At 42.0% G+C, this 72,089-nt stretch overlaps 1 protein-coding gene and 1 long non-coding RNA gene across 4 annotated transcripts; one reads left to right on the plus strand and one right to left on the minus strand.

Annotated features, from left to right (window-relative positions):
• Positions 1–16,125: 16,125 nt before the first annotated feature.
• On the minus strand, positions 16,126–18,908 carry LOC110895013. 3 transcript variants are annotated; one of them, XR_004874416.1, is made up of 7 exons: positions 18,179–18,908; positions 17,989–18,102; positions 17,788–17,868; positions 17,333–17,631; positions 17,131–17,234; positions 16,473–16,660; positions 16,126–16,316 (listed from the first exon to the last, which is right to left on the minus strand). It is a non-coding gene; the product is annotated as an uncharacterized LOC110895013 (long non-coding RNA). The 3 variants fall into 3 exon arrangements; XR_004874414.1 differs by having other exon boundaries at positions 17,333–17,868; XR_004874415.1 differs by having other exon boundaries at positions 16,764–17,234; positions 17,333–17,868.
• A 21,520-nt stretch (positions 18,909–40,428) lies between these two features.
• LOC110891811 (zinc finger protein 2) lies at positions 40,429–41,114 on the plus strand. Its single transcript, XM_022139363.2, has one exon. The coding sequence runs from the start codon at positions 40,486–40,488 to the stop codon at positions 40,915–40,917; it is 432 nt and encodes a 143-aa protein (XP_021995055.1). The 5' UTR covers positions 40,429–40,485; the 3' UTR covers positions 40,918–41,114.
• Positions 41,115–72,089: the final 30,975 nt, after the last annotated feature.

Raw genomic sequence — 72,089 nt, forward strand, 5'->3', positions numbered from 1 at the left:
CTGAAAGAGTATAAAGAAAGGTTTGTTTCAGCCTGGACTAACACAAGCCCTAACTTTGGTCAACATACAACCAACATATTTTAGAAATAATGAATATTGTTTTTTTAAATATTAACATAAAAAATGAAATTTGTTTTTTTAATTATTATTAAAAAAATAATAATTTCGAATGTAATGACTATCGTATGTCGGTGATCTAGTGAAATGTTATGTTTTGAGAGTATAAAAATGAATATTGTTTTCTTAAATATTAACATAAAAAAGAATGTTGTTTTTTTAAACGTTAATATTAAAAATTAATATAATTTTAAAAGATATTGTTTTAATATAAAACGATGTTCAATTACATTTTGAATTACGTTTCTTTGTTGCGTTATGGTTAATAAATGATGACTGAAAAACAATTTAAGACATAATAATACTTAATAAATAAAAAATGACATTTTATAATATATACAATTTATTTTATAAAAGCATTTTATAAAAAAGAAAATATGAAGTTTTTTATAATAATACTAAATAAAAAATAGAGTTAATAGCCAAAATGGTCCCTGAGGTTTGCTCACTTTGGCACTTTAGTCCAAAATTCAAAATTTTAACATCTGAGTCCCTGAGGTTTGCATTTTGTTGCCATTTAGTCCAAATTTAAAAAAAGTCTAATTTTTGTCAGGATTTCTTACTGAATTTTGTCTTTTTCCTCATTTCTCCTAAGGGCAAAATGATCATTATAGATTATTATAAAATAATTTATATTAAAAAATCAAAAAAAAAAAAAGAAAGAAAGAAACCCAGGTTGATCAGACCTGCACCCAATTTCATCACCACCACCATTAATCCACCACCACCACCATCTCTCTGTCTCCCTCCTTCACCACCACCTCCAACAACACACCACCACGACCACCTTCAAACCTGCAACAACCCAAATCACTCTCCACACCGACACTTTCAACTTTTCCATCTCTAGCGACACTTTCACATTTTCCTGTTTTCAAACCACCAGACTGCTTCACACGAACCAGCGTCACACTTCTTCGACTAACCCTCCCAACCGACACTCTACTATGCGACGAATCAGACGAAGCATCCGACGAGCACGACGCATTCATCAGCAAGTTTGACCTCAACACTTCTTCGACTAACCATCCCACCGCCATCGTCTCAACCGGAACCCTAACCCCAAACCTGCAACAACCCAAATCAGCAACCAACACGATTCAACCCACCACCCCTACTGGAAACCCTAATCCCAAGAACCTGCAAACCACCCAAGTCAGCAACCACCACTATTAAACCCACCACCCCATCCACCATCACAACCCCCCACCGTCCACCATCACCACCCTCACCGAAACCCTAATCCCAAACAACCTGCAAACAACCCTAATCACCAACTACCTGCAAACAACTAGATCCATCCGGAAGAGAGAGAGGGAGAAAAGAGAGAGACAGAGGCGGTTTTGTTGTTGTTGTTCGTCGATTTGGTCAGATCCATCCTGTACCAATCATGCTTTTTTTATGAATCACCAACTTCTTCTTGCCACATTTCATCTGGGTTCTTGAATTGGTGGCCGTTAGTGTCTAACCCACTGATCTCCATCTGTGTTTTGGTGTTGGGTCTTGCCCTAACGCTGCTACTGCCGTTAGCTTGATGAGTAGCAGCTAATAAAGGATTTACACAGAGGTTAATGTCGCCGGCGTGAGGAGGTGGCGGTGGCGGTGGTGGCGGCAGAGAGAAGTAGAGGGAGAGAGAGAGAGAGAGGTGGTGGTGGTGCGTGTGAAGAGAGAGAGGATGTGTGTGTTTATATCTGCAGAGAGAGAGAGATAAGGTTTTTTAAAATGACTATTTTGCCCCTGAGGAAAAAGACAAAAACCAGGTTTTTTTAAGAAACCTGACCTGATTTATTTTTGGATTAAAATGGCAACAAAATACAAACCTGAGGGACCCAGATGTTAAAATTTTGGATTTTGGACTAAAGTGGCAAAAGTGAGCAAACCTCAGGGACCATTTTGGCTATTAACTCTAAAAAATATATGCACATTTTTAATTAATGATCACACTTTATTAGAAAAAATCAAGTCAATACAAAAAAATAAAACTCTCAAATGTGTTTCACCACAAAAACCTCCACGACCATGAAAAATAAACTTTCCACTCTACATACCACATTGTCTAATAAATAGAACAAGGTATCTGGGAGCATTTCGAACATTTGTCATCTACCTTGGTCAATTGCATCTTAGCATTCAAACATATAATTTGTGTGTTTAGTAGTGGAATCATTCTTGCTGGTTTAATTGATGACAGAAGTGTTGCTTAGTATTAATATTAAATTGAAAATTTATTCTCATTGGCCATCACAACTTTGTACTTAATTTCTGAAATCAATGCAAGATTTGAAGTCATGTTGATGCAAGATCTAAACTCATAATATATTCTTCTGATTTTTATTTTATTATATTCAGGAGAGAATTATAAGGTGTATTTCTTAGAATATACGGAGTAATATGTATGTTACGTGGCAACATGGCCGGCTATCAAAGTTTAGCTACGAAGTATACTATAAGAATTTTCATTTTCAACATATACATTTCAACAAGGCAGGGAATCAACATATACATTTCAACAAGGCAGGTGATTCCCTGCCATCAAATTGGGCGGCCGCCCCTCTTCTATTGAACATTTAGACCAACCATTTTATTATTTTATATCTACTTTAAAATTACGGCTTTGCCATCAGTTTAAGATTACACTTTTCTCCCAACTAAAAAATATAATAACCCTTTTGCCAGCAGCTAAAAATTACGATTTCTCCATCGGTTCGAAAATTACGATTTTACCCTCAGCTTTTTATTTTATACCCGCTTTAAAATTATGCTTTTGCCCCAGCTCAAAATTACGATTTTTCCCCCGGTGCAAAATTACGATTTCACCCTCAGTTAAATTTACTTTTTTGCCCCCAACAAAAAAATAAAATTATCGTTTTCCCCTACCTCAAAATTACGATTTTAGATTTTCCTCAGTTCAAAACAAAAATATGACTTTACACCCAGTTAAAGTCATAATTTTGACTTTAAAATAAAAATATGACTTTAAAATTACGGTTTTGCCCCAGTTTAAAATTACGCTTTTCTCCCAACTAAAAAATATAATAAACCTTTTGCCAGCAGCTAAAAATTACGATTTCGCCATCGGTTCAAAAATTACGATTTTACCCTCAGCTTTTTATTTTATACCCGCTTTAAAATTATGCTTTTGCCCCCAGCTCAAAATTACGATTTTCCCCCGGTGCAAAATTACGATTTCACCCTCAGTTAAATTTACTTTTTTGCCCCAACAAAAAAATAAAATTATCGTTTTCCCCTACCTTAAAATTACGATTTTAGATTTTCCCCAGTTCAAAATAAAAATATGACTTTACACCCAGTTAAACCGAAAATACAATTTCGCCCTCGGTAAAAAATATTACGTTTTTACCCTCAGCCAAAATTACGTTTTCGCCCCAGTTCAAAATAAAATTTTGATTTTTCCCCGGCTCAAAATTACGATTTTACACCAGTTTATTATTTTATATTCACTTTAAAATTACGTTTTCGCCCCAGTTCAAAATAAAATTTTGATTTTTCTCCGGCTCAAAATTACGATTTTACACCAGTTTATTATTTTATATCCACTTTAAAATTACGTTTTCGCCCTAGTTCAAAATAAAATTTTGTTTTTCCCCCGGCTCAAAGTTACGATTTTACACCAGTTTAAAATTACGTCTTTGCCCCAAGTTCAAAATAAAATTATGCTTTTGCCCCAGCTAAAATTTACGATTTTCCCATCGGTTCAAAATTACGATATCACCTTCAATTCAAACTTAAGTTTTTTTGCCACCGGTGCAAAATAAAAATATGGTTTTCCCCTAGCTAAAAATTAGAATTTTACCCTCGGGAAAAAAATTGATTTTCCCCCAAGTAAAAATAAAAATGACTTTGCCCTTAGCTAAAAATCGTGTCAAGGAGCTGCCTAACACTCTTTTTACTTTTTCTTTCTAGCAAAACTATGGTACTGTTTTTTTAATTAATTTAGAATTATTCGGTCATCGCCTCGCAACGCGGACGGGGCAACACCTAGTTAAATACATACACAATCATCTTATCTCGTAACACTTTGCTTGTCTCGATGATTTCTTCATGAAATTGCAATAGTCATCTAAGGTAATTCAGATTCTAAAAATGAGTAGTTCATTATGATACACTTTTCCTAATTCTGAAATTGTGAAAATGTCCCCACCTGTTTATACTTTTTCACGTCAATCGTACGTTCTGTACAATAACCGTATTTGTACGGGATCTTTACTTTAACAATCATAACATAATTATAAGTTTATTAATGTGTCGTACGTTATAGTCTCACTTTTAACACTATCTCCTTCATAATCACCATCACAAATCCAAACTTATTTCGAAACCATCCACTTTTCACATCAACAAACCTTTATAAATCTCCATCTCACACTCTACTTTAATTCATTTTTTAAAGGGTTAATTACTGTTTTCGTCCTTGTGGTTTGTCAAAAATCACTATTTCAGTCCATTAGTTTAAAAATTGCGATTTCAGTCCCTGTGGTGTCACACCCCCAAAATCCACCTGCGGATAACACCCGCTTCGGGGGCGTGACTGACCAGGATCCAGCCACCAATTATACTGAATAATAAAGTTGATAACAAAAGTAACACTTACTAACCATAAGATTAGCAAATATCGAGTTCAGAGTTTAAGGTTTTAAGTTCAAACAGTTAATAAGTAGCGGAAGCATAAGTAAGGGTAGTTTAAACAAAGTTCATAGTTCAAAATAAGGTAACACCCAACACAAGGGTGAACAGACACTACTCGTTCCCAAGCTGCAAGCTCCTTCGTCACTGGTTACCTGCAAAGCATGCAGTAAGGGGTCAACAATAATGCTGAGTGAGTTCACGAGTTGTCCAGTTTTAATTACCAAAAACTTGTTTCACCGGTTAATTTATCCGTTTATACATGCCATGGGGAGCTACCCCAAAAGTTAGCGACTAAACTGTTTTTCCAATACCGAACACTAGGTAACCGTTGCGTATCCGCAGGATGCCCCGATGTCAATGTTCTATCATCATTGACGGATTTCTGAGTACATTAGTTCACGACCGATCCCAAACCAGGGCACGGTGTGAGGCTGGTAAACACCTAAATAGCGCTATCAACTAATAACCCGTTCGCCTGATCCCGGCGACTAATCGGTATTTGTAGTAGGGACTTGAGTGATAGAGTTTCGTTTAGTGCCGTTAGTTGCAATCCGTATAAACAGTAATTAACCAAAAGGTTTCCCAATACCAGGGAAGGAAAAGTAAGTTTTGTTCCCGAAAACTAGGGAAGGTATGTAAATAGTATCCCCTTTTACCAGGGGATAGGATTGTTTTAGTCTCGTGTCCCAAACCACCGGGACGCATGCTTTTAAGTTGTGAACTCACCTTGGGTTGCTCGGTAGGTTTAGGTTACTTGGTCAAACACGCTGGTCACCACGTCCTAACATGGTTACCGGTATAGGTCAGGTTCGGTGTACAAGCAATCACGTAAAAACATGCACATAACTACCACGTATCATGCATAATAATAAACAGTGGGTTATTGGGCCGGCCTCATCATTTACACATTCAACAGTAACACACAGATCAGTCAACAGGCAGCCCAAATAAACGCATTAAGGCCCAATAACCAAAATGGACAGCCCAGTCGCAACCAGGTGGTCTCGAGTCGCAACCAAGAGGTTACGGCTTGTCACGCTGTGGTTGCGAGTCGCAACTGTGTAGTCTCGAGTTGTCATGCGGTGGTTGCGAGTCGCAATCATGAGGTTTCGAGTTATCATGCTATGGTTGCGAGTCGCAACCGTGTGATCTCGAGTTGTCTTGCCATGGTTGCGAGTCGCAACGGTGCGGTTGCGAGTCGCAATGCTGTCATTTTCGTGTACACGTGAAGGTTCAGATGCATCAGTCAAATTAGTACAATGTATTCAGGCCCAAATCAGGAAACAACCAATAATATTTCACTAACAGGTTTTCCTAATCTGCCTTTACTAAAATTTGGATCAAACTTTGCCATTTTAAATCTTCAAACTATCTTCAACAAGTTCATCAAGTTCATAGTTTTTTTCTAGGGTTTTCATGTTAATCATAACCATGCATTTTGAACCAAAAATCATATATTTCAACCCAGATTGTCATGTAAGAACAAGAAACATATTATTTGTAGCCGAAATCTTAAGTCTAGCAACATCATTTTTGCAAGAATAATAAAGCATAATATGTTTGGCTATGAACACTTTTAAACTACCCTTTTTCTTGCCATTTAAACATGTTATCACATATATATTCAAACTTCACAAATCATCCTAAAATCATACATAACACTATGAACCAAGTCATACAAGTCCATTCAATCATAACATAAATCCTATGCACAAGGATAATACTAACCGGTTGTGAAGAAGAAGAAGGAGGAGCCGAAAACAAAGAGAAAGGAACCGAGAAGATGGAGTGTCCGAGTGATGATCTTGACCGAGTTTCTTGTCCGAGATCCTTGCTTGAACCGAAAATTTGGAAGAGTTTGGATGTTGTTTTGGGGTTTTCTAGTTGAGAGGGATTAGAAGTGTGTGTGTTTGTTGTTTGTGTAAAATGAAGGAAATAAGGAAAGGTGGGATATATATACAAGGGGTGTTTTCGGGTTGGGCTTGGGGGTTTCGACCCAAACCGGTTACGGCCCAAGAGCCCACTCGCAACCGAGTGGCCCACTCGCAACCGGGTGGTTGCGAGTCATGGTCTCGAGTCTAGGTCTCGACTCTCATACATATATATATATAATACGTACATACAACACACATTATGCAAATAAAGATCACGTTTTCATTTAATAATATTTATATATACACAAAATATTACAAGGTGTTTGTTCGGAAAAACCTAGAGTGTCACATTATCCCCAAGTTTTAAGAACTTTCGTCCCGAAAGTTGAAGCAGCCACTGCCAAGCTAGCGTGTTTTAACGGGGTGTCACATCATCCCCCCGTTAGTTTGGAATTTCGTCCCGAAATTCAGTTGTAGCTTCAGTGCTGGGGTTTTCGTTTGGGAACAGCTGGGGATACTTAGACTTCATCTGGTCTTCCCGCTCCCAGGTAAACTCTGGGCCGCGTCGTGAGTTCCAACGAACTCGCACAAGGGGTATCTGGCTACGTTTGAGGGTTTTGATCTCTCGATCCGTGATCTCAATCGGTTCCTCAGTAAAGTGTAGCTGTTCTTCAATAGTCAGTTCCTTAAAAGGAATCACAAGTGTTTCATCCGACAAACACTTCTTCAGGTTAGACACGTGAAATACGTTGTGTACCGCGCTCAGCTCCGCAGGCAGGTTCAATCTATAAGCAACCTTACCGATTTTCTCGGTAATTTCGAATGGTCCAACATATCGTGGATTTAGCTTGCCTCGTTTACCAAAACGAACCACACCCTTCCAGGGTGAGACTTTAAGTAGAACCCGGTCCCCGACCTGGAATTCTAACGGTTTCCTACGCTTGTCAGCGTAGCTTTTCTGACGGTCACGAGCTGCCGCCATGCGTTGCCTGATCTGGGAAATCTTTTCCGTTGTATCTACCACTAGTTCTGGGCCTGTGAGTTGACTGTCACCTACTTCCGCCCAGCAAAGAGGTGATCGGCATTTACGACCGTACAATGCCTCAAAAGGTGCCGCCTGGATACTAGTGTGATAGCTGTTATTGTAGGAGAATTCCACTAACGGTAGATGTTTCTCCCAGTTCTTGCCAAAATCGATCACACAAGCTCTAAGCATGTCTTCCAGGGTTTGGATGGTGCGTTCAGACTGCCCATCCGTTTGCGGGTGGTAAGCGGTGCTCATGTCCAAACGTGAGCCAAAGGATTTGTGCATAGCTTGCCACAACTCGGAAGTAAAACGAGCGTCTCGGTCGGAAATAATAGAAGTTGGCACCCCTTGCCTGGAGACTACTTCCTTTAAATAGATTTCTGCTAAGGTAGAAAACTTGTCTGTTTCCTTAATGGCCAGAAAGTGCGCGGACTTAGTCAATCGATCTACTATCACCCAAATAGTATCATTCCCGCGTTGGGATCTAGGTAGCCCTGTAACAAAATCCATGGAAATCTGCTCCCATTTCCACTTCGGGATTTCCGGTTGCTGTAGTAGGCCTGCTGGTTTCTGATACTCGATCTTGACTCTTGCGCAGGTCAAACATTTGCCAGCGTAGGCTGCTATGTGGGCTTTCATGCCAGGCCACCAGTATGTGGTTCTTAAGTCGTGGTACATCTTATCTGAACCAGGATGTACTGAATAACGGGACTTGTGGGCTTCGTCCATCACAAGCTCTCGTAAATCTCCGTAAAGTGGGACCCAAATGCGCCCTGCCACATAGTAGGCGCCGTCTTCTTTTTGTTCTAGTTGCTGCCTCGATCCTCGTAGGGACTCAGCCCTGATGTTTTCCGGTTTCAGAGCTTCAATCTGAGCATTTCGAATCTGGGTAGGGAGACTAGACTGGATGGTAAGTTGTAATGCTCGCACGCGTTTAGGTACAGTGTCTTTCCGGCTGAGGGCGTCTGCCACAACATTGGCCTTGCCCGGATGATACTTGATGGCGCATTCATAATCATTCAGAAGTTCAACCCATCGGCGTTGTCGCATGTTTAATTCCTTCTGCTTGAAAATATGTTCGAGACTCCTGTGATCGGTGTAAATGGTGCACTTGGTACCGTACAGGTAATGTCTCCATATCTTAAGCGCAAATATCACCGCTCCTAGTTCCAAGTCGTGTGTTGTGTAGTTCCTTTCGTGTGTCTTGAGTTGTCGGGATGCATAGGCAATAACTTTCTCGCGTTGCATCAGCACGCAACCGAGCCCATGAATAGACGCATCGCAGTAAACCACAAAGTCGTCCGTTCCTTCAGGTAATGAGAGGATAGGAGCACTGCAGAGGTTATCCTTTAGTTTCTGAAACGCGGTTTCCTGAGTTTCACCCCACTTATAAACCATACCCTTCTGAGTAAGAGCCGTGAGAGGCTGAGCGATCTTTGAAAATCCCTTGATAAATCTTCGATAGTATCCCGCTAGTCCTAAGAATTGGCGGACTTCAGTCGGAGTCTTAGGGGTAGGCCAATTCTTTATAGAGTCGATCTTAGCCGGGTCGACGTGGATTCCATCCTTGTTAACCACGTGCCCAAGGAAATGGACTTCTCGAAGCCAGAAGTCGCATTTCGAGAACTTGGCATACAGTTGCTCATTGCGGAGGAGTTCGAGGATAAGGCGTAGGTGCTGTTCATGCTCTTCCTGACTTTTCGAGTAGATCAAGATGTCGTCTATAAACACGATCACAAATTTGTCGAGGTAGGGTTTGCATACTCGGTTCATGAGATCCATGAACACTGCGGGCGCGTTGGTCATTCCAAAGGGCATAACGAGGAATTCATAATGACCATAACGAGTTCTGAATGCAGTTTTGGAGATGTCTTCATTACGGACCCTTAACTGATGGTAGCCTGATCGCAGGTCAATCTTAGAGTAGTAGCTCGATCCTTGCAGTTGATCAAACAAATCGTCGATTCGCGGGAGAGGGTAACGATTCTTGATGGTAACCTTGTTCAGCTCACGATAGTCGATGCACATTCGGAACGTGCCATCCTTCTTCTTAACAAAGAGTACCGGTGCTCCCCAGGGTGATGAACTAGGGCGAATAAACCCTTTGTCCAATAGTTCCTGTAGTTGAGTAGAGAGTTCCTTCAATTCTGCGGGGGCTAGTCGATAAGGCGCACGAGCTATAGGCGCTGCTCCGGGAGCTAGCTCGATTTGGAATTCAACCTGACGGTGGGGAGGGAGTCCAGGTAATTCCTCAGGAAATACCTCGGGGTAGTCACGCACTACTGGAAAATCTTCAATCCTCTTTTCCTTTTCCTGCGTGTTGGTGACAAGTGCTAAGATAGCGGTGTGCCCTTTTCGTAGACACTTCTGGGCTTTCAAGAACGAGATAACGCCGGAGATTTCTCCACTTTTGCCACCTTGTACAATGAGGGGTTTGCCAGAACGGCGAGGAATACGAACTGCTTTCTCCTGACAGAGGATCTCAGCGCGATGCTTGGATAGCCAATCCATACCAATAACGACGTCGAAGCTTCCAAGAGTAACAGGGAAAAGGTCGATGCTAAATGTCTGACCAGACAACTCTAGTTTGCAGCCCTTGACAACATGTGAGGCCTCGATGTTTCTACCAATAGCTAACTCGACGATATGAGGAGAACTTAGTAACGAAAGCGGACGCTTAAGCTTCTTACTAATACGTAGGGATACATAACTAGCATCGGCACCGGAATCAAATAACACAGAAACATAACGATCATCGAGTAGGAACTTACCCGTCACGACATTGGGGTCATTCCTTGCTTCACCAGCTCCAATCACGAAAGCCCTTCCTCTAGCACCATTCCCAGCATTGTTGTTCTGATTGTTGTTCCCAGCTCCCTGATTATTGTTGCGGTTCTGATTCAGTTCGGGGCAATCCTTCTTAAAGTGCCCTGTTGCCCCACATTTAAAACACGCTCGGTCGTTTCCTTGCTGCTGTTGCTGTTGGGGTTGTTGCTGATTCTGTCTTGCTGGGAACTGACTTCTACAATCCTTGGCTTCGTGCCCCATCTTGTGGCATCGCTGACACTGGCCCTTGTTACATGCCCCATTATGGTGTCTGTTACACTTGTTGCACTTAGGGTAGCTTCCCCGGTAGCCACCCTGTTGCTGAGTGCCCTTGTTGTTTTCAGTTTTCCTTTGCTGTGCTGGGGCCTGAGTGGGGTTAGCATCCTTGCTTTGACTTCCTTCCCACTTACGCTTGTTATCACTAAAAGTTCCGACAGTGGCACTGATCCTTTTGGGCAATCTGCCCTCTTCTACGGCCTGATCAGTAAGTTTGTGAGCAAGTCGAACGATCGGCTGAATGGTAGTGTGGTTGGCTGAAGTTACATGGCTTCGAATTTCTGGAGCCAAACCCTTGATGTACAGTTCGATTCTTCGATACATAGGTCGAGACATGTTCGGGCAAAGAGCAGCATAGTCATTGGACAACTTGGTGTAGGTCTCAATTTCCGACCCAACCATCTTGAGCTCATAGTACTCATTCTCAAGCTTGTGGATGTCATCCCGGTGACAGTATTCATCCTTAATCATATCCTTGAAATCCTCCCACGCAGTAGCATTTGCAGTTTCCAATCCAAACATCTGAATCTGCGCCTTCCACCAAGAAAGCGCGCTTCCTTCGAGCGTAGCAGTAGCAAATTTCACCCAATTTGCAGGGGGACACTCGCAAACAGCAAAAACAGCTTCAATTTTCTCAATCCAATGCAGAAGACCTATGGCACCCTCAGTGCCGTTGAAAGGGAGAGGCTTGCAATCCATGAAAGTTTTGAAAGTACACACTGGTGGTTGCGCAGGTGCATGCTGACCTATAGGGTGAGAAGCGAAACGTATAGGTTTAGAGGCGAAAAGTCGATGTGGCGGTAGGATCTAAACATCCTAAAACAACGAGCTTACCTATAGGGTGAGCTGCGAAAGCTGCAGCCATTGTGTTGAGTAGGTTAGTGAACTGAGCCTGAGTCATGTTGATGTTTCCCCTTCCGCGTCCACTCATTGTCTTCATAACCAGAAAACACAGTATGAGTGTGATGTCGTAGTGTAGCGAGAATGAGATAGAAGAGAGAGAGGTGTATCTATCTAGTTAGGCATACTAATATGTATAGCAAAACAGGAAACATAAAGCAAACAAGTAAACACTGGTCCGAGCTATGAGGTCAAATGTGTCGAGCCTTGCACTTGGAGTGTAGTGTCGTTACGAGTCACGGGTTATAGTCTGGTTTTCTCCAAAAAGATTTTCCCCTTTTTAAAACCAAGTTCACTATAACCAATGGCTCTGATACCAATCTGTCACACCCCCAAAATCCACCTGCGGATAACACCCGCTTCGGGGGCGTGACTGACCAGGATCCAGCCACCAATTATACTGAATAATAAAGTTGATAACAAAAGTAACACTTACTAACCATAAGATTAGCAAATATCGAGTTCAGAGTTTAAGGTTTTAAGTTTAAACAGTTAATAAGTAGCGGAAGCATAAGTAAGGGTAGTTTAAACAAAGTTCATAGTTCAAAATAAGGTAACACCCAACACAAGGGTGAACAGACACTACTCGTTCCCAAGCTGCAAGCTCCTTCGTCACTGGTTACCTGCAAAGCATGCAGTAAGGGGTCAACAATAATGCTGAGTGAGTTCACGAGTTGTCCAGTTTTAATTACCAAAAACTTGTTTCACCGGTTAATTTATCCGTTTATACATGCCATGGGGAGCTACCCCAAAAGTTAGCGACTAAACTGTTTTTCCAATACCGAACACTAGGTAACCGTTGCGTATCCGCAGGATGCCCCGATGTCAATGTTCTATCATCATTGACGGATTTCTGAGTACATTAGTTCACGACCGATCCCAAACCAGGGCACGGTGTGAGGCTGGTAAACACCTAAATAGCGCTATCAACTAATAACCCGTTCGCCTGATCCCGGCGACTAATCGGTATTTGTAGTAGGGACTTGAGTGATAGAGTTTCGTTTAGTGCCGTTAGTTGCAATCCGTATAAACAGTAATTAACCAAAAGGTTTCCCAATACCAGGGAAGGAAAAGTAAGTTTTGTTCCCGAAAACTAGGGAAGGTATGTAAATAGTATCCCCTTTTACCAGGGGATAGGATTGTTTTAGTCTCGTGTCCCAAACCACCGGGACGCATGCTTTTAAGTTGTGAACTCACCTTGGGTTGCTCGGTAGATTTAGGTTACTTGGTCAAACACGCTGGTCACCACGTCCTAACATGGTTACCGGTATAGGTCAGGTTCGGTGTACAAGCAATCACGTAAAAACATGCACATAACTACCACGTATCATGCATAATAATAAACAGTGGGTTATTGGGCCGGCCTCATCATTTACACATTCAACAGTAACACACAGATCAGTCAACAGGCAGCCCAAATAAACGCATTAAGGCCCAATAACCAAAATGGACAGCCCAGTCGCAACCAGGTGGTCTCGAGTTGCAACCAAGAGGTTACGGCTTGTCACGCTGTGGTTGCGAGTCGCAACTGTGTAGTCTCGAGTTGTCATGCGGTGGTTGCGAGTCGCAATCATGAGGTTTCGAGTTATCATGCTATGGTTGCGAGTCGCAACCGTGTGATCTCGAGTTGTCTTGCCATGGTTGCGAGTCGCAACGGTGCGGTTGCGAGTCGCAATGCTGTCATTTTCGTGTACACGTGAAGGTTCAGATGCATCAGTCAAATTAGTACAATGTATTCAGGCCCAAATCAGGAAACAACCAATAATATTTCACTAACAGGTTTTCCTAATCTGCCTTTACTAAAATTTGGATCAAACTTTGCCATTTTAAATCTTCAAACTATCTTCAACAAGTTCATCAAGTTCATAGTTTTTTTCTAGGGTTTTCATGTTAATCATAACCATGCATTTTGAACCAAAAATCATATATTTCAACCCAGATTGTCATGTAAGAACAAGAAACATATTATTTGTAGCCGAAATCTTAAGTCTAGCAACATCATTTTTGCAAGAATAATAAAGCATAATATGTTTGGCTATGAACACTTTTAAACTACCCTTTTTCTTGCCATTTAAACATGTTATCACATATATATTCAAACTTCACAAATCATCCTAAAATCATACATAACACTATGAACCAAGTCATACAAGTCCATTCAATCATAACATAAATCCTATGCACAAGGATAATACTAACCGGTTGTGAAGAAGAAGAAGGAGGAGCCGAAAACAAAGAGAAAGGAACCGAGAAGATGGAGTGTCCGAGTGATGATCTTGACCGAGTTTCTTGTCCGAGATCCTTGCTTGAACCGAAAATTTGGAAGAGTTTGGATGTTGTTTTGGGGTTTTCTAGTTGAGAGGGATTAGAAGTGTGTGTGTTTGTTGTTTGTGTAAAATGAAGGAAATAAGGAAAGGTGGGATATATATACAAGGGGTGTTTTCGGGTTGGGCTTGGGGGTTTCGACCCAAACCGGTTACGGCCCAAGAGCCCACTCGCAACCGAGTGGCCCACTCGCAACCGGGTGGTTGCGAGTCATGGTCTCGAGTCTAGGTCTCGACTCTCATACATATATATATATATATAATACGTACATACAACACACATTATGCAAATAAAGATCACGTTTTCATTTAATAATATTTATATATACACAAAATATTACAAGGTGTTTGTTCGGAAAAACCTAGAGTGTCACATGTGGTTTCACTTTTGTAACCATTTCAGTCCACCTCGTAACCATTTCAGTCCATGTAATTAACAGAATAATGGATTGAAATAGTTACAAAAGTGAAACCACAGGGACTGAAATCGAAATTTTTAAACTAATGGACTGAAATAGTGATTTTTGACAAACCATAAGGACGAAAACAGTAATTAACTCTTTTTTTAAATGCTTTAAGCCATTGTATTGGGAAATATGTGTGGGTTAAATGTGTTTATTAATTCAATGTTCTTATGGGTTTTTTTTGTTTGGAACATGTTCACTTTGGATTTATTAATAATTTGCCGGTCAAGACATGTAAAACAAGCAGATTTTAGTTATAGAAGAAGGTTTGTGGGCCAAAGTTGGACGAGAGAGAAAGTTGTAAAGAGTAAAAAGTGGAAATCAAGGGGTCCGTAAATTGACCATAAGATAGAGTAGCAAGATCGTAAGTTCTAAGTGGACCGTATTTTACGGTCCTGTGACCATAATTTAAGTTCTAAGTGAACAAGTAAACACAGGGCCATTGTTTGGATTGTTAGGATTTGCAAGAATATCAATCAACATATAATATAAACACTTACCTTAGATTCAATCTAATGTTTGTTCTTGACGGATTGAAGGATCAAGGATTGGTGATTGTGTGTGAAAGCCAGGAATGATTAGAGATGCTAGAGAATGACTAGAAATTGTCGTATACTGATTTGTGAAGGATGTTTAGCGTTTTGTGCTTTATTATAACTTCCCAAATATTCATAACACACCCTTAATTATCTAACTTTCACATAAAGCACACTACATCTAGTAATTTACAATCAAAGCATGTAATTCGCGTATTTTCCATGTAACGCAAGTTTCATATAAACCGTTTGTTTATAATTATTATCCATGTTAGTCGCCAACGTTCAAGAGTTATCATGTGTATGTTCTGATAATTCCCCGAATTACCAAAGTAGACTTATTTAACTAGCCCTAGTTAAATGGAGTGCTATATTTGTATGTCTAAATTAACTGTGGTTAGGTTAAAGTATTAACCTGAAATTATGGTTGTCACAATTATTATTATTATTATTATTATTATTATTATTATTATTATTATTATCATCATTATTATTATTAGGTGTTGTCTAACTCGGAGGAAAGAGATATTTGAGGAGTCCGACCTTTGGCCACATAAAAAAACTAGTTTAATACCTGTCCGGTGGACGGGCTACGTTAATGTATTATATAATAACAACATGAATGAACTTATGAACACAACTAACTTGAAGTTAAACCTTACCAAGACCCAGAAAAGCCACTAATCATACTATCATTAATAACTCATGTCATATAAAGATACTTGCAAGACATTTAAAATTGGAAAAAGAATAAAAAATTCTATATTAACCTTTTATCATAAATGGTGTTGTGGGGTTACCCTTTTAAAAATACTTAAAAGCTTCTCAATTGCATATTTACCCAACCTTAAATCAAAATTGCACATTTCCCCTCCTTTAATAAAATTTTTAAAAATGACAAAATTACCCTTTTAAAATAAAAAAATACTTATCACATACAGTACACACAACTGGTTCAAAATAGGCCTGCAAAACCGATGGTTCAGTTCCTATTCTCGGAGTTTATACCCTCTTGGCGATCAGATTGCAATTCCATTCGGTTAGCGTTTACGACTCTATTCAATCGGCGATTACAGTGTTCTATCGGATTGCGATTGCAGTGTTTGATCAGATTGTGATTCCATAAGAATGTGATTTAACAAAGAAGATGGGATGATTTTGAATCTGTTATAGTTTAAAAAGAAAGTAAATTGATTTACAGAGAGTAGAGACATGGCGATGGAAGTGTTCATATTTGCAGACATAGTAATATTAATATGCATCCTTTTTCTTGTCCCGCAAGTCCATTGACGTCACTACCAACACTTGTTTCTTTCACTTTGTATCTGGATTAAACATATGAAATGAGTTAATCACCACTTGAGCTCGTGATAGACGTAAAAGATAATAATGAAAATAGTTATTGTTTTTGATGTTTTATTTTCATTTTAATGATTGTCATTAGTATCTTTTTTTACGTGGATCAAATGACTGGTTCTGACCGAAATCTGCTCGACTACTGCAACATCTGATCAAATGACTGGTTCTTCCTGGTGTCAACGTCACTTACAATTCGCTGGGCATACTTCATTGATTCCTCAAAATGAGTCGCCCTAATCTCCGCCATATCATAATCATCCTCATCCATGGGATCAGAATTCTCACTCCTCTTTCATTCTCTCTCTATGTTCTGCAACATAGACTAATATAACTATATAAGCATTGGTTCAAAACAATATATAAATATGCCCATATGTTGCATAAAATATAAATCTTAAATAGATTCACTATACCTGCTTTCCATGCTCAATTTTGATAGTTGGTTGTTTGTGCGTAATGAAACAGGAGTAGAACCCATGAACAGGTTTTTATTTCCAGCAAATGTGAAAACAAATTAGCATATGATCATATTTCCCAAATAAATAAAATGGGGTTGAAAAAAAAAATGGAGTGAAAAGTTGTTGAGAACCACATAGGATCTATATAGGTAGCATTGAGAAAAGAGTATCTAGAGCCAAATTTGAGACCCATGTTTTTCAAATTAGACAAAACCACATAAATAAAAAAATTCAAATAAAGAAACTAATGTAAAAAAAAAACAATCTATGAAATTGATAGATAAATAGTAAAAATGAATCAAGAACATTTGATAATGATTACCTGCATTATCTTTAGAAACCGACGAGTGTTTTGATAGCACCAATGCACGTGAACCGGAATGTTACCAATCAATAGCCGCCAACGACCATCATATCACTTGTTCCCTGTAATTTCATCCAATTAGTTCGATTCATTTGGTAATTTTGAATTTTATGCGTTAAAAAACTATAGATGATCGATTGAATTGAAGAGATCAACTTACTTTGACGAAGGTTTCGACTCAAAATCCGAGGAGTAAAAGCATTACTGCTCATAATCTTGAATCAACAGCACTCTTCTTCGCATTCTTTGTGTCTCCTGTTCCTTTATGTTCATGAACAATTATTTAGGATTATGAGCAGTGAACCATAATCCACAGCCCTTAACCCAGATTAGAAGTCTGATATGTAAAGATCAGCCACATTGATCTTTCACCCTCGGGTAACTTAATGAAATACGTGGTACCCGTATCCACCAGTGGAGGCAGGCATTGAAACTATGTAACATAGTAGACAAAGAAATCTAAGACAAAAACATAAGAAGCTAAGATGTCAACTTACCACAAAAGCAAAGATCCCTATGTCACATCAATAATGATAATGCATGAAACAGTTAGACACTTGACTAAAGACTCTTGAATAACTATAAATAAACTGATCTTGCCTGAAGAGTTCTTACCTATGACATTGTAAACAGTTCGTGATAAGACAATTCCAGTGTTTGGATGGACACAATATATCTTGGGGTTGGTTGGTTAACCTTCAAACACATGAAAAAGAACTTGTGAAACTTTATGCAAAACCAATAAACCAAAAAACAGTAAAGAAGTTAAATAACTATAAGATAAAAGTTAAAAGTTAATAATGCAGCATCTTTTACTTGTGTGTATAGTTATTTCAATTTGGTTAGCAAGAGGGTACATCTCAGCTCATAATGGGCATCTCGATACCAAGAGTTATCATTGGCCTTGGTAAAGTCGGTTCCCCTTTGTACCTAGGGAATAAATTTATCATTAACAGAGAAGTTAAATACTGTAAAGTTATCACAACAATATACTAAAAACTATCACCTTCCATGATACTAAATTTCTTTTTGGCATTTTGTCGAACACCTGGCATGCAAGTGAAAATGTTGCTAGTCAAGCATCAAATATCTTTGTGCTCTATGGCTCACATACAAAATCAACTCAACCAAATAAAAAACGTCAACAAACACCATCGAAATTCAACAATTCACATATATAATAATATAAAGCGACAAATATTTTTGAATAAAAACAGAACCTGAAATCATTCTTTGTCTCTTCAACTTCAAATAAGAACTAAACCCAAGTCTCGTAAGAACCAGATTTCAAATTGAAACATTATACAGGTAAGATGTGTAGAAATTCGTTAGTCTTCCCCTTTGTGGCCCGCCTATAACATTAAGAAGCTCCAGCCAGACCAAACCGGTGGCCATTGCTATTGACATGGTGAGTGCAGGATTGATTGCTCTCTTGTTGATACTACGGATGGATTGTCGGAGTATTGGAGCGTCAACGATGAGGGTTTAAAAAGCATTACAAGAACAGGAGCAGAACGGTGGTTTTGCGGAGTTTGAATGAGGTTATAAAGCAAACATGGGTGATGAAACAATGGTTAACCGGGCAGGGTTAACTCACTGGTCTCGTCAAGAAGGGTTAATCCCTTCCTCTCGAGGATCGCTGGCCGGATCACCGGTGAGTTGATTTCCTGCACAAGGAAACAAACCGTGACTCGTAACAAGGAGGATGGGGTGGGGGGTGCTCCTTGTTACCACTCTCCGGCGTGAGAATCAGTAATTTGCTTGGGAAGCAAAGTAAGATAGTAGTAGTAGTGAGAGAGTTGTGAAGAGATACCTCAAACCTGGTTTGGGGTTGGTATTTATAGCCGAGGAGTGAAGGAGGAGGTGGATGGATAGACTGACGGCATGCTGCCCCTTTGCAGGTGTGTCAGACATGTCGGCTGGGGAGACGACGCCACGTCAGTCTGTCGCTTACGTAGACCTGACAGGTGACTGCCATTGGTTCCACTTGCACCGTGGTGTCAGTCCCACTTGTTCGAGCGTATAGGATGCGGTGCGAGCCGCATCGCTGCCTGCGGTAACATCTGATGTTATCGCGTCTCTTGCTTGTGATCAAGAAATACGCGAGATGCGGTGCTGGCCGCATCGTCGCCTGTGGTGACTGTTGCTGTTATCCAGCTTCCTTGTATTGATAGAAGTGTTCACTGGACGCGGTGCGAGGCCGCATCGCTGTGAATACTTCCGTTTTCATACATCAGATGTGATGCTATGCCGCATCACTCTACCGTTCTCATGTTCCAGGTAAGTCCTCCTTCATCACTAGATAGATTGGATTCAACCCTTGTGTCGACGCGTTCTCGCGTGGGCACAAGTAGGTTGTTGGCTGGTGGGGGTTTTGATAAGGGTAATGGTCACTCCGCGGTCGATGTTGGCGCGAGATCTGGGACCATACCCCTTCAAGTCCCCCCAGTCTAGTGTTGCTGCCACATGCAAGTTGTATGTGGGAGGAGTACTGGACTATGGTGTTTAGAAGGTAGTTTGGAGTCTGGAGAAGATCCTAGACCATGTGGATGGTCTTCTCTGTTTGTAAATCAAGCTGGAGGTCTGGAAGGTCATTTGACGCCTCTTCCGTACCGGTGAAAATGTTTCGTCTGATGCGAAATTCTCAGCCTTTGGCTGGTTGCCACCTGTTGGTGTGCCGGACCAACTGTGGGAATTAGTTGGAGGAAGTGTACAAACTTCGAACCAATCTCTGAGATGGTGGTTGAAGGTGTGCACAATTCGAACCAACCTTTGAAGTGGTGAATGAAGAAGAGAGCATGCTGCTCCCATGATTGGATATCTAATGATGATTCCTTTCATGGGGTGTTCATGTTCTTCCCATTAGCTCTCAAGTAACCGCACGTCCTTTGCGGTTACCTCATTGCTTGACATTGTTGGCCACGGTTGTGGGAACAACGTTGGGTACTTGCGTCATTGTTGGCCATGTTTGGTCGAACAATGTGATTCTGGATAACGGTCAAATAAACATGATCATAGGCATGGTAGTGCCTACCATTGTTTATTCTATCCAACTTACAAGTAGGGTAACAATGTCATAAGCAGACTTGTTACCGTTTGTTCGATCGCTTGTTGTTCGACAAGGGATCGTATGATCATTAGGGATCTTGTCCGCATCTCTTCCTTAGGCACCTTCCTTCACGCTCCAATACCGAGGATTTTTTCCTTGAAGCAGTTTCGTTCCTCGATGTGGAGTTAGTTGTGGCTCTTCCGTAACAACCATTTGCGGAAGCTATGGTTATGTCCGCAGCGACTCATGAGTGTCTGCGGTTTTGCATTCCCATATTCGCTCGAAACGGGTGTGTTGCTCGGATGTGGCTCTTGAAGGTTCAGGAGTCAGGGTTGCTGATGTGCGCACGCGTACATTCCCTTCCTTCTTCTTGTTAAAGAAGGGGTTCATGCACCCTCTGTGGTTGTGAACCGGACAGCAGGGATTTGAAGCTTGAAGAGAATGAATGCAATGCGGTTTACCTGTTTCTGAGATGCGGTTCAGTCCAAAGAACAATGCTGGTTCTGAGTATCTGACACACCTAAACGGGCTCGTGTGTGTCATTTCCGCATATTCCACGTGTGCTCGTGGGTAATGCGGATAGGTATTATACCCCCTTATAGTGTGGAGATATATATTTTTGCCTATTTTTAGGGGTATGTAAAAAAAACGACATGCGGTATGGGTTATGGTGCGGTATACCAGAGAAACCGCATGCCGCTTGTAATTGGATAAGGTAGTCGCTTTTTGTTGCATACGTGGTTGATCTCACGTGTGAGTTGGTGGAAGTTGGTGAGATCTTTCTGGCATGTGCTGAAATGCAAGGACGTTTGCACTGCCCGAGGCATTAAATGCACTGTAGCAAAGAGTGTAAACGTCTCCTATGTCAGGCGCGTGGGCGGTGACGCGCGCGTGATAACCGTCAGCGGAAACGGCGCTTGACACGTGGTGTCGCGCAATTCGTTCTTTTTGAACGTGATGATTCGTTTCCTCCCTCCTCATTAATTGCGATGGGTATATAAGGGGAAACCGTTCGTGGTTTCCCCTCACTTGCTCGAAATTTCAAAAAATTTGCCGGTGAGGGAAACTTTTTCTTTGTCTTCTCCGACGATCTTTTTTGAACTTCCGGCGAGGTTTAGTTGAGTTTTTCCACTCACTTTCTTCCGTTTCTTCGATATCTCTGATGGCTGAACCATCAAGTCCACATAATGTGGAAGGTGAAAACCCGGAGTCTTCATCGCCGGTGGTGGCAGAGGAAGAAGGGGGGGAGGCTTCCGGTGGTGGTTTACCAGTGTTAAAGTGGACAAGGAAGTCATTTAATCGTCTGATTCTTGACGTTCAAATGCCTCCAGAATATGGGTCCTTTTATCCATCGGAGGGTGACACCGGTGCTGATGCTCCGGCCGGTTATGTTACCATGTGGGCAGACTTTTTTGGTGACTGTAATCTCCGGTTACCTTTGACTGTTTTTGTTGTTGAGGTTTTGGAGTGGTACAAGATCCACATTTCTCAACTGAGTCCGTTGGGTATAATCCGGATTCGAAATTTTGAGTCAACTGATGTGTGTAAAATGCAACATATAAAACACATCAATTAAGGCATAAAACTAACCCTTTTTAAGTACTAATGTTGGAAAAAGAGTGTTTTTGTCTTCCTTTTGTATTTTCAGGATGAAATGAGCTCAAAATCACAAAAGAAGTAAAAAGACCACTAATTCTACCATAAATAAAGAGAAAAGGAACAAAAGTAGACTGCCCGGACCCTCAACGGCACCTCCCAAAGCAAAAAGGAAGAAACAGAGTCTGAACACGCCCCGTGTCCAGCGAACACGGGGGCGTGCCCAGGAAGCAGCAGAAAAGACAAACCAGTAGAAGCTTCCATTGCCCACCACGGGGCCGTGACCAGCGAGCACGGGGGCGTGGTGAAAGTACAGCAGGCGCATTAATTGTAATTCGCAATTACAATTAATGAGGAGAGAGAGTGTCAGGCGGGCACGGGGCCGTGTCCAGCGGACACGGGGCCGTGTCCAGCCTTCTGTTCAGCCTATAAATAGAGGAGCTTGGCTTCATTCTCTCTCATCCCTTGGCACACCACCTCTCTCACACTTCATCCACCACCCACCACCACCATAACACCATCATCCACCACCATCATCCATTGTCCATCATAGAGTGTGTGAGTCGTCTCGGGATCCAAGATTGATCGTAAGAGTTCTTGACAATCAAGGCCATGTTTGCCTAAGTCTCTTACATCACTTGGTGAAGACAAGTGTTTAGTATAATACTTTTTATTTTTAATCTTTTGCACTTTTTATTTGGTTTTGTATTAATGACTTTAATAACTAGTTACTTATGTTGAAGGTGATCTTTCCTTATCGTTTGTCCGTGGTGTCTTGGCGTTATTTTACTGTCTATATAAAATAAAAGATTTTCACCATTCATATCTCCACGGTCTATATGGAGGTATGTTGGCTACCTGGTCGGGGGTTAAGGGAACGGTTTGGTAAGGGTCTTGCCCTTGTTCAGCGTTTAGAGGTCCTGCTTGGGACCTGGGTCAAATTTAGTAGGATCTCCTTCAATGCCCATAGGTATTGGATGGCGGGGATCCAAACTCTTTGACCCCCTCATAAGTTAACTACTATTAATACTATAACCCGGCTATTTAGGACTGTATCCCTGCTGACTCAGACTACTTAGCCGAGGGTAACGTCACCGCCAGAAGCGGGGCCTACCACAATTTGCATTAATAACTTAATTCATTATCTTTCAATAATCCGACCCTTTAGGATTGTATCCTTGCTGACTCAAACTACTGGGTTGAGGGTAACGTCGCCTTCAAAAGAGGGGCCTACTACAATAACTAAGATAATCTCTTAAACAAGTGCAAAAGTGCGAAAATAATCAAAGGTTATACTAATACACGTGTCGGAACCAAGTGATTCATCTTGTCTATCTGTTTTTATTTTATTTTTATTTTTCAGCATTTAGTTAGTTTTTATTTTTCTTAGTTTAAAACATTTTTCTAACTTTTTGATTTGATTAGACGTTGAGGATAAACCGGTATTAAAAGCTCTTGTGTCCTTGGACGACCTCGGTATCTTACCAACACTATACTACGTCCACGATGGGTGCACTTGCCCATATGTGTGTTTAGTGTTAGTGAATATCGTGTTTTATAAATTTAAAACTTGGCTAAAAGTGTAAAAAGGGGCTTAAATACTCATCAAAATAATATTACACTACACACGCATCAAGTTTTTGGCGCCGCTGCCGGGGACACAAGGATTTTAAGAAAGTTAGGAATCAACGGCCTAATCATATTTTTATTTTTCTTTAATTTTTTAGGATTTTTTCTTAGATTTCTAGCTTCTGCAGAGCTCAACACGGGGCCGTGCCTGCTGAACACGCCCCGTGCTCAATCATTGGAACTGGCAATCCTGTTTTAAGTCAGACAGTAGGCTGAACACGGGGCCGTGTCCACTCAACACGCCCCCGTGCCCAAAATTCAGTTACTGAAAACAGAACCGTTAGATCCCGGCGGTTGGTAATATCTGACACAAACATGAGTGATAGTAATTCTTTTTACTTTCGGCACTCTTATGGTTTGTGGTGTCGAATATGTGGAGGCGAACATGAGGAATTAAAATGTTTCTTCCTCACTTATAGGCCCCACTATATAGACCCACCGATTCCTTGTAACCTTAAGAGGGGCGAAAGTAAAAATAAACACTATTTCTCCCTCGAATGCGCCCAACCAGATATTCTAGGAGAAATGCTCCTTGACGAGCTATTTCAACTAGAAGAACTACTTCTCAATTGGTCAAAAGAACTTAGGAAGGATTTTTTAGATCCATCCCAAGATGATGACCATGAGGAAATGTTGGAACCGCATTCCGACAACCTCGTTGCTCCCGAAAATACCTTCTTACCTAGAAAAGACGCGGACGATAGTCGTCCCTGTGTCGATTGTGCCGTGAAGGACTCCCCATCGACTTCGTTCGGTGCATACATAGACCTGAGCGATTCGGCATACACCTTCTTTAACGAGAGCCCGGGAAAGGGTTGGACTTGTCCACCTAGAATGAAAATAGGAATTACCCTCACCGACAACCTCTTGCGTTCTCGCCTTAGTATAGGACAATTAAGGTATCTTAGGCACTATGGGGTTGTTCCAACAAGTCAAGAGCCACCCGATATAGATTAGCTCCTTAGTAAGAAACAAAACTCCATAAAACAGCCTACCGACACGGGGCCGTGCCCGGTCAACACGCCCCCGTGTTCACTCAGAAGATTCTCTGCTGATTCTGTCAGAATACGGACAAAATGTGTCAGAATTTTCTCTGCACACGGGGCCGTGTCCAGCGGACACGGGGCCGTGTCCAGTGTGCTGTCGTTTTCTTTAAATGCAGCCTGAATTCTGCTCATTTTTGACCACACCACCCAGCAGAGATTCCTGGGATCTTCACATATACCATCCTAGGTAAGTGCTAAAAGAAGGTTCCTAAAGACCACCTTGTCTTTTCCACTTTTGTTCATTTCTCCTTCCTCCAAAAAATTTTTCAAACCTTACCTCCATGGAAGCTTGGAAACCCATGATTCCAACCTTCTATGAAAGGTTTGTAGGAATTTTTGCCACGGATTCTTGTCTAAAGTTAGTTCTATAACTTTGTTTTAAATTATCTAAGCTTAAAACGCAGTAAAAGTATATTAAAATAATTTAAAAACCTGGAGTCGTTAGGCAAAAACCCTGCAGATAGCTGAACACGGGGCCGTGCTCACTGAGCACGGGGCCGTGTTCGAGGTACTGTTTTGCAAAATTTTAGTTATCTTCGGATTATTTCGCAGAAAATGGCCAGCAGAAACAGCGGAACATCTTCAAGAAATAACCGAAATGGAAGGAGGTCGTCCACGGCAGAGGACTCCCTAGTAAACTACGTTTACGCTTTGAGGGAAGCCATAGACGAGATGACGGGAGTAGAAGAAGCTTTGGTGGATCGTATTAATCATCTGACGGTAGGTTTGGAGGGTTGCCTACGGGAAGTAAATCTCCTGCACCAGAGATTAAACCTTCTCGCTTCCCCGCCTTTGGTCCCGGTGATAACCCAAAGGGCGTGGAATGTAGTACCCGAGGTTATCATTCCAGCAGAATGGCACGCCATGCACCAAGTACCTCAACCGAGGGTGGTGCAAGGAATCCCGGTGAGCGTTCCTCCTCGAGACACCGAAGAGAATGAGGCTACCTTTTACCTCCCTAGGGAGATAGAAGAATGGCTTTGAATGACAACCAAGGAGCCATCGGCTAAAGAGAGTTAATACATCGGGAAACTATTCCCGAAATTTTCTTAAATAAGTAGAACTCTTATGATAACCTTATGTATCCCCTAGTATTTAGCTAACTTAGTGTAATGTCTCCCTATGATTTGCAATGCTATGATGGTTTTTATGATTGATGGTTGTTTTGAGAATAAAACACACTCATGGTGGTAATGGATGAAAAAGGGAACGAGAAAAATGGAACCATGCATGAAGAACAGAGCAACCCGACAAAAATCTCCATCACAGAAGGCTCAACACGGGCCGTGCCCAACCAACACGGCCCCGTGCTGAGCCCCTGCAGAAAAATCACCCAGTTCAGGTAACTGGACACGGGCCGTGTTCAGCGGACACGCCCCCGTGTCCAGCCTTCTGTTTCAACTTTGAAATTTTTTGTTACTGGCACTTGACCACGGGGCCGTGCCCGGTGAACACGGGGCCGTGTCCAGGATGCCAGTAACAAAAAAAAAAAAATCTTTGCTTTTTAACATACTTTTATACATTCTAATCAACCAAAAATATTATTTTTGGACACATTGAGGACAATGTGTAATTTAAGTGTGGGGGGGATGCTAAAACCTTGAAATTTTGCAAAAATCCTAAACACAAGCCTTACACAAAACTCTATTGGAACCGCTAAACACCCCAAATTTTTTCAAAAAACTTTTTCATTTTTTATTTACTTGTCTTAGTTTAAGTTGGGAAGAACGAGTTCTAAAAAGGTTATATTTTTACAAGTTTACAACCGATAGCGTCGTGATAAAAAAGGAACCAACATAAGAAAATTATGAAACGACATAACAAGTCTAGTTTAAAATTCGATTATATATGCTTGGTCACATTTAAAAACCCATTCCCACAAAAGTGAGTTTTGAGCCTTTATTGAGCATAAAAATACACATATTTAGATTAAATGCTCATTTTTCGTTTCTTGTGTGAATAGCCGCTCGGTCCTTACAAATCTAGAACTTGCCACAACGATACATTCCCAGTCCTCACCAACTTAAACCCAAGTAAGTAAATGATGGAGGCATTAGGACTAACTATTTTTCTTTCAAAACCATTATTTTTCATTTTTTTAACCTACCCAAAATCCCCCTAGATAGCCCCTTTGAGCCTAAACCTTTCATTTCATTACCCCAAAAACCATTTTTACCCACCAAAAAAACCTTTTTCATTTTTTCACCCTTTATTTTAGTAACAAGCTCGGTTTTTCGTCAACTTGCCCTTTCAAGTGACATCAAAAAAAAAAAAAAAAAAAAACTAGATGATGAAGTCAAAAACAAACAAAAGCTACAAAAGCTTGTTTGAAGAAATACTTCAAAAATAATAAGTCACTAAAAACAAGGTATTTTACGAAAACCGACACTTGTTACGATTTTCGCCCTTTTTACTAACCACTAACCAACCACCCACCTTTTAACCCAAGCCTTCACCCAAAAAGTCCTCTTGATATTTACAAAGGTAAAAAGTTAAAAAGGAGGAGGATTGATTGCTTGGCAAGCCTATGGAAAGACGTAAGTTCCGTGCCGCTCTCGAGTGATTCACTAAAATATACACCTTCGGCCGAGTGTTGAGTGATCTCCCGTGAGGTATGTGAACTTGTATATAAATGGAATTTTAATAAGGCATGTTATGCCCAACTAAGTAGTTTATCTTATGAAAAGTTCAAAATAAATCATAACGAATAGGATTGTAAATAAATAAAAATAAAGCCTATAAAAACCTTGGATTCCCGACACTCTAGGACAAGCTAAAAAACTTCTCTTCTACCTATTCCATTTGGGAGTGTAAGCCACATTTAAAGAGTTTTGCTTGAGGACAAGCAAAAGTTCAAGTGTGGGGGTATTTGATGTGTGTAAAATGCAACATATAAAACACATCAATTAAGGCATAAAACTAACCCTTTTTAAGTACTAATGTTGGAAAAAGAGTGTTTTTGTCTTCCTTTTGTATTTTCAGGATGAAATGAGCTCAAAATCACAAAAGAAGCAAAAAGACCACTAATTCTACCATAAATACAAGAAAAGGAACAAAAGTAGACTGCCCGGACCCTCAACGGCACCTCCCAAAGCAAAAAGGAAGAAACAGAGTCTGAACACGCCCCGTGTCCAGCGAACACGGGGGCGTGCCCAGGAAGCAGCAGAAAAGACAAACCAGTAGAAGCTTCCATTGCCCATCACGGGGCCGTGTCCAACGAGCACGTGGGCGTGGTGAAAGTACAGCAGGCGCATTAATTGTAATTCGCAATTACAATTAATGAGGAGAGAGAGTGTCAGGCGGGCACGGGGCCGTGTCCAGCGGACACGGGGCCGTGTCCAGCCTTCTGTTCAGCCTATAAATAGAGGAGCTTGGCTTCATTCTCTCTCATCCCTTGGCACACCACCTCTCTCACACTTCATCCACCACCCACCACCACCATAACACCATCATCCACCACCATCATCCATTGTCCATCATAGAGTGTGTGAGTCGTCTCGGGATCCAAGATTGATCGTAAGAGTTCTTGACAATCAAGGCCATGTTTGCCTAAGTCTCTTACATCACTTGGTGAAGACAAGTGTTTAGTATAATACTTTTTATTTTTAATCTTTTTCACTTTTTATTTGGTTTTGTATTAATGACTTTAATAACTAGTTACTTATGTTGAAGGTGATCTTTCCTTATCGTTTGTCCGTGGTGTCTTGGCGTTATTTTACTGTCTATATAAAATAAAAGATTTTCACCATTCATATCTCCACGGTCTATATGGAGGTATGTTGGCTACCTGGTCGGGGGTTAAGGGAACGGTTTGGTAAGGGTCTTGCCCTTGTTCAGCGTTTAGAGGTCCTGCTTGGGACCTGGGTCAAATTTAGTAGGATCTCCTTCAATGCCCATAGGTATTGGATGGCGGGGATCCAAACTCTTTGACCCCCTCATAAGTTAACTACTATTAATACTATAACCCGGCTATTTAGGACTGTATCCCTGCTGACTCAGACTACTTAGCCGAGGGTAACGTCACCGCCAGAAGCGGGGCCTACCACAATTTGCATTAATAACTTAATTCATTATCTTTCAATAATCCGACCCTTTAGGATTGTATCCTTGCTGACTCAAACTACTGGGTTGAGGGTAACGTCGCCTTCAAAAGAGGGGCCTACTACAATAACTAAGATAATCTCTTAAACAAGTGCAAAAGTGCGAAAATAATCAAAGGTTATACTAATACACGTGTCGGAACCAAGTGATTCATCTTGTCTATCTGTTTTTATTTTATTTTTATTTTTCAGCATTTAGTTAGTTTTTATTTTTCTTAGTTTAAAACATTTTTCTAACTTTTTGATTTGATTAGACGTTGAGGATAAACCGGTATTAAAAGCTCTTGTGTCCTTGGACGACCTCGGTATCTTACCAACACTATACTACGTCCACGATGGGTGCACTTGCCCATATGTGTGTTTAGTGTTAGTGAATATCGTGTTTTATAAATTTAAAACTTGGCTAAAAGTGTAAAAAGGGGCTTAAATACTCATCAAAATAATATTACACTACACACGCATCATCAACCTTTCGTGCTCTTGGCATAGAGCCTTCTGTTGGAGATTTCCGACGGTTTTACCAAATGACGGTATCCTTGGGGTTCTTTTCTTTCCGTCAACGGGATGATAGTCCCAAACTGATGACTCCTCCCAAGGGTATGACGAAGTGGAAAATGAAGTTCTTTTACATCAAAGCTGCTGCAATTGTTGCAAATATGACGTTTCGGAATGTGACCGAGACGATCATAACAGAGACCATTGCAGTCCCGAGTTTGAAGACGGTGGAGTGGTTTCCGCGGTTGCAGACCATTGAATGGGTGAAGCTGAGCAACACACAGTTGTGGGTGTTGCGCATGATGCTGACAAGGAGGAACAAGAAGTCAAAGCCCGTGGTGCGGGAGAAAAGTGGTGGTACGTACTTTTCATTTGTTTAACTTTCTTATCCCCGTATGCGTTACTGACTTGTGCGTTCGCTATCAGAGGATGCTCCCTTATGGAGGATGTTTGCCTCGGATTTCCGGGGTCAGGTTGAAACAGTTGTTTGTGCGGATGGCGAGGAGGAGTTTAATGTCATCATTCGAGGTAACTTCCGGGTGCCTACTGAGGCCGCATTGGCAGTTGAGTTGCCGCAGGGCAAAGGTAAATTTAGGAATCCTTTTTACTTGATAAAAATAATGGTTTCACTAACTCGCCATTTGGATGATTTCCATGCAGGTGATCTTGGGGCCTTAGGGGACCCTGACGCGAAGGGTGTGCCTAAGAGGCAAGTGGTGAAAGGCGTGCGCTTTCGCCAAAAGAAAATACCGGAGGTCACTGTTGTGCCTCATCTGGTGCCGCAGGCGGCAGGTATCTCTTACTCTTCTTTCCGTAGATACAAGGATTATGTGATAGTATCTGATACCCTTGAGGGTTTGGGTATAGCTGCGGGTGGAAACGCTGCGGGTTCGCAGTCTGTTGTTGGGAAGAGGCAAGTAGAAGAGACGGCCGCTGGTGCCGGTGGACCGAAACGTCGGAGGTTGCAGTCTAAGAGGACTGGTCCGACACCAAAGAAGACTGCGGTTACTGTTGGTAAGTGTTGTATAACTTGTCTCAAGTGTTATGTACAACTTGTTTTTTGATAGCTATTGACTTTGTTTTTTGCAGAGCCTCAAGATGATGATTTTTCTATCTTTGATGCTCCTTTGTCTCCCCTGCATACCAGGGATGTGGGTGTAGGTGCGGGGGTGTGTAAGGAACCTTCGGCGCCTTTTGTCAAGGTGGTGCCAGATTCAACCGCGCAAGCGGAGGGTACTGCGGACAAAACCGCGACCTAGATTTTCGATACCGTTGATTCCTCCAACAATCTGATCTCTCCCAATGAGGGTGATAATATGGATCTACGGTTTTCGGATTCTGGGAAACAAAAGGCTGATGCGGAGCCGCGGAAAACTGATGCTGAGCCGCAGAAATCTTCTGTTGGTGAGAAGGTTACCGGTTCGTCTGCCGGTGGTGCGGGTTATGATGGGCCTCCAATTCAGCCTGGGGAGTCTGAATTGGAGTATTATTACCGCACCTATACCCAGGGTCGAAGTACTGTTTATCACCGACCCCCCTGGACTGTTATGCAGGGGGATGATATTTCCAACGACCCCTCTACGTGCAAGGAGATTCTGGGTGGTCTGGGCACCCCTTTTGAAGTTGAACGTGCCCGTGCCGCACCCCGTGAGCTGCGCATCAACCAACTTTCTACAATGCTAGTAGGAAGTTCCATTGTGGCGAATGCCATTTTGGAAGACTACAAAGTGTTGAGCCGCAGGGAAGAAGAAGCTGTTCGCTTGCGGGCCGAAGCTGAAGAGTTGGTAAAGGCTGCTCGTGCGGGTGCGGAGCAGCTTGAAAAGGATAGAACTGCTTTTGAGAAGCAGAAACAGATGGCAGAGTGGGCTGCAACCGCTGAGTTAAAACAGGTTCGTACTCTTGCCAAGTTACTTTCTGAAGAGCGCAAGAGTTGGCAAGAAACTCTTTCTAGTGAGCGTAAGTCGTGGAAAGAATCTTGGGCCAAGGTGAATGAATCACTGTTTCGTGTTCGTCAGGAGTTGACGAATGTCAAGGCAGCGAACGCTGCTTTGGTCAAAGAAAAAGCTGCAGCTGAGGTGATTGCAGTTAAGGCGCAGCAGGCAGAGGCCGGGGCCGTAAAGGCGCTTGAAGAGGCCAAGGAAGCGGGGGCTCGTGCTGCAAAGGCCGTTGAGGAGGCCAAAGAGAGGGAGAGCCGCTCTTCTAAGGCTCTTGAAGAGGCGAATACTGAGCGCACCCGTTTGGATAAAGTTATTGCCAGCCTGCAGGTAAGATTCGTTGCCTCTGTTGTATATTTCTCTGCCTTTTTAGAATGTTTACTGATGTTTGAGTAAACTGTTTTTTGCTCTTTGAAAGGCTGAAGTTCAGACCCGGGAGGTCACGGTCACTGACCTCACAGCCCGCATGACTGCAGCGGAAGAGCGGGCCAATGTTGTCGTTGAAGCCAGAGATGCTCTGACTTCTTCGTTTCAACAACTGGAGGCTAATTGTGAGTGGATGCGGAGTCAAGGCATCCCATATGTAAGTATTATCTGACTTTGCATCAAAGTTTGGCCATATGATGACCTTGTTATCCTTTTGTCGCAGATTGTTCAGGCTATCATGGATGCTCCTGAAACCGCAACTGGTTTGGATTTGGTCAAGGAACGTGCCCGCGATGCCGGTTTTAAAGCTGGTTATAGCCGCTGTGTCAGTCATATGAACGTCATGTCTGAAGGCGGTTTTACCGCAGAGCGTTCCGGGTTTCGTGACATGGACACCGAAAGTCGCCTTAACGCGGCTGTAGCCTCCTTTTATGATACGTCCCTCTCTTGTGTGGAGAAGTTGGACGAATGTTTAGAGGCTGCGGATTACGTTGACCGGTTGCGGATGCTGTATGCTGATGCAGAAGAGGACGATCCCGCTGGTGGTGCTGGAGATGGTGCGGGAACCAGCGGTACAACATAGGGTTTAGGTTGGCTAGTGTGCCCCCTTTTTGCTTTCCTCTTGTATATGATAGGAACTTTATGTAAATCCATTAAGCACCGGGTAGGTGTTTGAATTTTTTGAATATAAAGTTTATTGTTCAATTTGTACAAGTATTTTTAATTCTTGCATGTTTGAACGTATGTATGCGGAACTTTACCCATTTGTCAATGGGGTCAAGTATATTCCATACCTTTGTCGTATGAGTACGCGTCAATTCCGTTATTTACCCCGTTAGGGTTTTAGAATTGTGTAAGCTTTGTAAAGACCTGTATATCCGGAACTCTACCCATTTGTGAATGGGGTCAAGTATACTCCATACCTTTGTCGTATGAGTATGCGTCAATTCCATTGTTTGCCTTTTTGGGCTCAGGAATTGTGTTAGGTTAACAAAAACTTGTCTATCCGGCCGGATAAACACTTAAGTCTTTTTGCCTTTTGCTGGCCTATTACAATATTTGTGTGTGGTTACCACTTTGTATGGGTATCGCGAATGAAGATTTTGCCAATCTGTTTTTGGGATACCGCAAAGTGGAACACGCATTTGTAATAGTAGTAACAAACAATAATGTATAAAATTGCTTATTTATTTATTTGCCAATGGCCTGCGGCCCGATAGGTTACATAGAAAATGTAAGATCATGGCTTACATATAACAGCGTCGAAGCTGTTGTGCATTCCATGTTCGTGCGATAGGTTCGCCTTCTAACGTTTGTAATTTGTATGCGCCTTTCCCTAAGACCTCTGTGATGAGGTAGGGTCCTTCCCACTTGGGGGCAAGTTTGCCTGGGCGCTCAGCATTAGATGCTTCATTGTCGCGTAGGACGTAGTCTCCTGGATTGAAAGTACAAACGCGGACGCGCGTATTGTAGTACTTTTCAAGTTTGGATTTATATTTGGCCTCGTTGATGGCAGCGTTTTCGCGCCTTTCTTCCAAGAGGTCCAAATCGATCCTGCGTTCTGTGATGTTGTCTATTTTTTCAATAGCCAACATTCTAGGAGAGGGGAGACCTACTTCCGCGGGGATCACCGCTTCTGAACCGTAGACTAGGCTGAAGGGTGTTTCCCCATTGCTCGTTTTTGGGCTTGTGCGGTGAGCCCATAGGATACTTGGGAGTTCATCGACCCAGCCACGCCTGGCTGTTCCCAACCTTGCTTTGATGCCTTCGACTAGACTTTTATTGATACTCTCGACTTGGCCATTCCCTTGCGGGTGTGCCACTGATGAGAATATGTGCTCAATATGTAGTTCTTCTAGCCATTTTTGGAATTCGTCGAAAGCGAAGTTGGTGCCGTTATCGGTGACAATGCACATTGGTAAACCGAAACGGCAGATGATGTGTTCCCAGATGAATTTTCTTGTTATCATAGCAGTGGTTGAGGCGAGTGGTTTTGCTTCTACCCATTTTGTGAAGTAATCAACCGCTACTATGATAAATTTGACCGCACCTGGAGCGTCAGGGAAAGGTCCCACGACGTCAATTGCCCATTTCTGAAAGGGCCATGCGGTTGTGACGGGGACTAAGTTGTTCTTTGGCCGCAAAGTTTTTGGAGCATGACGTTGACAGTCGATGCATTTGCGCAACTCTTTGACGGCGTCCAGATGCATGCCGGGCCAGTAATACCCGGCATTCATGATTTTGGCCACTACCATGCGTGGTCCGGCATGTATGCCACATATGCCCTCGTGTATTTCTCGGATGAGGTATGTGGCATCCTGCGGGTTGACGCATCGCAGGAGTTGCCCTAGGTATGATTTTCGGTATAAGATACCGTCTCCCATTTGATAGTGACACGCTTTGTGTTGTAACTTGCGTGCCTCTGACTTGCTTTCGGGAGTCACACCTGATTGCAGATATGCGATAATAGGTGTCATCCATGATGTTGTACCGTATTGAATGACGTTGACTTGGCGCAGGGGTACCGAAGGATTTTGCAGAATTTCGATGCGTATCTCCTTTGCCAAGTGCTGGAAGCTGGTGGATGCGAGTTTTGATAGTGCATCCGCTGATTTGTTTTCACTTCGATTAATATGTCGGATATTGAATGAAGCGAATTTGGATGTTAGTTGCAGGGCTTGCTCGAGGTAGAGGATCATGATATCCACTTTTGCGGCATAGTCGCCGCGTATTTGTCCTGCAACCAATAAAGAGTCGACGTGTGCTTCCAGGTGTTGCACGCCGAGTTTGACTGCTAAACGTAGTCCCGCTAACAGGGCCTCATATTCTGCCTCGTTGTTTGTGCTTTTGAAATCGAGGCGGATTGCATATGTAAGCTCTTGGCCGTCAGGGCTGACGAGTCGCAGACCTGCGCCCGCACCTTCCTCGTTGGAGGCACCATCGGTAAATAGTGCCCATGTTTCTGAGGAAGATGGCGTTGGTGCAGGATTTTGTGCTTCTTCGCATTCTTGGATGCGATTCACCGGTACTTCGGCGGCGAAATCAGCTAAGACTTGGCCTTTAATCGCGGGGCGCGGTTTGTAGTGTAGCGTGTGTGCGCCCAGCTCGATTGCCCATTTTGCTAATCTCCCAGAGATGTCCGGTTTGGATAGGATCGGGCCGATCCTGTAATTGGTTAGCACTGTGATGACGTGATTTGCGAAGTAGCGTCGCAACCGTCTTAAAGCGTGCACCAATGCTAGCACCAACTTCTCCATTATTGAGTACCTCGTCTCTGGGTCGTTAAGCATCTTGCTGATGTAATAGATGGGTGTTTGAACCCCCTCCCGTTCCACTATCAATACCGCACCCACCGCGTTGTCCGCGGCGGATAGGTATAATATGAGTGGCTCATCCTTGCGTGGTGTGGTTAACGTTGGGAGTTGTATCAAACACTCCTTCATTTCCCGGAAAGCGTTTTCAGCCTCTGCGGTCCACTGGAATTGTTCTTTCTTTAAACAGTTCCGCAGGGTTTTGATGAAAGGATAAGATTTAGCTGCATGGTTAGCTAAGAATCTGTTGAGTGCTGCTAGCCTGCCGGCTAGTCGTTGCATCTCTTTCATCGATGAAGGCGATGGCATGCGCTCAATCGCCTGAACTTTCTCCGGATTTACCTTGAATCCATCTTTAGTCACGATGAACCCAAGGAATTTGCCTTCTTCCATTCCGAACGAGCATTTCCCTGGATTGAGCTTTATGTTAACGCTTCGCAGAGTCTGGAATGTTCTTTCAATGTCTGTGAGCATGGTATCTTCCTCCATGCTCATGACGACTAGGTCGTCCATGTAGATTTCGACACTTTTTCTTATTTGGCCGCGGAAAGTGTCGTTCATCAGCTTTTGATAAGTTGCGCCCGCGTTGCGCAACCCAAACGGCATTTTTGTATAACAGTAATTCCCAGTGGGAGTGCGGAATGCCGTTTTGTCTTCATCCTCGATCGCCATTTGTACCTGATGGTACCCTTTATAGCAATCGAGGAAACACTTCCATCTGAATGGTGCGAGATTATCGACCTTTTCGTCGATTTCCGGAAGTGCGTAACAATCCTTGGGGCAGGCTTTGTTAAGGTCATTGTAATCGACGCACATGCGCCAGCCCCCGGATGGTTTTTCTACCATGACTGGGTTGGATAACCAGGTCTGGTATTTTACTTCCCGCAGGATGCCTGCGGAGAGCAGTTCTTCGACCTGCTCTTGCATCGCCTGGTTCTTAGCGGATCCAAGGTGGCGTTGGCCTTGGATCATCGGCTTGATACCTGGTGAGGTATTCAAGTGATGTTGCGCAATATCACGCGGGACCCCTGTCATGTCTGCAGGTGTCCACGCGAAAATGTCTTGGTTCCCGAAGAGAAGCTGCTTCAGGTGCGCTTTTGTGGTCGGGGACAAGGCGTGACCCAATGTAACATTTTGTTCTGGGTATCTCGCGTTGAGAACCCATTTCTCTGGTTGGTTGTTGGGGGTGGGCCTTGCGACCTTGGTCGACGTACTTCGTCCGACATCATGACGTCCCTACGGGCATAGATTATCGCGACCCCTGATTCGGTTGGAAAACCGACCGCAGAGTGGGGGACGGATGTAATCATATTGAAATCTCCTTGGGATTCTCTCCCAGGGAGTACGTCATATCTGGAGGTGTGAGGTAAAACCATGAAGTTTACCTCTTCTGTTCTTGTGTGCCTTCCGCTGGTAAGGCGTACAGGAAAAGTGATCTGGCCCAGGGGAAAGACAGTTTCCCCTGCGAACCCGGCCAATGGGTAATCTACTGCTTGCAACCGATCTTTGTCCTCCTGGTCGAACTGGTTGAAGCATTGTTCGTAGATTATATCAGAAGTACTGCCCGGGTCGATGAATAGACGCTCGGTGCAGTAATGTGCCAGTTGGCCTGAAATAACGACGGCGCGCCTATCGCGCGGTCCGCCCCGGACTTTTGGAAAGACGACTTGCTCGTCTTTCCAGTCATTGTCCGGCCTTCTCGCTGCTTTGCGCGGTCTACCTTTGCCTCCGTTGATCATGTGAGTGGAAGCCACATACATGGTTCTCTTTCCGGAGGAGGTACCTTCGCCATGAGGGGTGATGCGCTTGGTGGGTTTTTGCCCACCTGGCAAAAGGTGTTGCAGTTTCCCCTCTTTTAAGGCCCGCTCAATCTCCAGCCGGAGACTGATGCAGTTGTTGGTGGTGTGGTCCGAGTCCTTGTGATACTCACAGTAGAGTGTGAGGTCCTGATTTTTCTTGGACTTCATTGGTTGGGCCGGTCGCAAGAATTGCGGGTCTGTAAGAAGGACCTCGCTTGGCGACATGGTGATCTCGGTCCAGTTGCGGTCCCGAGAATCTTTCTTTGGTGCCCGGTTGTCCCGTTGAGGACTGCGTTTCCTCGGGTCAAACGGGTTGGTCCGCGGGACATATGGTTTGGAAATATCGCTATTCCCTACGTCCCGGTTGCGTTTATTGTTACGCTTGGACCCTTGGTTGGAAGTTTCGGCCTGGTGCTCTGCCTTTGCCATATGCGGCTCGAGGGACCGCTGTGTCTGGGCATATGTCTTGACTGCGGCCATGACATCTTCCCATTTTTTAGGCAAGCCTTCTTTGCCGGAGATGGTCATAACCATCTGCTTATCCTTCACGGCCTTGATGAAATGGTTCCGTGCCATTTGATCTGCCACGTCGCCTATTTCTAGGCACTCTTTATTGTATCGGACAACGAATGCTTCTAGGGATTCGTTGTCTCTGCGCCAGATATTCATGACGTCCAACGAGTCACGCGCGTGACGTCGTTGCTGGCTGAAATGAGCGAGGAACTTTGCATGAAAGTCCTCGAATGAGGCCAGTGATGCCACTGGCAAAGAATCGAACCAAGCCCTGGCCAGACCCGTAAGGGTCTGGGGGAAAAATTACACCAAGTGGGTTCGTCCCACTGGCCATTGCACCCTGCGCCTATGAAAATGTTCATGTGGTCGTCCGAGTCGGATGAACCACTGTATTTCCCAACGTTGAATGGGAATTTTGTTGTGGTGACATGGGCGTGGGCTATTCGCGGGGCGAATTTGGAGTTTTCGGCCGACGCCTTTGGTCTATATGGCTGGTTCTCAGGGCGTTTTGCAGCCCTGAGGTATGTACTGCGGGGGTGAGTGGGAGGAACATAGTTGCGTCCTCCCGGTCTGCTGCAGGTGTCATGTGAATCCCCACAATATGTACGGTCGTCCGGGTCGGTACGACCATACCCTTCGGTGTATGGCTGTGGGCCCAACCGGCTCTGAATTCCAGAGCCATGTCGGGATGCGGACCGTCGTCTGTCCTCAACGTAAGGACCTAGGCGAGTATGCACTGGTCCCCTGGTGTGGGACCCGTATGTTGAATCATCCTCGTTGATCGTGTGGACCGAACAGTAAGATGATCCGCGGTCTTCACGTCGGCTTCTCGAAGCCGGACGTGAATGTGCCCTGCCTGCGTATTGTAAAATACGATCGGCAGGGGTGTGCGGTGCTGGGGTCGGCCCAGCTTGTATTTGCGCTTCCGCACAAGCGCGGTTGTATGTTGCGGCCAGTAGGGTGGCCTGTTGGTCATACCAGACGTGGGGGTCCATGTTCGGGGGGATCACAGATGCGTATTGTGATAAGTCATGTCCGAACGTTAGGGATGGACCCCGTTGCGTTGATGTGCCGACGTGTCCGGGTTGCGATGTTGAGGGATTGACCCCTACCGGACTTATATTTGTGGGATTTTGGTTATTCCCAGTGTTGTTTTGGTGATCAGTCATGATCGTGAGAGAGGGAAAAGGATGGTTGGAAAAGTGCTAAGAGTAGCGGTGGGCGCCAATGATGAAACAATGGTTAACCGGGCAGGGTTAACTCACTGGTCTCGTCAAGAAGGGTTAATCCCTTCCTCTCGAGGATTGCTGGCCGGATCACCGGTGAGTTGATCTCCTGCACAAGGAAACAAACCGTGACTCGTAACAAGGAGGATGGGGTGGGGGGTGCTCCTTGTTACCACTCTCCGGCGTGAGAATCAGTAATTTGCTTGGGAAGCAAAGTAAGATAGTAGTAGTAGTGAGAGAGTTGTGAAGAGATACCTCAAACCTGGTTTGGGGTTGGTATTTATAGTCGAGGAGTGAAGGAGGAGGTGGATGGATAGACTGACGGCATGCTGCCCCTTTGCAGGTGTGTCAGACATGTCGGCCGGGGAGACGACACCACGTCAGTTTGTCGCTTACGTAGACCTGACAGGTGACTGCCATTGGTTCCACTTGCACCGTGGTGTCAGTCCCGCTTGTTCGAGCGTATAGGATGCGGTGCGAGCCGCATCGCTGCCTGCGGTAACATCTGATGTTATCGCGTCTCTTGCTTGTGATCAAGAAATACGCGAGATGCGGTGCTGGCCGCATCGTCGCCTGTGGTGACTGTTGCTGTTATCCAGCTTCCTTGTATTGATAGAAGTGTTCACTGGACGCGGTGCGAGGCCGCATCGCTGTGAATACTTCCGTTTTCATACATCAGATGTGATGCTATGCCGCATCACTCTACCGTTCTCATGTTCCAGGTAAGTCCTCCTTCATCACTAGATAGATTGGATTCAACCCTTGTGTCGACGCGTTCTCGCGTGGGCACAAGTAGGTTGTTGGCTGGTGGGGGTTTTGATAAGGGTAATGGTCACTCGCGGTCGATGTTGGCGCGAGATCTGGGACCATACCCCTTCAATGGGAGTTGGAGCAATTAGAACGTGGACAAGATTAGGAAACATGGTTTGTGGAGAACATGGGCAGAAAAATGTGGAGAATATGAAACTGCTGTGAACTGCTATGTTAGCAATTAAAAATAAGAGTTTAGAGGGTCAAGATTTATTTTCAGCATAATCCAATGGACAAGAATGATTCAAAAAGTGGTTAGACTTAATGGGTTCCATAGATATATATAATTATACGAGTTCCAACAAACAATACACAGTTTTCTCGGGATGCTTGGTAGCGTTGACATACATTAGAAGCGGGTATTGTTTGGAAAGGTCAACATCATCAGGGTGATCATGGGTCTATCCCTAATACTTGAAGCAGTCGTATCATATGTTCTTTGGATTTGGCATGCGTATTTTGGTATGGCCGATGCAAAAAACAAAATGATTACACAGTTATACAAACATCCCCTATGTTTGAGGCTGTTATAGATAAATGGCATTTACCCAGAGTGGACGACGTTGGTATCTTGGTGAAAACTCTTTCATGCCTAGATGGTGATAAGCATTTGTATTTCAAGAAAAAAACATGAGTCAGCAAGAAAAAAATATCAAACGACCATTCATTATTTTAAAGAAACAATGGATTATCATTAACCAACCGACACGTATACAACAAAAGAAAAAAAAATTATGAAACCTTATGTATACTTGCATTATCTTATATGATATGATCTTGGAGGACTTAGGCGAAGGCATTTGTCAACACGCTCATGAGGATGTCTAATCGCCGAGCCCACTACTAAAGTCGGATGAGAAACTAGCTATTTTAATGAAAATACATCATAGAGAGACACATTTAAATCTTCGATTGGATTTGGTAAAACATCTATGGTTGAATTGCCATGACGATGACGATAATGGCATAACGTGACGCTTTAACTAGCACCTAAGGTTAAATCACAACTCATGCTCTGATAATTTTGGTTCCTAATTCAATACAAATCATTCTTAATCAAAATCAGTTACTGAGTTTTTTTCTACAACATTCTCTTATTTTTTTAACATCTATCCGTATAATAATATTTTAGTGCATGTAAAATGAGAAACTGTTGAAATCGACCGACAAGAGACTCCATAGATGCCACTAATGGAGGCGACAACTCTTCGATTCCCCACTCATTATCGCGGATATCTCTATCCACATACACAAGACTCAGAATCTCCATTTTCTATTAAACAACACTTACCATTCACACCTTATAAAAGGCAACATAAACACACTTTTGTTCATGTACATTTAAACAACGCATGTAACTCCTTGCCTCTTCTTTAGCCATGAGTTTCTTCAACCTAAACCTACCCGAAAATGATCTCACTTCGTCTTCATCATCGACTTTGTCCCCTCGTAGCAACCACGAACAACGAGTTTTCCCTTGCAACTACTGCAGGAGAAAATTCTATAGCTCACAAGCACTTGGAGGCCACCAAAATGCTCACAAAATCGAAAGAAACTTGGCGAAGAAGAACCGTGAACTCAGTTCGGCTGTTAGAACTCATTCAGGGTTCAACCAGTCCACATCAAGATCCGGTTCCGGTGGTGTGAGCCATGGTAGACAGGTGCAGCCACCGGTCATGATTGGGATTAACCATCATGAACATGTTGGAAGGTTCATTGGTAGTGATTTGAATAGAGGGGTGGATTATAGTTATAAGGGTGAGAGTGTTGAAGAAGATTTTAGCCAGCTTGATTTGTCTCTTAGACTTTGAGCAACTAACTTTTAGTATTATGTTTCTGATGTTTACTACATCTTGGCCGGTTTGTATTGTCAGTGTTTTTTCCTAAAGGCTTTTTTTTAAATGATTTGAGGCATTCTTAGAATAAGTATTAATGAACCTCAAATCTTATAAATGTTTCTCAATCATGCTTTGCATTAATGGATGAACAAGAAAAGCTCTACTTGTTAAAGAATATAATCGAGTAAACTAAGTTGTGCAATTTGTCATTTCATGGTTTAAAGAGTGCATATTATTAGTTAAATTAAAATAACTTCTGATTGAGTTTGTTAAGTTGTGGATAATTGTTATGACAAGAAAACGTTAAGTTAATTGTGTCCACAGAAGGAAGTCACAAGTCCAAGTCATCTCTGGAACGAGACTAGAGAATCCACATTCCACAATGCTAACACTCACAAATATGAAAATACCCATAAACGGCTAACTCAGTTGTCATATCAGATTTACACTAATCTTTTAAAAAAACCCGGTTTCACTCCTTTGCACCAACTTCCTTCACAAACGTCTTTACATTTCCTCATAATCACTTTTTTCGTTTATTTTTCATAACAATATCATATTTTACAATAAACTTTTTTTTTGTTATGTAGTATTATATAAAAGCGTACGATATATTTAAAAAATATACTATAAAATTAAAAAAAAATTGCAAGTTAATATATCCGAGGATTAGCAAGAACACCGACAAACACCCACGGGCCTACATCTCACCCATTCTTCTCCATCCAAAATTTCGGACGAATTCAAGAACTAGCACTCACAAACTTTTCCTCCAACTCACGGATACAACAATATTAGAGACGCTCTTAACTCACAAGTTGAGCTCATGAGGAGTGTTTGGCCTAGATCACTACATTTTTAATGTAACGTAGATGTACCTGCAAACCTTAACTCGCCATTAACATTAATTACTTTCTAGTGAGGTTGTCGATGTAGGTCTATAATTATCAGCTAAACTACGTTGATGTACTTGTTTGTTTTTTCCTGCAATTGTCTATGTGCATTGCGATTTAGACGGAGTCAAGAAAAAATTAGATAACTTAATGTTTCTACTTAACATTGGAGCCATAAAAATTAATAGTCTATCGATGATACCTATTCATTTGTATAGTAGTGTGTTATAAGTGAAGATAATTTAAAAAAAAAAAATTAAAACTACAGTACAATATTTTGAGCATTTATACTAAACTAAAAAAAGTGGAATTACGAGACACTTGCTAGGCCCAACTGCCACCATCAGTCATCACTATAGTTAATCTGGAATCTTGCAATTATACTAGTTAACTAGCAACATGAAATCTGCAATCTTAATCAACTTAACAATAAATTATCTATTACTTAACTCCAAATGGATCATTAGTCAAAGTGACGACACTGAATGTCTCCCCAATTAATAAAAAAATAAAAACATGTCTTTCCCATGTTCGTTTGTTGCTAATTTGTGCTTAACATTGTCGGGAAATATTTGATCACTTGCTTGTTTTTTTTAGCTAAGCACAAACACAGAGGCTAATATCGTTATTAATTTTCTATTAATTGTACGTTAACACCTACAAGTGCGGGTAAAGGAAGATTTTTGTCACTGTTTTTTAAATGTGTAACTAAAATTATGATATAATGACTCTGTATACCATCTCTCTATTTATTATGTCTACATGTATATTTCCTTAGAGGGGACGGGGCGGTCCCTTGGAACTTTGTATAACGCGTGATCAAAGCTTTGCCACCCACCGCCACCATATAACATAACGAGTGATGGTTTGGGTTTGTGTATAACGCGTGGAAAAATTAACGCCGTGATGGTTTGGGTTTGTGAGTGGAATTGTTGGTTGGGGGGAAATTGTTGGGTATGGTGATGAGTGATGACCACCCCCACCAAAAATGGTTGTGAGTGATGGAAAAATGGTCAATGACATGGCGAAACTTGATTGGTGCTTGTGAGTGATAAATTCTATCACTAGTGAACCACCCCTAGTCCCCTTAGAGGACCCGGGGTGGAATAACTCACTAACCATTCCATCACTCACAACATCCAATCAGGTTCTGCCATGTCATCAACCATTATTTCCATCACTCACATCCTTTTTTGCTGGAAATGGTCATCACTTGTACAAATTTCCATCACTCACTAATTTAAAAAAAAAAACACTCAAACAGCAACAATTTGATTTCTTCAACGCGTGTTCCAATTAACGCGTTAAACATTTAACGCGTGAAACATACAAGCGGCGGCGGTGTTTGGTTTTTGATAACGAGTGATGGGGGGTCGAACACGGACCACCCCGGGTCCTCTTATACCGCAAGGTGAATATTGCTAGGTAGGCTTTGTATAATATTAATGTTCATTTAGTGAAAATCGGCCAACACGGCCAACACGACCAGAGTTGTACATTAAAATCATCATACGCAATTGTTACATTTGCACGTTGTGTTGCAACTAAGGACTTATGTGCAGGGGCGAAGGCTAGAAGGGGGGGGGGGTTGGACCACTCGAATTTTTTGCTCAGTAGTGTTTGTGTATGTACCTTTCGTATAGAAACTTTTGGGTATATACGTTTTCGACCCCCCAACTCTATAGAAATTTTTTGGAATATACGTTTTCGACCCCTCCGTCGGAAATGTCAAGCTTCGTCACTGCTTACGTGTTATACAATGTGTTATACACTCATAGGCTTGATTAATTAGGATGTTGTTCATCGTTTAGTATATTGAGTTTTAGAGACTGAATTATGAACCAAAGTGGCCCTACTAGAAAATGAATACACCATTTTCTAGTTAATGAATGTAACATAGGATGCAACACTTGGTTTTTAGAATTATACGTCAAAAGGATATTTTAATTAAAACCCAGATTTAAAATAATTTAAATAGAATATTCTTCAAATTATGATAGATCGGAATTTGTAAAGTTTTTATGACGACAAAATGTGTCTTACAATTTCATAAACACACTTGGTTTTGAGTTACAAACATGTATTATTACGGCATAACCTATCCCGTTAAAACAACAAATTCATACAACTCGATAAACCTTAAACTAAACACTACAAGCATTCTATACCTTTAGCGGTGACACCGTTAGCGGCGACAGGCCAAATGTCGCCGCTATTGGTCGATCCGCGTCCCGGATGCTGAAACCAAACCCCAGCCGTTGATCAAAATCCTGATCTAACGGTTGGGGAATTAAAACATATTAGCGGCGACAAGGACATATCAATACCGGCGACAAAAGGTCTCCGCTAAAAGTATGTGTCAGGACTTTAAACCCTAGCCACACAAACCTTATCTCTGGTCAACCCTTTACCGGCGACGTATATCAATACCGGCGACAAGTCGGCGCCGCTAATGGTGAAACGATATTACACCCTTATCAGCGCCATTTTTTCCCTCTTTCTTCACTTTTCCCCCCCAAAAACTCGAGAGAACCGCCGGATTTCAGCGAATTTCGACCAAATCGGTAAGTAAAGCTTTGTTTTTGTTACATTTCTTCTTTATTTTGTTATATACATATGACAGGCTTTAAATTTTGTATATTTTTGTGTTAATGGTAGTGAAATCGGATTATCACCATCACTTCTCCGATCACCACCATCACTTCTCCGGTCACCACCTCGTCTACGCAGTCTACATCTCTTGGAAACTTGAAAATACGGTTAGTTTTATATGTATTTTTTTTCAAAGTTTAGATATTGAATAATTTTTTGTTTAGGTATGTAAATGTATAATGTAGGTGTATTTTGGGAAAATGTGTATATGAAAATCTATGTATTTAGGTGTATGTAAGCATGTATGTGGGTATGTAAGTGTACGAATGAATGTATGTATGTAGGTGTATGTTTGTATAAAGTATGTAAATGTGTATGTAAGGATGAATGTTTGTATGTTTATGTAGGTGTATGTAAGCATGTATGTGGGTATGTAAGTGTACGACTGAATGTATGTATGTAGGTGTATGTTTGTATAAAGTATGTAAATGTGTATGTAAGGATGAATGTTTGTATGTTTATGTAGGTGTATGTAAGCATGTATGTGGGTTTGTAAGTCTATAAATAAAGTATGTGTTAATGTGCATACATTATGTTTAGGTTTCATGATTTCTATGTTTATGGTCATGTTTGAAAAGAAAAATATGTTTATGTTTAGGTTTGAGAAAAAAATATATTTGAGATGATAATTTGAATGTTGTTTATGTGTAGGTTTGAAAAACAAAGTTTAAGTTTGATAATTTGTATGTTTGTGTTTAGGTTTGAAAACATTTATATCTAACTTGACAAATATATATTAGTTAGGAAATACCCTCCTTGAATTAAAATTATCATTTAAAACATAACGAACATAGAAAATACCCGCCAAAATTGAAATCACCATTTAAAACAAAAAGAGCTAAGAAAATACCCGCCCGAAATCTAAACCATCATGAAGAACATTACATATTTAAAAAATCGTGCCTGATATTGAATTCATCATTTCAAACATAACGAGCTAAGAAAAGACCCAATCGAAATTGAAATCATGATTTAAAACATAACGTTCCGCCTAAAATTTAAAACAATCATTAAGAACATAACAAGCTTAAAAAACTGTGCCTGTGTTTGAATTAATCATTTTAAACATAACGAGCTTAGAAATACCCGCCCGAAATTGATTTAGAAATTAATTTCGGGTTGTCCCCGTTTATCTTGGGACTGCTTTTTGAATACTTTATCTCATTTAGGATGTGAATGTGTATTACATGATTGTTTGTTTAAGAAGGATTCGGTTATCATTTTCTCTTTGCTCCTCGGGTATATATATCATTACATATATACTTGGGAGCTAAGAGGAAATGCTGCCGAATTTTTCTTAAATAAACAATCATGTAATACACATTCACATATGAGATAATCAAACGACTACGATTCTGATGACTTATTCGATAATGATTCCGACGACGAGTGACTTGTTTTTTTTAATGTATGATTTAATTAAACGTAGTAGGATTATAATGTACGAATTAAACGTAGTTTTTAATTATATTACCTTTAGTATATGTTCATGGCGTATGTTTGCGTTGTTTGAAATAGGCAGGTTCTGTTTTTTCGGCCGAAAAAATGGCTGGGTGCTATATATACAGCAGCTGTATTAAAACAAAAAAAGACTTTTAGCGGCGACACGTGTCGCCGCTATTGCCTTAAACCCTTTACCGACCATGGTCAATACCGGCAACCATTTACCGACGACACCTGTCGTCGCTAAAGGTCTAAGAGCAATACCGGTGACGCTGACCTTTAGCGACGACAGGAGGCCAATAGCGGCTGATCAATACCGGCGACCATTTACTGGCGACATGTCACCGCTAAAGGTCAATACCGGCGATACTTTCCACCAATACCGGCGACAGCTGTCGCCGCTAAAGGTGGTCCATTCTTGTAGTGAAAGCCTTTAGCAAGTTGGCAACGGACAACATCTTGTGGCAGATTTTGGGTACCAAATAGTGAAGGACTTTGCGAAGATAATTTTTTAATAAATGGAGACGGCCTTCTAACAAATAGTAACGGCGTTCGTGATGGATATTTTGACCAAATAGCGACGGATTTTTTAACAAATATAACGATGGACTTTTTTTAGAAATATAACGACGATTCCTTGTTGAGATCATTATCAGTCATTACACACACACACACACACACACACACACTAGGATGAGGTTCTAGAGTAAACACTAGTGTATTTGTAAAACTGAGTGAATAAATCATGGCCATTGATTTACACTTGTGTATTGATAATCAAGGGCTATGATTAGTTCACTAGTGTTTACTATCAAGAGGATTGTTCACAAATAAACCTAACCATATATATATATATACATATATAAAACACATTACGACCAAATACTGTCCATTATTATAATGAAATATTAACACACTAGTGGGTTCCATCAAGGTTCTAAATAAATTTATATTAAAACGTAGATAAAAAACATAGCACACATCCCCACAACCATCGGCCACCACACACCCCCATACCACATGCAACCACCACCACCAACCTACTCATACCACCTGCCACAGCACACCCACAATCCTGACCGCCACCACCCACCTATTCATACCACCTATCACCTGCCACCGCCACCCCACATCACCTACCCACCCTAATCCCGTCAGAAATCATCCAAACGCAACCCTGAGTCACCAGAAATCATTGTAGACCACCACAACCATTCCCAAACTTCACCGCCATAACCCTTACCCTTCCTCCGATCAACTCGAATAAAAAACCAACACCAGATCCAACAAATGAATCGGAATCAAACCGGTTCAAATCGTCAGGAGTCGTCGAACCGGATAACTCGTTGTTCGAAACATCTAGCTTCTTCAACCTCTCAAGTTGTCCGATCTAGTACGAAATCGTACTGGAAAAGCTATTATCCGACATAATTAAATTGTTTAAAAGCTTATAGTTTTGAATCTCCGGCGGAATTTACCGGTTTACAAGTATCCTTATACACCAGGCGAACAAGATGGTCGACGAGGATGGGGGCTAGGGTGTTTCAGGGTTGGGTAATGTAGAAGATGAAGATGGGTGATATGTTAGTATAGAGAGAGAAAGGGGCAGAAAAATCTGGTAGAGAGAGAGAGAGAGAGTTAGAGAGTGCTGGATAAGATTTTTAATTTTATAAGATACCCTTTATAATAAATTAGTAAGACTATGGGGTATGGGGCGTGGGTTGAAGAGAAACGCTCAAGTCACCACCACGGGTGGGCTTGGGTTTGGGCGTGGCCCCATTGGCGTGGGATTTAGCCCGGGCGTGGGGCGGGGCTACCCACATGACATGATGAAACCTCATTGGCCAAGAGCACTAGCCACGCCACCTCAGCCACACCCCACCATACCCCTTTGAAATTGGCTTTTGGTCTTGGGTGCCCCATACTCCACGTGTCGCACCATGCCCCCAACCCACGCCCCACCATACCCCAAGGTCTAAATGGCAACTTTACCCCCATGTGCCTTGCACATGACTGTATTTAACAAGAAAAATTAACTGGGTTTGGTCTAAATGATAGAATGTGCAAGACTTTGAAACATTAAGTATTGAACTTATCAACTTTTGCGATAAACGACATCGCCTGCAAAACGGTGTAAACATAAAGGACAAAACTTGTAATTTACTCATAATTAATTTTAATTATTGTATTAAGCATTTATTGTTTTATAATTTACATACCGAATATCACTATAAGGACGAAGTCGTCCTTAGGAATCATGTTGCTAGTACATGATGCGTCTCCATGATTGTTGACTTGCTAGGGTATTTATGTAACATGACTGGACACCAATGTTTGATGCTACATTAATGTTGGTAACCATGCCTTGCCTTCTAACTTCTACGGGCCTTCTTTCTTCCAATGGACTAGGTCGAGCTACAAGTGTTGGATATATGTATGTCCGACCTTAATTAAAGTCAACGTAACTAACTTGGTACGATCCGAAGAGTTACACGTTGGTACACGAATCGTATATGTTCACGAGTAGGTAGATTATTATTTGTGAAATAATAATAGTGGAAACCCAAGAGACACCTTTTTCTAATAAAAGGATGTTTAATGTGGAAACCCAAGAGACACCTTTTAGAATAAAAGGATGTTTAAGGTGGAAACCCAAAGAGACTTTTTTGAATAACCACCTTCTTCTTGGCCGGTTCTACTAGAGGTATCTTGTGCTCGGTTGTGAACTTCCTACTAGCGAGGATTCGTTGTAACCCGCGTGTTACAATTCCGGTGTAGTCGTCAAAGGTTGATTAATTAAACCCTCTATGGTTGTTTATTCAGTTTATTTGTTTATACGCGTATAACCTTGATCCTGATTGGGAATATTTATTAATCGGATTAATAAATCAAATTTATATAATCGGCTTTTGGTAAATTATATAAACCGCTTCCGCTATTTTTCTGATACCATGATTCCCAACAGTGGTATCAGAGCCACGGTTACACGCGTATAGATGGTAAAGTTATAATTTTGATCTATGTTTTATTTGTCAAAAATTATTTGTTTTGACAAAAGATCAAAAGCTTTTGGTTGTCTATGGATTGTGATGTGAATCGAGCCCTAGGTTATGACCTTTGTCATGGTTGTATTGGTTATGGTTTTATTTTGTTTTGTATTTTTTTTTCTTCGGATATTGGATCCGATGTAATAGATAGGATTAGAATAAATTTGGTTTATTGTATTTTAAATTTATTATTGTAATCCCTCAAGTAAAAGATCAAGATAAATGGCGAACAGGTACCATGAAGATAGAGATCGCGGGTCAAGTGGGAGTTTTCAAAAATTAGCTTTTGAAACCCTTTTGACTAGTTCGTTTCGTTTCTGGCTAAAACGAAACGGCCAACCTATTAGAGGCTCGATTCGATTTTTATTATTGTGTTTTGTGGTTGTGTTTTATTTATTGTAAATAATCTAGATAACCCAAAATAAATAAAATTTTCACAATCAAGACAACGGTTTTATTAAAACAAGTTTTATAAAACTAAAAAGTATACTTAATAAAAGGGTTTTATTAATATTTAAAACAAGATCATTCGCGATAAATCGACCGACATAGTCTAATAGGGTATTTAAAACTATATCGTGCGAGCATGGAAAGGAGTTTCTATTATCACGAATTATATAAAATTGGATTTTATAAACTATTGTGTAACTCGCCTCATGCTACGAGTTATTCAAAATATTTTTTTGGTAAATATTAAAATAAATCCCAAATTTTAAATTGATGTTTTATGCCACCCTTAACGAGTTAACACTTCATTCTAAATCGAACCCAAATGTTAGTGCTATACCCTGCATCTGGGCATCCATCATGAAAGAAGGTAATCATCGCGTTTCCTGTGTAACATAGGCCGATGATACAGTTAATAGTAAAGGACAAAACATCGCTTGTTCATCAAGTGGGCATAGTTGGGGTTAAACATACATTGTTTTTAGCGATAACCCCAAATGGAGAGTTGTGTAGTGGACACAATTAACAATCGTTGTTTACCTACATAATCATACCAGTGGATAGTGCTTAAGCCAATTCACTGTCATATGATGAATCGGGATCTCATCTTAATTAAAAATTTTGTTTTGGGTCATAAAATTAAATTAAGATATTTAAAACATAAAATACTAATTAATTAATTTTGAATTTTGTATATGTCAACTGAAAACAATTCCTCCCAATTCTCTCTCAAGTCCATCTTAGAGAAGGACAAACTGAACCACTCCAACTTCATGGACTGGCACCGCAACTTGAAAATTGTTCTCAAGGCGGAGAGCAAACTGTATGTTCTTGAAACGCCAGTCCCTGATGAACCCATCAATCAGCAAACTGTTGCATATAGAAACTATGCAAAGCACTTTGATGACTCTATGAAAGTCTCATGTTTAATGTTAGCATCCATGATTCCTGAACTTCAAAGGACCATGGATGATAAGATGGCATATGAGATGAATGAGTGTCACACCCCCATTTCCACGTGTCACCGGTGGGCCCGGTGTGGGGTACAGTGACGTAGTTGGCATCGTCATAGACAATCAACACAATATAATAATGCACAGCGGAAGCAGAATAGAAACATTTCAACTTTAAATAAAGTGTAATAATAAATATCACAGTAGTTGAAATGGATCCACAGGCGGATCAATTAAAAATAGAAATAAATAGTTCAACAGATAATTGTCGTCCGAGCTTGCGAGACTATAGTGGACGCTCTTAGGAAACAACCAGCCTATTTTCGTGTAGTACCTGCACTTAACCTTTTGGGAAAAATACGTCAGTTTACACTGGTAAATACAAATCGACTGACTCATTTTGAAAATGATTGAAAATTGATTTAAATGCACAAGGCATAAATATTTTTATTAACTTGGGATAATTATATAATATAAACTTGTGAACGATTTACATGCACTTGTATCTCTGGTGGCCCGGGATCTACTGTCCGGGCTAGAGATTTAATTGACACACCACATTAAAGAGTTATACACGACGGGTGTACGCCTACACCCCGTGCTCTGGTCGTGGCCATCTCGTAAGATAATGCCAAGGATATCCGGGACACGGTCAATAACCCCCCAAAGCCTTTAAGTAAGACAAAACTGTTTAAACGAAGTCGCACAAGCTATTCAAGACTGTACACCTATAAGGCGCAGGACTTGTGCGCCCGATCAAGCGGTATTTTAAATACCGTACCCCAAGCCCGTATAGGGAAATAAGTCAAAATGTATTTACCTGAGCAAGTATAAGTCATAAATGATAAGTGTTGGTAGCTTTTTGTCACACCCCAACCGATGGCGGAATCATCGGGGCGCGGCACTGAGCGAAACAGATTGTTCAGAAGTTTCCACAACAACTATCATACAATTCAGTTATATAACACGTCCCATACCGTGTCCCAAATAATAACAAGTTATCATAGAAATCAACTAAACAATATGGGAACTGTTCCGACAACTCGGATTCTTAATTATTACAGACCGAATTTAAATATTGTTTTAAGACTTCTAGACGGCTATCCGTAAATCTTACTGACTACAGGTGCCAGTACAAGATCTACAGATAATTATGACCCTGGAGCAGGTATGTGGACACTGTCCTAAGGTCACAGGCTCTTAGAAGCTTATTATTGCCTCGCTTCCCTAGCACGCTAGTAGCTTAAACACCTGTCACATACGTTAAAATAAAAGTCAATACATATAATGTAAAGGTGAGTACACAAGTTTGATATAGCATATAAAGTTCGAAAAGTTTACGCATAACCAAGCACGTACACAAGGGCAAACGATGCATGTAAATTATCAACATGGGACCATCGATACCAACGACTTCAAGTTGACTGTCCGAGACAGTTCGCAATACATGATTACCACTGTAATCCATGCAAGTAATTGTCCTTAGCAACCCCCGTGTGAACGGGTGCTGAGTCCAAACTATAGTACTACGTTGCTAAAGCAGGCAGATAGCACTCCACGTGTAAACATAATAAACAGCAATCATTTAGACAAGTAATACATGCAAGTAGGTTAGCGTTCAAATAGTTTGTGTTGTTTGTGAATTTGATAGATTACGTATGTAACACCCAAAAGTGCTGAAAGCAAAAAGGGATCGAGTATACTCACAGTGATTGGTCGTGGATTGAAAGGAGCACTGAGAATAGGTTAGCCTGAATAGTTCGATAACACAACGATGAGTAACGCGGAAAAGTAAACAATGTACTTGGATCGAGTAGGCCATTCGATCGGACAGCAGTTCGATCGAGTGGGCTGTTCGATTGGTTTGAAAGTCCGTTCGAACATCCATTCGATCGGCCGGCTGGCTCGATCGGTTGGTTCCTTCAAGTGGATTGTTTCTTCCTTTGATGAGAAGGATGTGTTTGTGTATGATGGTTTGTACTACCTTTCAAGTTGGCCGATCGAACAGCTGTTCGATCGGTTAGCCCAACCGATCGGCTAGCACTTCATTGTTTTCAAATATGTCACTCGATCGGTTGGCATGCTCGATCGGGTGACATTCCAATGTTTCGAAAAGTCTAAGTGTTTTGAAGTGTAGTATCTCATGATTCGAGTAGTAATGATCACAATCGAGTGGCTCGATCGATCGAATAGAACTCTGTCAATATTACACTTCATGAGTTTGTGGGACTAAGTGCTAGTCGATCGGTTAGCCTAGTCGATCGGCTGGCATAGTCGTTCGGTTGGGCTGTTCGATCGAACAGCCTAGCCGTTCGGCCAGCTTCTCGATTCGGTTAACCTATCACTTAACACTTGGTTATTCCCGTTAATTGTTGATGTTTTAGAGATATTTTGACTACGAGTTGAACCACAAAGCTGAAGCCCCTACTTAGTCTACTGACTCGAGTAGGAATCACCCAAGCTCGGCCAGAGGCGGTTTGGAACTTAAGTTTAACGTTTAACCCGAAATCGGCATATCTCTCGGTAGAACCCGAGTCTTGAACCATGTGTTTGTTTAGATTGATTTGTAAATCGGTTCAAGTCTCGTTTTCACCCTTTTTGGGTGTAAAAGAGTTGAAAGATAGATGAAAACCTGTCTTTCAATCCTTTTCCACTGTGAAATGTTAAGATCTTTGATAGATTTTAGGTTATTTATGTGGAAATCGGTTAGATCTAAGCTATTCATGGTGGAATGATGTCAAAACTTAGTGTTCTTGAAGAACACATGATGACATCACTCAAGAACACCTAGATCTTGGTGATTTCATGGATGAAATCCAAGTTTTGAAAGATAGAAAGATGGAGAATCGATTAATGAACAAAAACGTACAAGGATTAGAGCGAAATACTTACCGGTTTGAGAGAAATCTGGGATTTAGTGAGAAGAAGAAGCTGGTCGGTCAGAGCTTTTCCAAAAGTGGAAAGTTTGACAAGGACAGCCCTATTTATAGGCTTCCAAAAGAGGAAAGGGTCAGCTGATCGGACAGCATCCCTGATCGAGCGGCTGTCCGATCGAACAGCCTGTTCGATCGGCTAGCCTGTTCGATCAGGTTGCCCTGTTCGATCGGCTTGCCTGGTTTTGAGTGTTTCGCGACGATTTTTGATATTTCGAGTTCGATGAACGATGATTTGAGAATGATAGAATTCCTAATCAAATTACTTTTAGTCTCAACTACTATATCTAACATACGAGCATTCTTACAACCATTTCGGGTTCGATTTCCATTGAATTTGATTCACCTTTGAGTCTTGATTGATTTGATTGATTCACCACACACTTTAACATAAAAGTAATCATGCACAAGTAACACATAAGGCACACACACACGTATAAAAAGTACTAAAATCCCCACATTTGATTAGCTTGATTGTTGATTGACTAGCTTTATTGCATTGTTACTTCCTATCATTCACAGTCGGTCGTTGATTCACAGTTCGATTATCGGCCGATTAGTTTGATTATACAACACTTACTCCAAATAATATGAAAATCAAAATGAAACTAAAATGAAATTAATCTTTATTGATCTTTAATTCCAATAACAGTCAACTCTTGACTTTGACTTTGACTCTTGGGAAAACACGGGGTGTTACAGTCTCCCCTCCTTTAGGGAATTTCGTCCCGAAATTAGGCCGAGAACCGTACATCGCCGTGTGATTTTACCAATTTGATGCTTCAGATCTATCTGAACAACTGCGGGTACTTGGCCTTCATGTCACTTTCGAGTTCCCAAGTGAACTCCGCGCCTCGTTTGCCTTCCCATCGTACCTTTACAATAGGAATGCGAGAGCGTCTGAGTTGCTTGGTCTGTCGGTCCATGATTTCGACAGGCTTTTCCACGAAGTGTAGCGTCTCATTGACCTGAAGATCGTCGAGTGGTATTATTGCGTCGTGGTCGGCTACGCATTTTCGAAGGTTTGAAATATGGAAAGTCGGGTGGACATTGCTGAGTTCCTCCGGTAATTCGAGTTTGTAGGCAACTTTACCGATCCTTTCCAGAATCTTAAAAGGTCCAACAAATCGAGGCGCAAGTTTCCCTCTTTTGCCAAATCGGACTACTCCTTTCCAAGGTGATACCTTTAGGAGCACGTAGTCGCCAACTGCAAATTCGCGGGGCTTGCGTCGTTTATCGGCGTACATCTTTTGTCTGTCCCGGGCCTTCACCAAGTTCTCCCTTATCTGGTGGATCTTGTCAGTCGTTTCTTGCAGAATCTCGGGCCCAGTCAATTGTGAATGACCGACCTCGTGCCATACAATAGGCGAGCGATATCTCCTACCATACAAGGCTTCGAAAGGTGCCATTTCGATGCTGGAGTGATAGCTATTATTGTACGAGAATTCGACCAACGGTAGGTGTTTGCTCCAACTACCACCAAAATCGATAACACACGCACGGAGCATGTCTTCAATAGTACGAATCGTTCTTTCAGTCTGCCCGTCGGTTTGCGGGTGGAATGCGGTACTCAAATTCAGCGTCGTACCAAGAGCTGCTTGAAAAGTTTCCCACAATCTCGATGTAAACCGAGCGTCGCGATCAGAAATGATGTCTCGAGGCGTACCATGATTCTTAATGATCTCGTCGGTGTAGATTTGGGCTAGCTTGGCCACCTTATAGTCTTCTCGTATCGGCAGAAAGTGGGCTGATTTGGTTAGACGGTCGACTATAACCCAAATACTGTCGTGACCTGCTGGCGTGGTCGGAAGCTTAGTTATGAAATCCATAGCTATGCTTTCCCACTTCCATACGGGTATCGGCGGTTGTTCGAGTAAGCCTGAAGGTCTTTGGTGTTCAGCCTTGACTCTTGCACAAGTTAAACAGCTACCAACATATAGAGCAATATCCCTTTTCATCCCAGGCCACCAGTACTTGTAGCGAAGGTCCTGGTACATTTTGTCCGCACCGGGATGAATGGAATATCGGGATTTGTGGGCTTCGTTCATGATGATCTTTCGCAAATCTGTCCTCCTCGGTACCCAGATTCGGTCCAGATAATAGAATATCCCGTTGGCTTTGCTCACGAGCTGAGTTCCATCGTGATAGATTCGTTCTTTCTTCAACGTACGCTCGTCAAAGCAAGCGTGTTGTGCTTCGCGGATGAGAGCTTCGAGGTTATACTGAGCCTGGATGTTTCGAACACCTATCACGTAATTCTTTCTGCTGAGGGCGTCTGCAACTACATTCGCCTTGCCTGGGTGATAACGGATCTCACAGTCGTAATCGTTGAGGAGTTCTACCCATCGGCGTTGACGCATATTGAGTTCTCTCTGGTTAAAGATATGTTGTAGGCTCTTGTGATCGGTGAAGATCGTACACTTTGTACCATACAGGTAGTGTCGCCAAATCTTTAAGGCAAAGACAACTGCGCCTAGCTCAAGGTCATGGGTTGTATAGTTCTTCTCGTGGATTTTGAGCTGTCGAGATGCGTAAGCTATAACCTTATCTCGTTGCATGAGAACACAGCCAAGTCCAAGGTTTGAAGCATCACAATAGACAACGAAGTCATCGCTTCCGTCCGGCAGTGTAAGAACTGGTGCATGGCACAGCATGTGTTTGAGGGTTTGGAAAGCAGTCTCCTGCGCGGTTCCCCACACAAAAGGCTTGTCTTTCTGAGTAAGGGAGGTAAGCGGTACAGCAATCTTTGAGAATCCTTCGATGAATCGCCGGTAGTAACCAGCTAATCCGAGAAAAGAACGAACTTCTGACGGATTCTTTGGCGTAACCCATCCCTTGACTGCCTCAATCTTCGCAGGATCAACGTGTATACCCCGACTATTCACAATATGACCCAGAAATTGAACCTCCTCCAACCAGAACTCACACTTGGAGAATTTGGCGTAGAGTTGGTTTCCCTGAAGCAACTCGAGAACCAATCGCAAATGCTGCGCATGTTCGGCCCTCGATCTGGAATAGATCAGGACATCGTCGATAAATACAATGACGAAACGATCTAAGAACGGTTTACACACGCGATTCATCAGATCCATAAAGACCGCGGGTGCGTTGGTCAAACCAAAAGGCATGACAACAAATTCGTAGTGGCCGTATCGGGTTCGAAAAGCGGTTTTGGGTATGTCTTCCTCTTGAATCCGCAACTGATGGTAGCCTGAACGTAGGTCAATCTTGGAGAAACACTGAGCACCTTGTAACTGGTCAAACAGATCATCGATTCTTGGTAAGGGGTATCGGTTCTTGATGGTCAGCTTGTTTAATTCCCGGTAATCGATGCACATTCGGAACGACCCGTCCTTCTTTTTGACGAAAAGGACTGGTGCGCCCCATGGAGAAGTGCTCGGGCGAATGAAGCCTTTTTCAAGTAACTCTTGGAGTTGGTTTGAGAGTTCTCGCATCTCAGATGGAGCGAGTCGATACGGAGCTTTGGCCACTGGGTTGGCTCCTGGAATAAGGTCGATTCGAAAGTCGATATCACGACTTGGAGGTAATCCAGGAAGATCATCAGGGAACACCTGAGGAAATTCTCGGACAACGGGGACATCCTTGACTTCAACTTTCCTTTTCTTGTCCGTCTCTGCTACAACAATGTTGGCCAAGAAGGCTCGGTATTCCTTGCGGAGATATTTGCGAGCTTGAAGACATGACATGAGCTTGAGATCTTTTGCAGTAGTTTCACCATAAACACATAGAATATCACCACTAGCTAGCACAAAACGAATCATCTTATCGGAACACACAACTTCAGCATGGTTTTCACGAAGAAAGTCCATGCCTACTATGACATCGAAACTTCCGAGTTGCATTGGAATGAGATTAATCGGAAATATATGATTGTTGAGCTCGAGAGTACAATCACGGAGCACAGAATTGACAGCAATGGTTCTTCCGGTAGCGACTTCTACTTCGAAAGGTGTCGAAAGATAAGAGCGCTTACGTCTAAGAAGTTTCTCAAACTCAAATGACACAAAGCAGTTATCGGCTCCAGTATCAAACAAACATGATGCATATATACCATTCACAAGGAACGTACCATTGACCACGTTGTTATCAGCTTGAGCCTGGCGTGCGTTGATGTTGAAAGTTCTGGCGTGAGCGGCTTGTTGTGGAGGCTGCTGTTGTTGTTGCTGGGGTTGTTGGGCTTCTTGTTTCACCACTCTGTTCGGGCACCGGTTTGCGAAGTGGTTAGGGTCACCACATGCAAAGCAGGTCCGAACATTGTTTGCCGGGGCCTGTGCAGCTTGAGGAGCTTGAGGAGCTTGAGGAGCAGGTAGCAGGGCTTGGTTAACAGCGGCTTGAGCTTGCGTTTGGCGAGGACCATAGCGGCAATTTGCAGTGAAATGCCCGTAAACGTTGCAGTGGGCACAGTAACGGCAGGCCACACCCGCCGGGTGATGATAAGAACATGTAGCACAGAGTGGGTGGGGGCCGGTGTACGCACGCTTAGCCGGCGGCGCATTGATCACTGGCGCAGTGCGCTGTGGTTGTTGCTGTTGTGGCGGTACTGACTGAAGAGGAGCAGCATTGGTTGCGGCGGCGCAATTCTTGTTCTTCTTTCTTCTTCTCGAGGACTTGGATGCTTGAGCAGTAGGGTTGTCGGTTGATGCGGCAGTAACTTGATGCAACGACTTGGATGGCTTATCCCAGACACCAGCCTTAACTCGCTTGTCGTTAATCTCGGCAGCGAGTAGGTAGGTTTCCTCGATCGTTGCGGGTTTGGCGGCGAACACATAATCTGCAACACAATCCGGAAGAGCACGAATGTATTTCTTGATGGTCATCTCGGGAGTCTTGACCTGGTCTGGACAGATAATGCTCAGTTGTTTGAAACGGGCGGTGAGACCAGCGTTGTCGCCCTCCTTCTGCTTGATGGTCCAGAACTCGTCCTCCAACTTTTGGCGCTCGTGGGGAGGACAGAACTCGTCCAGCATGATAGCCTTCAGTTCCTCCCACGTCAGCTCGTAGGCAGCGTCGTTCCCGCGCTTATTCCTTTCGGCTGTCCACCAGTCCAATGCCCGCGACTGGAAGACACCGGTAGCATTGAGAGTTCGAAGATGATCCGGGCATCCGCTTTGACGAAGGGTAACTTCCACAGAGTCAAACCAGTGAAATAAGCCTGTAGGGCCCTCTTCACCGGTGAACTCCTTCGGTCCACACGCCTTAAATTGCTTGAAACTGAACGAAGCTTTGCTGGGTTCAGTGAGGGTTCGGGATTCTTCCGACGACTTGCTGGTGTTTTCGTACACCTCGCTGACAGCTTTCGCTACAGACCTTGAGATGAGCTTGGCGAGACGTCGGTCTCTCTTTTCCTGACGGGAAAGGTTTTGGCGAATTCTTGATGATGACGACATGGTCTGCAATAGACATCGCCATAGGACTCAACACAACGAATTCGAATCTCGCACGTCTTAGTTTACTAAAGCTTAGAATCACGTCGCATCTCACGTCACGTAACACATATAAACGCATAAGCACATAATCATAGAGGCACATAAGCACAGAAGCAATTAGAGCACATAAGCAATTAAGCAGATAGAGCACTTAATTCCCTAAACACGTACGAAATTTTATCACAGAGGCTTTCAGAAAACAGAAACCTATAACCACAAGTCGAGTGTCGTTTGTTTTGCATATCGGATAGCATCACATTGTATCGTCTAACTTAGTCGTATAGCGTAGCATAGCACACTGGTTTCGCTTAGATCACCTCAACAGGGATTTGAATCGAGATAGGATAGCAACAAAAGTCACGCAGATTGATAGCAAATGGAGTAACCAACGAATCTTAAAACACGTAAACAGGTAAATCAACGAAGCAACACTCAAAATCGGGAAATGGATTGTCTGCGGCTACTAGACTTTGACTAACCATGGCAATTTAACTATTCACAGTTGACTTGTCGTCACTTTCGACTCTAGGGGACATGTTTCTGCCTCGATTCTTGGGCATTATGCATGCGCATTCTAGGCCATACTCGTGAGTTCAGGTCGTTGGAGTCCGTCAATTGCCTTGGCGAGATAAAATAAAGTCGGAATAACTGCCAAGGTTAGGGTTTCACCCCTAGCTCAGCAATTTCTTCCTTGTTTTAAGAAAATTTAGAGGAAAGTTTTCATCAAATTACGGGTTTCAGCCCTGATTTGGTATAATTCTCCCCCGTTTGTTGATAGAAAATCGCACAAAATAATTGGCAAAAATTTGTAATTTAGGCAGGAATTCGCGGGTTTCACTCCTAATCCCGTCCAAACTACAAAATTTGGCTCGGAGTTCGGATGTAATGATAGAATAGAAGGAAACAACATAAAATAAGCACATAATCTTGGTCTCTTGGTTCCTAACTATAGTCTAGGTCTCTAAGACAGCGATCCGGACTAGATCGTGTCTAACCTAATTCCCTATAGTTGTGGCTCTGATACCAATCTGTCACACCCCAACCGATGGCGGAATCATCGGGGCGCGGCACTGAGCGAAACAGATTGTTCAGAAGTTTCCACAACAACTATCATACAATTCAGTTATATAACACGTCCCATACCGTGTCCCAAATAATAACAAGTTATCATAGAAATCAACTAAACAATATGGGAACTGTTCCGACAACTCGGATTCTTAATTATTACAGACCGAATTTAAATATTGTTTTAAGACTTCTAGACGGCTATCCGTAAATCTTACTGACTACAGGTGCCAGTACAAGATCTACAGATAATTATGACCCTGGAGCAGGTATGTGGACACTGTCCTAAGGTCACAGGCTCTTAGAAGCTTATTATTGCCTCGCTTCCCTAGCACGCTAGTAGCTTAAACACCTGTCACATACGTTAAAATAAAAGTCAATACATATAATGTAAAGGTGAGTACACAAGTTTGATATAGCATATAAAGTTCGAAAAGTTTACGCATAACCAAGCACGTACACAAGGGCAAACGATGCATGTAAATTATCAACATGGGACCATCGATACCAACGACTTCAAGTTGACTGTCCGAGACAGTTCGCAATACATGATTACCACTGTAATCCATGCAAGTAATTGTCCTTAGCAACCCCCGTGTGAACGGGTGCTGAGTCCAAACTATAGTACTACGTTGCTAAAGCAGGCAGATAGCACTCCACGTGTAAACATAATAAACAGCAATCATTTAGACAAGTAATACATGCAAGTAGGTTAGCGTTCAAATAGTTTGTGTTGTTTGTGAATTTGATAGATTACGTATGTAACACCCAAAAGTGCTGAAAGCAAAAAGGGATCGAGTATACTCACAGTGATTGGTCGTGGATTGAAAGGAGCACTGAGAATAGGTTAGCCTGAATAGTTCGATAACACAACGATGAGTAACGCGGAAAAGTAAACAATGTACTTGGATCGAGTAGGCCATTCGATCGGACAGCAGTTCGATCGAGTGGGCTGTTCGATTGGTTTGAAAGTCCGTTCGAACATCCATTCGATCGGCCGGCTGGCTCGATCGGTTGGTTCCTTCAAGTGGATTGTTTCTTCCTTTGATGAGAAGGATGTGTTTGTGTATGATGGTTTGTACTACCTTTCAAGTTGGCCGATCGAACAGCTGTTCGATCGGTTAGCCCAACCGATCGGCTAGCACTTCATTGTTTTCAAATATGTCACTCGATCGGTTGGCATGCTCGATCGGGTGACATTCCAATGTTTCGAAAAGTCTAAGTGTTTTGAAGTGTAGTATCTCATGATTCGAGTAGTAATGATCACAATCGAGTGGCTCGATCGATCGAATAGAACTCTGTCAATATTACACTTCATGAGTTTGTGGGACTAAGTGCTAGTCGATCGGTTAGCCTAGTCGATCGGCTGGCATAGTCGTTCGGTTGGGCTGTTCGATCGAACAGCCTAGCCGTTCGGCCAGCTTCTCGATTCGGTTAACCTATCACTTAACACTTGGTTATTCCCGTTAATTGTTGATGTTTTAGAGATATTTTGACTACGAGTTGAACCACAAAGCTGAAGCCCCTACTTAGTCTACTGACTCGAGTAGGAATCACCCAAGCTCGGCCAGAGGCGGTTTGGAACTTAAGTTTAACGTTTAACCCGAAATCGGCATATCTCTCGGTAGAACCCGAGTCTTGAACCATGTGTTTGTTTAGATTGATTTGTAAATCGGTTCAAGTCTCGTTTTCACCCTTTTTGGGTGTAAAAGAGTTGAAAGATAGATGAAAACCTGTCTTTCAATCCTTTTCCACTGTGAAATGTTAAGATCTTTGATAGATTTTAGGTTATTTATGTGGAAATCGGTTAGATCTAAGCTATTCATGGTGGAATGATGTCAAAACTTAGTGTTCTTGAAGAACACATGATGACATCACTCAAGAACACCTAGATCTTGGTGATTTCATGGATGAAATCCAAGTTTTGAAAGATAGAAAGATGGAGAATCGATTAATGAACAAAAACGTACAAGGATTAGAGCGAAATACTTACCGGTTTGAGAGAAATCTGGGATTTAGTGAGAAGAAGAAGCTGGTCGGTCAGAGCTTTTCCAAAAGTGGAAAGTTTGACAAGGACAGCCCTATTTATAGGCTTCCAAAAGAGGAAAGGGTCAGCTGATCGGACAGCATCCCTGATCGAGCGGCTGTCCGATCGAACAGCCTGTTCGATCGGCTAGCCTGTTCGATCAGGTTGCCCTGTTCGATCGGCTTGCCTGGTTTTGAGTGTTTCGCGACGATTTTTGATATTTCGAGTTCGATGAACGATGATTTGAGAATGATAGAATTCCTAATCAAATTACTTTTAGTCTCAACTACTATATCTAACATACGAGCATCCTTACAACCATTTCGGGTTCGATTTCCATTGAATTTGATTCACCTTTGAGTCTTGATTGATTTGATTGATTCACCACACACTTTAACATAAAAGTAATCATGCACAAGTAACACATAAGGCACACACACACGTATAAAAAGTACTAAAATCCCCACATTTGATTAGCTTGATTGTTGATTGACTAGCTTTATTGCATTGTTACTTCCTATCATTCACAGTCGATCGTTGATTCACAGTTCGATTATCGGCCGATTAGTTTGATTATACAATACTTACTCCAAATAATATGAAAATCAAAATGAAACTAAAATGAAATTAATCTTTATTGATCTTTAATTCCAATAACAGTCAACTCTTGACTTTGACTTTGACTCTTGGGAAAACACGGGGTGTTACACTTTTACCGGGCCTCCTAATCTGGAACAAAGGTTTATAATTAACCTATTAGATTCCTAACGAGTCTTTTATTTAAGCCTAAGCTTTGACCGGTTAGTCTTAAGAATGATACGGTTTACGCACGATTAAGCGAAAGACCGGATATAATGTGATTTAGACCCGACAAGTTTGAATACTTGTATAACATGGGTATACTAAATACATTCTGGATTTTGAAATAAAAATGATATCGTTTGACCCGTTTCGGTCAATTTACGCAAACTAGTTACGTAAACCGAACCGAACGCGAAAAGGGCGATACGGGTAGACCAATGATTCAAATGCAAGTTCCCTGAGATAATATGCTTAAAATATGCTATTATATCAGTAAGTTATGTTCTATATTGCCCGGAATAATTTTAAACCCAATTTATGCCTTAGAAGGGCATTTTGGTCTTTTTAAAAGATTATAAAAGGGTAAAATTAGAAATCTGGGTTTCGGGTCTGGTTCATACAGTAAATATACTTAATATAACATATTATATCAGTAGGGTATGACCCATATACTAAATTTATCATTTAAAACCAAACTATACACCGTAGGGGCAATTTAGTAATTTCACAAGGGCTAAAAATGCCAAAACTGGAAATCTGAGTTCATATACTTATACTTACTGTTTTTATAAGAAAATATGCTAAACACATCAGTAGGTATAGGTCTTATATGTTTAAAACAAGTATAACGCTCACTATGCGCTTAAAACGCTAAATATGCGATTCAAGGGCGTTTTCGGGTTTTCAAATTAAATCTGAGATTTTTATATTTCCAGAATACTTAAAATAATTTATTCATCATATAAAATCAGTAGAAAAAGGTTTCGGGTCAAAAGGATGTGTAAAACTCATTTTATGGCTAAAACGGTCAAAACCGACATAAGCCGAAATGACTAGGCGATCTAGGATCCGTTCAGCCAAAAATTAATTAAAAATCATCAAAATTCCCAGAATATTATATTACTTCTGTTGGTAAAAAGTTTTATACCAAAACGTGGCCAGAAACGGGTTCTACGCGAAAAGGACCGTTTATGTAAATTTATAATATAGTTTTACGCTAATGGCCATAACTCACAATCTGGACCACCAACTGATCCGAAACTTCCGGTGCAAGTTCATATATTAGAAATAAAGATTTCTATCCTTTCACTTTTCCAAAAATCCCGTTTTAAATCGAAAAGGGCAAAATAGTCAACTTTATGCACAAATCGGAAACATGCATTTGAATAGGCTAAGCATAGACTCAATCAAAGAAAATTCCAGAAAGTTTAACTAAAATAAAAATAGTCAAAAATACTTTCCAATACAGATCTCGGACATGCATGTACGAATCCGAATCGATAGTCTACGGAATAATCGTTTTACAAGACTTTCGGTTCCGATTCGTGGCTATACTATAGATTGTCGAGTTGATGATGATTAAAACACATTCTTATACGTATTACAAGTTATTTATAATGATCAATCAGATTGCATGTCTAATATATTAACATTCAAGCTTATTTTCGCGAAAATCAATTCTGTTGACTTTTTAGAAACATGTTTGACTCGACTTTTAGCATGCATGTAGTGGGATTCAGAGAGTACCCTTTAGAGGGTTTGTTTCCCACATAAATACCAATCTATAACCAGTTTCAATTCGAGAAAAGACTGAAAGAAATCCGTTTAATCAGAAAGTCAAAGGTTATGAACACCCAGTTTGACTTTTATCAATAATCACAACAAGAATGGATTAAAGAACGAATTGAAAGCTTACAAAGGTCCTATAGGTGTTTAATGAACACTAGAAATCGGCCTTGTTGCTCAGATTGTCTCCAGGAAGCTTGCCTTGAGAGTTCTTGAGAGCTCTTGTGAGAAATGTGTTCTTGATCAATTGCAAATGTCCAAGAAAAGGGTTGTAATCTGATTTAAACCAGAATTTTCGAGGGTACTGTTGATGTAGGCATGCAAGGCTTCTAATTGGTGCAAAAGGAGGCAAGAACAACTGTAATCAACTCAAATTCGGACTCAATTTGACCCAATTTCGAATTTCTGTCGCTGGGCAACCCACGCGGCCCGCTTGGGCTTTCCCAGGCGGGTCGCCTGACCCTGGTTCAGCCAAAACAAGTTTTAAACTTGACAGCTTTGGCCCCTGAACTTGTACGCGATGTTTCGGCTACTTTTCTCGACCCGTAAACCCCCAAACTTGGTTTCTAAGAACCTTAGGACTTTTACCAACATGGTAATGCCCTCGGATAACTTTGCGCTCAACCGAAAAGCCATGAAATTCGACGTTGACGCTTTTAGTCCTTTAAGTACGGTTTTGGCCATAACTTTCTCATACGTTGACGAAACTTCATGAAATTTTAACCACATATTCTAGTGAGTATATTTTAGCTATACAAAGCTTCGAGTCTGCCAAAAGTTCACTCAGAGGTATAAATTAAACATGTTGTCACTTTTGGCCCCTATAGTTTGAAATACTTCACTTTTGTGCAATTTCCGCGTCGTATGATCCATGAACCATCCGTTTAAGGTTATAAACATTATGTAGGGTTATCATAGAGTCTATTTATCCATTGTTGACACTTTGGACCCTTACGTTCCATAGTTTTCACTGTTTGTCACTTTTAGTCCCTCTAAGGTATGTTTTCACATAACGGAACCTTATGACACGTGTCAAGACATTATTGGACGAAATTTTTCGAGGTGTTACATCCTCACCCCCTTAAAAGAAATCTCGACCCCGAGATTTATTCAAACAAATGGGGATATTTTTCTTTCATCGTGGATTCCACTTCCCACGTATATTCGGGACCTCTACGGGCATCCCACTTGACCTTAACAATAGGCACGTGCTTCCTTCGAAGCTTCTTTACCTGTCGATCCTCAATCGACAAAGGTTTTTCCACAAATTTTAGACTTTCGTCTATGTGTATATCTGTATGCAGTATAACCAGTGAATCGTCAGCGAAACACTTCTTCAAATTACAGATGTGAAACACATTATGAATGGCACTAAGCTCTTCAGGCAAGTTTAACTTATAAGCGACTGCCCCGACACGTTCGATTATCTCGAAAGGTCCTATATATCTCGGGCTTAGCTTGCCTTTCTTTCCAAATCGCATTACACCTTTCCAAGGTGATACTTTGAGCAATACTTTTTCACCCACATCGAAGTGAAAATCCTTTCGCTTAGGATCCGCATAACTTTTCTGCCTATCCCTGGCAGCCTTCAAACGATCACGGATCTGAACGATCTTGTCTGTCGTCTCAAAGACGATATCTGGTCCAGACAACTGGACATCTCCAACTTCTGCCCAACAAATGGGCGATCTACACTTCCTACCGTATAGGGCCTCAAAAGGCGCAGCCTTTATGCTGGAATGGTAGCTGTTGTTGTAGGAGAATTCAATCAGTGGTAAGTTCTTATCCCAACTACCACCTAAGTCGATCGCACATGCTCGAAGCATGTCTTCCAAAGTTTGAATAGTACGCTCACTCTGACCATCGGTCTGAGGATGGTAAGCCGTACTAAAATTCAAACGAGTGCCCAACGACTGTTGGAAACTCTTCCAAAAATGCGACGTATATCTAGTATCTCTATCAGAGATAATAGATATAGGTATACCATGTAGCGCTACTATCTTATCGACGTATAATTGAGCTAACATATCTGAGCTATACGTCTCCTTGAATAGTAAGTGACTCACCAGACGGAGTCTTCACTATCACCTGCTTTCTATTGCACAGAATCTGGGCTTGGTTACTCGACAACCAATCCATACCTATCACTATGTCGAATCCAGCTAGCTTAAAGGGAAGCAAGGATAACGGGAAAGAATGATTCCTAATGGATATAACACATCCATCTAGAACAGTTGAGGCGGTTTCTAAGGTTCCATCGGCTAATTCCACCTCATATCTCACGCTTAAGGTTTTAACAGGAAGGTTCAACAGTTTACAAAACTTATCATCTACAAACGACTTATCGGCTCCTGAATCAAACAAGACTCTAGCAAAAACATCATTTACAAGAAACGTACCGGTAATGACGTTATCGTCAAGGACTGCTTCCTTTGCGTCCATTCTGAAGACTCTCGCATTAGTCTTCTTCCCTTCCTCGACCTTCTTTGCAAACTTTGGACAGTTGGGCCGAATGTGCCCCTTCTCGTTGCAACCAAAACAGGTTGCATCCTTCATTTTCTTGCAATCCACAGCTTTATGATCTGTGGACTTGCAGATTCCACATCGTTTCTCTGAAGTCTGGGATTTCGTTTCTAACCGACACCTCCCAAAGTGGTGCCTCCTGCAGATCTTGCATCTGGGTTTCTCACCCGACTGATGTTCACTTTTCCTAGACCCCGACCCTTTCCTGTGGTCGTTGTTCCCTCTATGTCGCTTTTCAGATCTTCGTGAGGTGTCATCCTCACGTTTCCGTTTGTTCTCCTCAGAGCTCTTCATAGCTCTCAATCTTACCACATCCTGAGTGAGGGAGAGGGATAGATCTGCTACGGATCTAAATGTAGTGGGTCTTGAAGCCTTAACACTCGCCTTTATTTCCGGTGCCAGACCCCCAATAAATCGAGCAATCCTACGCGGCTCCGGGGTCACCAGATAAGGCACTAAACGAGACAACGTGTTGAACGTAGTAAGATACGCTTGACAATCGAGGTTCTTCATAACTAAGGATACAAAATCCGATTCGATTCGCTCAACCTCGTGCTGCGGACAGAAGTTCTCTTTAATCAGGGCCACAAACTGTTCCCATGACAAACCGTACAGTGTGGCCTTACCGGCAGCTTGTAGGAGTGACTTCCACCATGCTAACGCATCTCCCTTGAATGACTGGGACACGTACTTCACGACGTCCCTATCAGCACACCCGCTGATATCAACCACAGTATCCATCTCATCAATCCACGTCATACAATCGACGGCTCCCTTTTCCCCAGTGAAATCTCTGGGCTTGCAAGATACAAAATACTTGTACGTACAGGACCTGCTGTACGTGTCATGTTTCAGCTTAATCTCCTGCTTTGGGACGCTGCTGTGGTTGGAGGAGTGATTATCATCCTCAACTTTCTTCGGCTCACTCTTTTTAGAGGGTGGCTTACTATGAGCCTCAGAATGAGTCTTGGGCTTTGCGTGCGTTTCTGTTCGGGTCCTACTCCGAGTACCACTAGATTCCTTGAACTGCCGATCCATAGCCTTGGCGACAGCATTATCTATCAGTGCTTGCAATTCTGCACCGGTAACGTGAATCTTTGCATTATCTGAGCGTTCCCCAGAATGACTGTTGGTTTCCTCCGATTTGGCCATCGTAGCTTTAAGCTACAATAAGGACAAGGTCTAATTTAGAACCTAACAGTATTATCGTCCTAGACGATTTATTAACCATGGTATCAAAAACCTTAGCAGTTAATTTAATAAATTTCATTCAGGCTCTTATTAGCAATCAAGGAATGAAAATATATATATTGGCACCATAGGCCTAGTCACAAGGACAATCACTAAATTATAGATTTAGATTTTTATAGGATTATAAATTGTATAATTAAACAAATAATCCTTTACTAGACAGAGAGTCATAAGCCACAACTGTCACTATATATCATAGTTATAACCCGTAGGTATCAAGTCATAAACAGACTTGTGTACAGATATAATCTGTAGATATTTCTTTTCTTGGCAGGGAGTTATAAACCACAACTGCCATTATATGACATAGTCATAACCCGTAGGTATCAAGTCATTAATAGACTTGTATACAGATAAAATCTGTAGATAATTTATTAAAAAGGGTGGCTTGTGTGATTTTACAGATCACGCTTGGCCAGGAATGTTAACATGTTCTCAGATGTCAACAGGGAGTTGAATCCTTTCAACCAGGTTTTACCATCATGGCCAGGCCTGTTAATAAGGCATTCAAGCTAGGTTATACCTTACTAAGATTCTTATAAAATGGCAAATCAAATAAAAATTGATATTTTCCATTATTTTAATATTATATTCATGCATATAAATAAAATGATAAATTCAAATTAACCATTTCAAATTTCAAATAAAAGTACCAGTACATATTTGCCCTAAACGGGACTTTGAAATAACATGAATAGCATGAATAACATGAATAACATGCCCGCGCAGGGGCTAAACGAATAACAACAATAACTAAATAAAACAAACCCACGCAGGGGTTAACAGGATAACATACCCACGCAGGGGTAGAATAAGATAGATATACCCACGCAGGGGTAGAGTACAAGGATAGATGTCCACACAGGGACATGAGTACATGAGACAAAAATCGAAGGATTCAATGATCCCTCTTGCTCTTGCCCTTGAGCAGGTCAAACACCTTCTTGAACATACCGCGGTTGTGTCGGCGATCATTCTGCAATTCCCGTCGCATGCTATCAATCCCATGCAGGATTTCCTGAACCTGCGGTGGCGACATCATAGGCGCCGGTGGCGGTGGCTGATACTGCTGCGGCTGCGGCGGCTGGTACGGCTGCGGCTGCGGTAGCTGCTGGTAACCCGGAGGGTAACCAAAAGTAGACTGCCCAGCAGCCCAAGTGTCTCCCAACGGACCACTAGGAGGGAGTGAGCTGTAGTTCACAGCTTGCCAATAAGGGTCTCCCGTGTAATCATAACCCTGAGGGAATACATGCTCGAACGGGTTGAACTGAGCGGCACTAGCATAAGCCGGAATCGGCTCTCCATAGTTCTGCGGCGGCAGAGGCGGGATCGGTACGGAAGTAACCTCCGATACGGGATGCTGAGACTCCCCTGTCTCGGACTCCCCGGGAAGAGACGTGTAGCGGCTGCTACTAACACGTGGAGGGGTGCCTATGCGAATCCCTCCGCGCGTAGACATGCGCGCGTTCCTCCTCGGCCTCTGAGGCGGAGGAGGTAAAACTGGTGGCGGCGGTGGTGACGGAGTGATCACGTCACGCCATAGGGCCTCAGATAGGTCCTGCGGTAGAGGCGGCTGCTGCTGAAGCTGCTGCGAGTGGTGCTGCGAGTGCACCGGTGAAACCTGGTGAGACTGGATCATCGGAGAGTTGTGGCTGGGGGTAAAATACCAATCATGCTGCTTGAATCTCTCCTGAAAGCTGTCCCCACCATCGTAGGGTGATCCCCTAAATGGCGACCCATCCGATATCTCAATCGGATGGTTAGGCGTACCTGATGGCGGTAGTGAGGGGTCCGTATCCTCGTCGACGTCCATCTCGTGACCACCAGAAAAGTGGTCCTCCGGTCCGAGTGGGTTATGACCCACTGGCTCGTCCACAAAAGCATCAGGGTTATACAAACCCTGGTAGGCTGGCGCTGGATACTGGTGCGGTGACTGCTGCAAAGGTATGTAGGATCCATGCGAACCATGGGGCCCATTCTCTGAGTGGGGCCCAAACGAGTGGGGTAATGATGGTGAAGTGCTGGCGGACACCGAGTGTCTAGCAGGCTCGGCGAAAGACCTCCAAAGGTCGTTGACGGCTGTGTTGTGCGTGGCGGATGGTGCTCGCCTATGTGAGGGCCCTGCCTCATGGTCGTGGGTAGTAGCAAATCCTCCTCGACCTCTCATTCGTGGCGGCATAGTGATCCTGTCAAAAGTCAATCAAGTTGCACAACAAAATATATAAGACAATGTAATAATAAATAAAAATAAATTAAACGAAATGTTGAACATTTCCTAAGTTCTTTGTCTAGACTCGAAAATCGAGGAATGTGCAATTGTGTAACTGAGAGTAAACACAAGAGACTAGTGTTTAATTCACTCAGCGTTGGCTCTGATACCAACCTGTCACACCCCCATTTCCACGTGTCACCGGTGGGCCCGGTGTGGGGTACAGTGACGTAGTTGGCATCGTCATAGACAATCAACACAATATAATAATGCACAGCGGAAGCAGAATAGAAACATTTCAACTTTAAATAAAGTGTAATAATAAATATCACAGTAGTTGAAATGGATCCACAGGCGGATCAATTAAAAATAGAAATAAATAGTTCAACAGATAATTGTCGTCCAAGCTTGCGAGACTATAGTGGACGCTCTTAGGAAACAACCAGCCTATTTTCGTGTAGTACCTGCACTTAACCTTTTGGGAAAAATACGTCAGTTTACACTGGTAAATACAAATCGACTGACTCATTTTGAAAATGATTGAAAATTGATTTAAATGCACAAGGCATAAATATTTTTATTAACTTGGGATAATTATATAATATAAACTTGTGAACGATTTACATGCACTTGTATCTCTGGTGGCCCGGGATCTACTGTCCGGGCTAGAGATTTAATTGACACACCACATTAAAGAGTTATACACGACGGGTGTACGCCTACACCCCGTGCTCTGGTCGTGGCCATCTCGTAAGATAATGCCAAGGATATCCGGGACACGGTCAATAACCCCCCAAAGCCTTTAAGTAAGACAAAACTGTTTAAACGAAGTCGCACAAGCTATTCAAGACTGTACACCTATAAGGCGCAGGACTTGTGCGCCCGATCAAGCGGTATTTTAAATACCGTACCCCAAGCCCGTATAGGGAAATAAGTCAAAATGTATTTACCTGAGCAAGTATAAGTCACAAATGATAAGTGTTGGTAGCTTTTACCGGGCCTCCTAATCTGGAACAAAGGTTTATAATTAACCTATTAGATTCCTAACGGGTCTTTTATTTAAGCCTAAGCTTTGACCGGTTAGTCTTAAGAATGATACGGTTTACGCACGATTAAGCGAAAGACCGGATAGAATGTGATTTAGACCCGACAAGTTTGAATACTTGTATAACATGGGTATACTAAATACATTCTGGATTTTGAAATAAAAATGATATCGTTTGACCCGTTTCGGTCAATTTACGCAAACTAGTTACGTAAACCGAACCGAACGCGAAAAGGGCGATACGGGTAGACCAATGATTCAAATGCAAGTTCCCTGAGATAATATGCTTAAAATATGCTATTATATCAGTAAGTTATGTTCTATATTGCCCGGAATAATTTTAAACCCAATTTATGCCTTAGAAGGGCATTTTGGTCTTTTTAAAAGATTATAAAAGGGTAAAATTAGAAATCTGGGTTTCGGGTCTGGTTCATACAGTAAATATACTTAATATAACATATTATATCAGTAGGGTATGACCCATATACTAAATTTATCATTTAAAACCAAACTATACACCGTAGGGGCAATTTAGTAATTTCACAAGGGCTAAAAATGCCAAAACTGGAAATCTGAGTTCATATACTTATACTTACTGTTTTTATAAGAAAATATGCTAAACACATCAGTAGGTATAGGTCTTATATGTTTAAAACAAGTATAACGCTCACTATGCGCTTAAAACGCTAAATATGCGATTCAAGGGCGTTTTCGGGTTTTCAAATTAAATCTGAGATTTTTATATTTCCAGAATACTTAAAATAATTTATTCATCATATAAAATCAGTAGAAAAAGGTTTCGGGTCAAAAGGATGTGTAAAACTCATTTTATGGCTAAAACGGT

Source organism: Helianthus annuus, chromosome 12, assembly GCF_002127325.2.
Source record: "Helianthus annuus cultivar XRQ/B chromosome 12, HanXRQr2.0-SUNRISE, whole genome shotgun sequence".
Lineage (NCBI taxonomy): Eukaryota > Viridiplantae > Streptophyta > Magnoliopsida > Asterales > Asteraceae > Helianthus > Helianthus annuus.

Coding starts and splice junctions, on each gene's coding strand:
- LOC110891811 (XM_022139363.2), top strand. CDS start 40,486: ATGAGTTTCTTCAACCTAAACCTACCCGAAAATGATCTCACTTCGTCT.